The 66,909-nt window shown below is 46.2% G+C and overlaps 2 protein-coding genes and 1 pseudogene across 2 annotated transcripts; all 3 read right to left on the reverse strand.

Moving 5' to 3' along the window:
- Positions 1-18,291: 18,291 nt before the first annotated feature.
- On the reverse strand, positions 18,292-22,909 carry LOC124675286 (glutamate receptor 3.4-like). Its single transcript, XM_047211352.1, has 7 exons — positions 22,813-22,909; positions 22,181-22,722; positions 20,171-21,513; positions 19,796-20,073; positions 19,669-19,700; positions 19,178-19,584; positions 18,292-19,101 (listed from the first exon to the last, which is right to left on the reverse strand). Exons 2-7 carry the CDS (start codon positions 22,467-22,469, stop codon positions 18,664-18,666), a joined length of 2,787 nt encoding a protein of 928 aa, XP_047067308.1. The 5' UTR covers positions 22,470-22,722; positions 22,813-22,909; the 3' UTR covers positions 18,292-18,663.
- A 9,248-nt stretch (positions 22,910-32,157) lies between these two features.
- On the reverse strand, positions 32,158-35,948 carry LOC124672629 (GDSL esterase/lipase At4g10955-like). Its single transcript, XM_047208828.1, has 4 exons — positions 35,807-35,948; positions 35,578-35,648; positions 33,308-33,417; positions 32,158-33,212 (listed from the first exon to the last, which is right to left on the reverse strand). Exons 1-4 carry the CDS (start codon positions 35,946-35,948, stop codon positions 32,183-32,185), a joined length of 1,353 nt encoding a protein of 450 aa, XP_047064784.1. The 3' UTR covers positions 32,158-32,182.
- Positions 35,949-39,654: 3,706 nt separating this feature from the next.
- LOC124672630 lies at positions 39,655-52,068 on the reverse strand (annotated as a pseudogene).
- Positions 52,069-66,909: the final 14,841 nt, after the last annotated feature.

The raw sequence follows: 66,909 nt of genomic DNA on the forward strand, positions 1-66,909 counted from the left end.
ACTATGTGATCATTGTTGAGAGTGTCCACTAGTGAAAGTATGATCCCTAGGCCTTGTTTCTAAGCATTGAAACACCGTTTCCAACAAGTTTTGCTACATGTTCGCTTCCTGCCATTTTTATTTCAGATTGCAATTACTACTTATAATCATCAATATTACTTGTATTTCACTATCTCTTCGCCTAACTAGTGCACCTATACATCTGACAAGTGTATTAGGTGTGTTGGGGACACAAGAGACTTCTTGTATCTTAATTGCAGGGTTGCTTGAGAGGGGTATCTTTGACCTCTACCTCCTCGAGTTCGATAAACCTTGAGTGATTCACTTAAGGGAAACTTGCTGCTGTTCTACAAACCTCTGCTCTTGGAGGCCCAACACTGTCTACAGGAATAGAAGCGTGCGTAGACATCAAGATATTTTCTGGCGCCGTTGTCGGGGAGGTAAGGTAAAAGGTATTCACATCCTCCGACTACTAAGTTATTTCCTAGCACTATTGCCGGTGTGTGAGTGATCGAAGCTATTTCCTTTAGATTCTGCAATTATATCTTTTTGTTTCTTGTTTTTTATTTTCACTAGTTAGGCTTAATGGAAAACAACAAAAATATTAGAGATCTTTATAGTATTTATCTTGAGTTAGGACATGAGGTGTTTGAAGAGAAAATTAAAAAACCTATGGAACTTTATATGCATGCTAATGACAATGTTATTAGTATGAACTAGCACAGTGACCCTCGCAAATGCGAGGGCATCATCTAAATGTATAATTTGTATGAAAACGATTAATATTAATAGTTCAGAGCACCATATTTAGCATGGATAATTTCCTTGAGAAAAAAGTTACGATTTTTTCAAAAAAGGAAAATGTTTATTATGACGTAAATAGAAAACTTTTACTTTCTTGACGTTGGACCATTTAAACAGTGAGAAGTTTTGTATAACTTTGTCGATAATTTCTTCCTTTTATTTTCTCTGTCGGTTTAAAATACATGGCCTTGTTCTATAATATATTTCATTCCAAATATGGACACGTATTCCAACCCCAAATTGGTGCACTTTTATATGAGTATTTTCCTTAAAATAAAAACTGAATTATCAATGGAAAATAAAAATAGAAAATAATTTGAATTCAATTATTTACATTTGTTCTAGTCATTGTTAAAAGCTAGAAAAGTTGGACATGAAGCTGTCGATGACACATTGTATTCAGGATTGAAAGTTGCGATAATTTTGCTATTTGTTCTCTCATTACCCCTCCAATCTCTCACTCTTGTATTTAGAAGCCCTATACTCGCATTCGTCATGGATTGTTACTTCCTCATACGAAAAGATACATCAACTAATGCATGGTTTTTAGTTCCTCATAAGCACATACCTAGCAATTTGCTTGCTTTTTAGAAGGTCCTTACACTCGTTATTAATATGATGTCTTGTCCGCGCCTTGACAACATAATATTTCGAAATCATCAGAGCTCCTTATGAAAAATAATCAGCCTGTAACCAAAGTAAAATTTATCTGATCACCGTTACCTTGACAGGACCTTGTAAAATAATCACAGCCTAGGTCTGCTGCTATGTTGAAGCATTACTAGAGCGTGATTGCTTGATCGTGTGTCTAAGTATTGCTCATTGCTTGATCGTGTGTCTAAGTATTGCTCCGATCTTGGATCCGAATTTGGTGCACCTAGCACAAGTTCGTTTTTATAAATTTGACATTTGTATTTTTATTATATAAATCCAAAGTTTGTTTCTAAAATACATATACATGGTCTGTATATCCATGCAAATATTCGGTGGAAAAATCCTAATGTATGCTATGGAAAAGAACAATTTCTGACAGTATATAGCCATTATATACTATTATTTCTTTCATGCATGTGTTCTTTTTGTAATTTCAAAAATATAACATATTTTTTAACAAATTTCTAGCGTACAATCTCCATATACATATCTAGGGATGTATTTTCTCGCAGATTTTTCGGAGATCGAAAAGTGTGATTTCCCAAATTTCAAAAAAGAGCTCTCGCTGATGATCAAGAGAAACGATGAGTTTTGTGCTGTGTCGTATAGCAAAATTTACTTCTGTTGGCTGAAAGGTGGGGATCGCTTTCTCTAGACGCAGGAGATGGTATTTTTTCTGAAAGAAAGGGAGGCGACGTAGCCATGTTATCTGGAGCTCAATTCTTTAGGCTTTGTATCAAACGATTGATATCTTTCCTTCTATTAATGCGAGGCAATCCATGCAAACTCTTTGCTTTCCTTTTTTATTCTATCTGGTCTCTATCTCATATACGTCTCCACGTATATCTCTTGCAGGTTCATTTTTTCTGATCGTGTACGCCCGGTCGGAAGGTGCGTTATTTAACGTGTCATTGTTTACTTTTGTACACATATATCATTCTACGTAACACTATTTATTCTTTAATCTCAGACGTTAAGATTTAGATCATTGGTTCATATTATTGTAACATATGTGGATTAACCTGATGCCTCGAAAAACAACTTTATTTTTCTTTTAGTATATAATAGATAATAGATGCTTTGAACACCATTGTTGCTAATGCTATGGAAAATTCTAAGCTTGGGGAAGCTGGTTTTGATGAGCATGATATTTTTAGTCCCCCAAGCATGGAGGAGAAAATTTACTTTGATGATACTTTACCTCCTATATATGATGATTACAATGATGACTATCATATTTTCAGTCCACCTACTATTGAGGAGAAAATTAATTATGATTACAGTATGCCTCCTATATATGACGATTATGGTGATGTGAATAATAATGATAGCTATTTTATTGAATTTGCTCCCACTACAATTAATAGTAATGACTATGCTTATGTGGAGAGTAATAATTTTGTGCATGTAGCTCATGATAAGAATATTTTATGTGATAGTTATATTGTTGAGTTTGTTCATGATGCTACTGAAAGTTATTATGAGAGAGGGAAACATGGTTATATTCATCTTAATAATATTAAGTTTCCCCTCTTCATGTTGAGAATCTTGAAGTTGCGCTTGTGTTGCCTTTCTATGCTTGTTGCTTTGTGCTTTCAGTACTTGTTCCCTTACAAGATTCCTTTTCATAGGAAGTGGGTTAGACTTAAAAGTGTTTCTTATTTGCTTTTGATGCTCTCTTTTGCTTCAACTCTTATTTCTTGCGAGAGCATCATTAAAATTACTGAGCCCATCTTAATGGCTATAAAGAAAGCACTTCTTGGGAGATAACCCATGTTTTTATTTTGCTACTGTTTTGTTGTGTCTTGGAAGTTGTTACTATTGTAGCAACCTCTCCTTATCATGTTTATTTCGTTTTTGTGCCAAGTAAAGTCTTTGATAGAAGGTTGATACTAGATTTGGATTTCTGCGCAGAAACAGATTTTTAGCTGTCACGAATTTGAGCTGTTCTCTCTGTAGGAGAAACTAAAAATTCTGAAACAATTCATGAGTAATCCTCAGATATGTACGCAACTTTCATTCAATTTGAGCTTCTTTATCTGAGCATGTTAAGTGCCTCGAAAAAATTCGTCTTTACGGACTGTTCTGTTTTGACAGATTCTGCCTTTTATTTCGCATTGCCTCTTTTACTGTGTTTGAGCGGGTTTCTTTGCTCCATTAACTTTCAGTAACCTTGGGTAATGTCCAGAAGTGTTGGGAATGATTGTGTCCTTGCTGAACATGTGAATTTTTGATTATGCACTAACCCTCTAATGAGATTGCTTCGAGTTTGGTGTGAAGGAAGTTTTCAAGGATCAAGAGAGGAGGATGATATAATATGATCAAGAAGAGTGAAAAGTCTAAGCTTTGGGATGCCCCCGTGGTTCATCCCTGCATATTTCAAGAAGACTCAAGCATCTAACCTTGGGGATGCCGAAGGCATCCCCTTCTTCATCAATAACTTATCAGGTCACCTCTAGTGAAACTATATTTTAATTCCGTCACATCTTATGTGCTTTACTTGGAGCGTCCGTGTGCCTTAATTCTTGTTTTGTTATTTTCATTCTCTGAATAAATCGGATCCTAGCATGCTTGTGTGGGAGAGAGACACGCTCCGCTTTTTCATTTGAACACTTGTGTTCTTTGTTTTAGTTTAATATTCATGGCGAAAGCTGAAAGCCTCAGCATTGATTATTATTTGGTTGGAAACAGAAAATGCTTCATGTGGTAGTTGGTATATTGTCTTGAATAATTTGATACTTGGCAATTGTTTTCAGCTCTCAAAGTAGATCATGTTTAAGCTCTTGCATCATGTAGTTTAAACCTATTAGTGGAGAACTACCGTAGAGCTTGTTGAAATTTGGTTTGCATGATTGGTCTCTCTAAGGTCTAGATATTTTATGGTAAAAGTGTTTGAGCAACAAGGAAGACAGTGTAGAGTCTTATAATGCTTGCAATATGTTCTTATGTAAGTTTTGGTGTACCGGTTCATACTTGTTTTTGCTTCAAACAACCTTGCTAGCCAAAGCCTTGTACTGAGAGGGAATGCTTCTCGTGCATCCAAAACCTTGAGCCAAAAACCTATGCCATTTGTGTCCATCATAACTACCTACTATGTGGTATTTTTCTGCCATTCCAAGTAAATACTTCATGTGCTACCTTTAAACAATTCAAAAGTTATTATCTCTTATTTGTGTCAATGTTTTATAGCTCATGAGGAAGTATGTGGTGTTTTATCTTTCAATCTTGTTGGGCAGAGTTTCACCAATGGACTAGTGGCGCTTATCCAATAATTTTGCAAAAAGAGCTGGCAACGGGGTTCCCAGCCCCAATTAATTAACTTCATTAATAATTCTCTTCACATGTTTTACCCTGATTCATCAGTAAGCAACTTAATTCTGCAAATAGACACTCCTCCATGGTATGTGAAATGTTGGAAGGCACCTGAGGATTCGGTTAGCCATGGCTTGTGAAAGAAAAAGGTTGGGAGGAGTGTCATCCATAAATAAAACTAAAGTACATGTGTAAACAAAAGAGAAGAGGGATGATCTACCTTGCTGGTAGAGATAACGTCCTTCATGGGAGCGCTCTTTGAAAGTCTGTTTGACAAGGGGGTTAGAGTGCCCACTACCATTCGTTGACAACAATAAACACCTCTCAAAACTTTACTTTTATGCTCTCTATATGATTTCAAAACTTGAAAAGCTCTAGCACATGATTTAATCCCTGCTTCCCTCTGCGAAGGGCCTTTCTTTTACTTTATGTTGAGTCAGTTTACCTACTTCTTTCTATCTTAGAAGCAAACACTTGTGTTAACTGTGTGCATTGATTCTTACATACTTTCTTATTTGCATTCATCATATTACTTTGTGTTGACAATTATCCATGAGATATACATGTTGAAAGTGAAAGCAACTGCTGAAACTTAAATCTTCCTTTGTGTTGCTTCAAAACCTTCTATTAAGAATCTATTGCTTTATGAGTTAACTCTTATGCAGACTTGTTGATGCTTGTCTTGAAAGTACTATTCATGAAAAGTCTTTGCTATATGATTCAGTTGTTTAGTCATTATCTATTTGTTAACAAACTATAGACCATTGCTTTGAGTCACTTCATTCATCTCATATGCTTTTCAATAGTATTGATCAAGATCATGTTGGTAGCATGTCACTTCAGAAATTATCCTTTTTATCGTTTACCTACTCGAGGGCGAGTAGGAACTAAGCTTGGGGATGCTTGATACGTCTCCAACGTATCTATAATTTCGGATGTTCCATGCTAGATTTATGACAATATGTACATGTTTTATCCATACTTTATATCATTTTGATGCATTTTCCGGTACTAACCTATTAACAAGATGCCGAAGCGCAAGTTCCTGTTTTCTGCTGTTTTTGGTTTCAGAAATCCTACACAGGAAATATACTCGGAATTGGACGAAACAAAAGCCAAACCTCCTATTTTTCCGAGGGACACACGAAGCCAGAAGGGCAAGCCAGGGGGAGGCCCACGACCTCCACACCATAGGCCGGCGCGGCCAAGAGGGGGGGGGGGGCGCCGCCATATGGGGTGGGCCCCTCGGGCACCCCCTCGCGCCGCCCTTTCGCCTATATATTCCTTCCGTCGCGAAAACCCTAAAATAACAAGTCATATTCCACGAAGAGTTCCGTAGCCGCCGCCATTGAGAAGACAAGTTTCGGGGGGACATCAGTCTCTGTTCCGGCACGCCGCCGGGACGGGGAATTGCCCCCGGAGTCATCTCCATCGACACCACCGCCATCTTCATCGCTGTTTCTGACTCCCATGATGAGGAGGGAGTAGTTCTCCCCCGAGGCTGCGGGCTCTACCGGTATCTATGTGGTTCATCGCTCTCTCCCATGGTGTGATCTTTATGTGATCATGAGCTTTGTAATCTAGTTGAATATGTAGATGTTACTCTTGTCTATTATGCACTCTAGAGGTTACTTTAATATGAACTCCGGAGTCACTCTCCACGGTGTGACGGTGACAGTGTGCGCATCGTGTGTGATTCCTTTATGACGTTGTGGAGCTTGTTTACCCCGGCTTGAGGTGTGCTTTTGTAGCCCTACACAATGAATGGTGTTTGTTATCCAACAAGAGAGTGTTTGAGAGTAGCATATATTTATTCAACTATGTGATCATTGTTGAGAGTGTCCACTAGTGAAAGTATGATCCCTAGGCCTTGTTTCTAAGCATTGAAACACCGTTTCCAACAAGTTCTGCTACATGTTCGCTTGCTGCCATTTTTATTTCAGATTGCAATTACTACTTATAATCATCCATATTACTTGTATTTCACTATCTCTTCGCCGAACTAGTGCACCTATACATCTGACAAGTGTATTAGGTGTGTTGGGGAAACAAGACACTTCTTGTATCTTAATTGCAGGGTTGCTTGAGAGGGATATCTTTGACCTCTATCTCCCTGAGTTCGATAAACCTTGGGTGATTCACTTAAGGGAAACTTGCTGCTGTCCTACAAACCTCTGCTCTTGGAGGCCCAACACTGTCTACAGGAATAGAAGCGTGCGTAGACATCAGTATGTCAGCTCCAAAGTACTGATGGTAACTCTTCGACCCACGCACCAGCTGCCTTTGTGAGGAGGTTTTTTATGCCATCACAAATTAGACAATTAATCTTCCCCACTTGTCCATTGGTTTGAGGATGCGAGACCGAAGAGAAACTAAGTTTGATGCCAAGCTTTTCGCAAAATTTGTGAAACTCGTCAAAAAAAGAAAGTTGCTTCCATTGTCCGTGATAATTTTGTGAGGTACACCAAAATGATAAGTGATGCCGTCAAAGAACTTGACAGCTGTCGCGGCTGTTTGATTGGTGACTGGTATAACTTCTATCCATTTGGTGAACTTGTCGACCGCGACCAATAGATAAGTATGCCTTCCTGGCGAAGATTTTGGCATTGGTCCGACTTGGTCGAGCCCCCATTGCACAAAGATCCACGCAAGAGGTATGTCATAAGGTCTGTGGCTGGGGCGTGCGGTTTCATCGCGAAGCGTTGACAGAGATCACACTTCATAACTAGCTCTCTGGCGTCTGCTGCTATTGACCAATAGAACCCAGTTCTGAAGGTTTTAGCTACGAGTGCTCGGCTGCTTGCGTGGTGGCCGCACGTGCCTTCGTGTATTTCTCGCAGTAAGGCTTTTCCATCCTCAAGCGCGATGCACCGTTGAAATATGCCTGATATACTTTGTTTGTAAAGTTCGCCTGCTACCACTGTATACGTCTTAGAGCGGCGCACAATACGTCGTGCCTCGTCCGGGTCGTCAGACAGTTCCTGCCGAAGTAAGTATGCAAGGAAAGGTTTGGTCCAAATAGGCTCAAGGATCAGAACTTGCTGGCTTGGGCCAGTAGAGATATTTTCATCGGTTGTTTGAGGCATAGCCCCGAGTCGGTAGCCGACTGTATGGGGGGTGCCAAAGTTTTAACTTTGATAGATCGCTGATTGATTACTTCGTAGAAAACTCCGTCTGGAATCACAGAGCTTGTGGAGCAGATGTTTGGCAAGGTATCTGCTTCTTCAGTCTGGCTCTACCGATATGTCTCAGTTCACAACCTGCAAATTTTGCTTCCTTCGATTGGTACATTTGGCGGTAAGCAATCATATTGTCGCTGACTGCATCGCATAGATTCATGGACTGCTGGACAACGAGGTTTGAATCTCCATAAATATCCAGGCGTGTGGCGCCGCATGCTTTGGCCATACGCATGACATGCAACAATGCCTTATATTCTGCTTCGTTGTTTATTGGCAACGAGAAGTTCATCCTTAATACATACTTCATCTTGTCGCCTTGAGGCGATATGAGTACAACTCCTGCGCCAGCACCCATGTTTTGCTTTGAGCCATCAAAGTACATGGTCCATGAACCCGACATATCGGGAGCTACCGGCGTTTGTGACTGAATCCAATCAACAAAGAAATCGGAGGACCTGACACTTGATGGATGTTCGATTGACATAGGAAATATTGTGTGGCGCGAACTCTATGGCCCACTAAGAAACCCGACCTGTAGCATCCGGATTGCTGAGTATGTTCTTTAGCGGAGCCTGGGTGACGACGATAATCGGATGCTCCGAAAAATAGTGCCGCAGCTTTCGTGTTGTCATCCATACAACATATGACAGCTTCTGATAATGCGGGTACCGTTGTTTGGCTGGCGTGATTACTTCGTTGAGATAATAGACGGGATGCTGTACGCCGTGGACTTTCCTCACGTTCGACTACTAGCACGGTGCTGACCACCCGACTTGTTGCAGCGATGTAGAGTAGCATTGGTTCCCTATCATGCGGGGTGACGAGTGCCGGGGAAGTCGACAAGACTTTTTTGAGGTTGTTGAAAGCGTCCTGAGCTTCTGTGGTCCACTCGAACTTTTCTGACTTCTTCACAATAGATAGAAGGGTAACGCCTTTTCTCCCAACTTAGCGATGAATCTGCCGAGAGCTGCCACCCGTCCTGCCAAGTGCTGCACCTGCTGCAAGTTTCTTGGTGGTTCCATGTCAAGGATAACCTTAATTTTGAGGGGATTTGCTTCGATCCCCCGAGCAGATATAAAGTACCCGAGTACTTGGCCTCCAGGTAACCCGAAGAAGCATTTCTTCGGGTTCAGCTTGATTTTGTAACAATCTAGATTGTCGAAGGTTTCACGGAGGTCATCGATGAGCGTGGTGGCGATTCTGGTCTTGACGACGATGCCGTCAATATAGACCTCAATATTCCTGCCGATATGCTCCCCGAGACAGGCTTGCATCCACCGTTGATAGGTTGCTCCTGCATTTTTCAATCTGAAGGTCATGATATTATAACAGTAGACACCATGCGGTGTAATGAACGATGTTATCTCTTGGTCTTCTTCCTTCGGTTTGATTTGGTTGTATCCAGAACAGGCTTCGAGGAAAGAGAGGCGATCTCAACCCACCTTGGAGTCGACTGTTTAGTCGATACGTGGCAACGAAAAGTGATCCTTTGGGCAATGCTTGTTGAGGCTCGTGAAATCGATGCACATGCGGAGAGCTGTTGTATCCTTCTTCGGCACCATTACTGGGTTAGCTAACCACTTGGCTTCCTTGAGTTCTTGGATGAACCCAGCCTTCCGGAGCCGATTAACTTCTTCACCGATGGCCTTACGCCTTGGTTCCGAAAAATGACGTGGTGTTTGCTGGATAGGTTTAGCTTTAGGGTCAACATTGAGGGCATGCTCAGCGAGTTCCGTGGGAATACCTGGCATGTCGGATGGCTCCCATGCAAATATTTCCCAGTGCTCACGGAGGAACTCGATGAGCGCGCCTTCCTATGCGACAGTGAGGTCAGCCGACGCGTTGATTATTTTCTTTGGGTCAGAGGGATGCATTTGATGATTCTTTGCTTCTTTGGTGGCGTCAAACTCATAGGGTTTTGTATTCCAATTGTTAGTAGGTGGCTGCTTGTGCTCAGTGAGTACGTCCACTGCATTGAGCTCTTCTCTGACTCCGAATTTGGAGGCGATCTTCTGTAAGTCTTTGTCACAATTATCGGAACAAGATAACTTCCATGAATGTTATTGCGTTCGCATTATTGCATGACATCTTGAGTTTCAGGTACGCATAATGAGGGACTGCCATGAACTTGGTGAATGCTGGTCTACCGTGAATAACGTGGTACTGCGATTCCCAGTTCACTACCTCGAACTTGAGTCTTTCCTTCCTGAAGTTGTCAGGTGTACCGAAAACAACGTCGAACGAGATCTTGCCAAGAGGATATGCGGGTAGGGTCGGGATAATGACGTGAAAACCTGTTTAGATTCTTATAGCATATCGACTGTAATGCCCATTGCCTTCATTGTGCTTGCGAACAAAAGGTTTAAGTCGATGCCACCATCCATGAACACATTACTCATGTTAAATCCACCAATATGTGCCTCGAGTACCAGGGCGGCGTGACCGGGCCTGGGTACAACCATCAGATGATCGGCACTACTAAATAAGATACTCTGCTCTGACCAGTCGATGTATTCTGGTACACTTGCAATGGCTACTTTTGGGAGTTTCACCTCCCGCATAATTTTTTTTGACTCCCTTTTAGAGATGCCAGGCTTGTGAATCATGTTCCCATGCCCTCGCGATATAGGAAAGACTTCGGCTGGGACACGAGGACGTTCCTGTTGGGGCTGCAGCTCGAGCTGTTGACTGGAGGCAGCTGTACCCTGTATTGTCGGGTGCGCCTGTGTATCGGGGCAGGTCCTCAATGCTTCGCACAACTTCTGGATCTCGAGGAATTGTCGGTAGCCCTTGAGCAAGTGAGTTGCTTTCTTGATGCTATCTTTTGGATCGATGTAGGCGTGCAAATAACATGGAGCGTTTAACTGCTCCATTGCTGGCGCTATCAGTAGCATTCCCATTCTGCTGCTGATCATTCTCCACATGCGTAACGTTGCCAACCGCAGAGATCACAGTTTCTTCTTCTGATCTGAAAGTAACGCATACCTGGTGCTGCGTGGGTCGGCCCCCAGCTAGAGAGAGGTTGTGCTTGCCGATGCTTTCTCCATCGGAGGACTACCCGATGTTGTAGACGAAGGGAGGAGCATCCGAGCCGAGTTCGTGCCTGGTGTCGTAGTCGAGACAGTAGTACGATGTCAGATCTGATGATCCGGAGTCATCAGACCTGACAGGCACGGGGAACATGGTACGACGTGGCGATGACGATGATGGAGATGTTGGAGTCGACACCGATGATGCAGTCGGTAGTTTGGCCGCGGTTGACGATGAAGCAACGGACGCAGCTGTTGATGAAGCCGTGCCAGAAGCGATCGGGTCCGGGAGCCGAAGAAGGCCACCAGAGTTGACGCGGAAGTGGACGCTCCCAAACGTCATGTCCATCCCGCCGCGCAGGCTTGAAAAGGCCGAACGCGATGCGTCGGTGTGCGGAGTGAACTCGAAGGACCCGAAGCGGATCGAGTTCCCCGAGATCAGCGACGATGGAGCCGAAGGTGATGGTGATGCCGGTGAAGACGTAGCCGACAAGGTCGGAACTGCCGATGAAGTGCCTTGTACCAGCAAGTTTTCCACATACGGCACCAATTAACGATGGAGTTCCTGGGCAATGCCCACCATCAGAGGCTTAGGGTTGATGGAATCCTGCAGGTTAACACGAGACATCAGATACCAAACGAACATGGAGCGAGATTTACCAAGGTTCGGGGCCCTCGATGAGGTAAAATCCATACCTCCTGCTTGTTTGATCTTGATTTATCGAGTAAAATAGGTTACAATGAGGCAGACAATAGACTACTATGGTGAACTCGCCGAGAGGCAAGGTTTCTAGGGTTTTTGTATGCTAGATTATGTGGGTTTCGTGTGTTGTTCCTATTTGGCAGGCCCTCTCCTAGCCTTTATATAGGAGGCCAGGTCTCAAGAGTCTTGTCCGAACTCGACTAGGTAACATCAAGATCTAATCTATTCTTTCCTTTATCGACATCTTCTTGCCTTGTTTGTCAAGAATCCATCTTCTTGTAAGTCTTCTCTGTAGTAATCGACGTATGGGCCCACCTTGGATCAGGGCAATCCTTATGGGCCCCTTGTTGGGTCCAAGGAGGTAGACTAATGTCGGGTACCCGAAGGGTAATGCCCAAATCACCCTTCCCGCTTCCACAAATCATGTGAAAAGAGGAGAACCTCAAATTAAGAGGAGAAGGCAACCCGCTCCCGTGACGTCCCCGAGGGCATCACTAGGGCGAACGCTAACCGACGCTAGAAGCCCAACCGGTAGTCCTGCCCTAATGCAGCTCGTCGGCCGCCGCCACACCAGGCCACGACGACCTCCGTCGAGCCGCACTGCTGCCAAGGAAGATGCGGCCCCGCGCAACTCTCTTCGCGCCAGGTAGAGAAAGGCCCGCCGCCGCCGGCACCGCGCGGGATTTGCCCGGCGGCGGTTGGGTAGGAAGAGGACAGGAGGTGCGAGGGGCGAGATCTAGGGTTTCGCCCCTAGTCGCGCGGGGCGACCAAGGAACGAAAGAAGGGGACATCACTATTCCACACATCTACACATGTAGGACGTGATAGGTAGGCCGCACAAGTTTAACTAGGTTCACTCCACGTTATGGCTGGAACACGTGTCAAATCAGTTTAAGGCCAGACTATACCTAGGCAAAACTCGGACCGAACCTGAAGAAGCCCAAACCTAGGCCCAAGCCCGGCCTAACCGTCGAGCCTAGAAATCCGGCCCGAGTCCTGATAAGGCCGGCCCAGGCCGAGTAGCCCAGCCTAGCAGCTGCCTAGAATATGTATTTTTGTAGGCCAAGCCTGGCCCGACCCGATGTCCAGGCTCAATATTCTATACCGATCCCGGCCCAACATGCAATATTGGCTCGGGCTGGCTTGGTATTTTTGGGTCGGCTACCCATGCAAAAAAAGATAGGCCAGGCCCAACGAAAACACTCGATTTAGCCTTCACCAATGCCACCCTTGACTCTGTCTCCCCAGAACCAAATAAATGACAACGTTTGCACGAACTGCTGAGACCATGGTGATGGCGTGAGTTCCCGCGGAGAAAAAGGGGACATGACTATTTGGGTCAACTCCATCCGAAACGTTCCCTTATTTCCACCCCTCCCCTCACCGACGATTTTGAAACCACTATTTTCACCCTTCGAGCTCTCTTCTCTTGTTAGTGAGCAAGGTAACTAGACGGTGTCGGCAGCGACTACAGCCACTTCTTCAAGCTCTCCACTCCTTCGTCCACCTCCAACAATGATGACTGTGTGTAACATAACCATGACTTCCTCCTCCACCTCCATGTAGTCAGGGTAGATGTCTGACCGCTTTAGCTTAGATCTATCACTATTGTACACTTGTTGGTTACATCTTTGACTGTTCTAGCTTCGATGCATGGCTGTAGAATGTTAGATTTGTGATTCTTTACCTAGATTGTGCTATCCTTATTCATGTAGTACGATCTTGTTCTAGGTTGGCCATGATCATAGATTGTCTTGTTTTGTCTTGTTGTTCGCTTAAGATTGTGCCATGGTCGTCTTGTATGATCTTGTTCTATGCATGCCATAGGAATGTCTTTTTAGTTTTATTGTTTGCCTAGATTTTACCATGGTAGTCTTCTATGATCTTTTACTATTTAGGCCTTGAGCATTTCTTTTTTAGTTTTCTTATTTGCCTAGATTCTACCATGGTCGTCTTGTATGATCTTGTTCTATGTAGGCCTTGAGCATGTCTTGTTCACTTTTCTTGTTTGCCTATATTATACAATGTTACTCTTCTATGATCTTGTTCTTGTGTGATCTTGTTTTACATTGATTGTAGCATTGTTTAACTAGCTTGTACATTGTGGGTCAATGTAGGACTCTTTGTACGACGATTTTCTTGGTTAGGCTCTGGTCCGCTTTGATGACTCACAGATCCCTTCGTTTGTTGGCGATTCACGGAGTCACTAGGGTGAGAACAATGTGTAGGTGGGTCGTAGTTTTGACCATCCTTAGCAAGCACAATGTTGCAGAGCTTTGTGCAAAGCCTTGGGAGCATCGTCGCATCAAAGGTTGCCCTGACCCTTGCAAAGGCAAGGAAGTTGTAGGAGGTGCATGATGCTCGTGCAACGTTTAAAGCGCACGCTGTGCAGATGAAGGGCACCATGAAGTGGATTCCCTTATAGTCCTCCTTCATGTTGGAGAAGATGTGCGAGCTCCTCAAAACCGGCGTTCGTAGTGACAAAGGGTTCAAACATGTCCACCTGACTGATGTTTCCAAGGCTCCGTTTGAGCATTGTGGAGCCAAGGTGACTTCTACTCAGGTGTACAACCACCTGAGGAAGTGGAGGCTAAGGTGGATCCATATTAGCAAGCTCGGAGATTTGAGCGGTTCTCCATGGGATGAGGACATCAGCAACATTATGTTAGAGGCTGACTACTACCAGAGACACATCACGGTTAGCACAGTCTAATTGTGTTGTAGTTGACATTTGATCATCCATGGCCACTTCTAATTGTCTTCCTTCTTTAGTATCACCCCAAGAACGTCGAGTTCCTCAACAAGACGATCCAGAACTACGATGATATGCACACTATCTTGGCACATCTTCACCTCCACCCGAGGAAGCAACTGACGATGCAAAGAGTCCAATACCAACATCATCGATGGCCTGGACAACCCTACCCCTGGTCATGCACCTGGAGGCAAGAGGAATCGGAGTGGGCTGGCTCAGGATGAGCTCCAGGCCTTTAGCAACATGACTGAAGCCGGCAAGTGCTTCGCTCAAGCGATTAGGGACAACAAGCCAACTGACATGCACCCAAACCTCTACATGGTTGTCATGAGCATTGTTGACTTCTCAGAGGAGGCTCTTGGCCACCTTGTCGACCACAAGGCCCAGGGTACCAACTTTGTTGGCATGGAGGAGAGACACAGGACCCTGTGGCTCAGGACCTACATGTCCAAGCACTACTACAACATGTAGTGGTTCTCTAGGCCATGGGGGTCGGGTGGGGATGCATGCTTGCTTGCTGGTGATGGTTGATGATGATGTTGTGATGTATATTTTGGTGGTAGCTAGGGATTTTCAAACTTCTAATGGCATGTATGTATGATGAGGGGGTACATACTAACGCCTCATGTGATGATAACTTTGCGGGGGTAGGAGGAAACCCACTTTTATTGTGGTGCTAGGTTAACACCTTAGAGACGAGTCTACAGTTCTTGGAAAATCTGGTGATTGTTCAAGCACTCCCTCCTCAAGGTGGCTCTTCAAGCTATGCTTGTTCAAGGTATGCATGTTCAAGCAATGCCTCATCTATTAAGGAGAAGAGTGCTGAGGTTTAACAAACCAAGTCACAGGCAAAAAAAGCCTGCTCTCATGGCATGATATATCACAGTAAGATTTGACCCCGGTTAGGCTGATTTTTGCCACTAGCATGATTGAGGTAGAGGCATGGTCTAGAAAAACACATGCATTACTCTCCTTTCAAAAAAACACACACACCATCATTCTTTGACGGATCTCATCGAGTGACAAAAATCGCGATGTAACCACTGATGTATACCACAAACGTACAAACCATCAATTGAAAATAATGTGTATTTTGAGCTACACAAGAATGACAAAACTGTGGATCTGAGTATCACATTTTTAAATCTCCAAAAAAATCATATTTTGTCAAAAATGACAAAAGTGTGGATCTGAGTATCACATTTTCAAATCTCCAAAAAAAATAGATTTTGTCATTTTTGTGTAGCCCATAATAAAATAATTTCGCGTTGCAATTTGCATGCTTGTAGGATATATCACCAACAAAGTCCATAATTTCTTTCATTTTTTTTGAAAGTTGTATATATGGTTTTTGGTTTTTTATTATTATTATAGGGGCATCACTAGAGCTCATATGGAGATTTTTTTTCCCTTTAACGGGGCCTTAGCTGGAACGATCATGTGAATCAATCAGAAGGAATATGATCTTTGATCTGGACAAAGCAAGGATTTCATCTTTAATTGATGCCCTTGGTTTAGCATAGTACCGCTGCTCTCCATGATAGCTTAAACTACGAAGGATCAAACAGTGTTAGGACAGGTGCAGTTTACGCCGCACAAATCAATTCTGGAGTCATACCTACCATCTTGACATGCATGAAGATGTCTTGCTCGCATGTATCAGAGTTAAAAAGAAAATCTGTGTAGGGTTTGGTCTATGAACTGTGCACTAGCTTAGTAGTTGATGTTGCAACTACCGGGGATCAAACAAGTGTAGGGTGACTCGGACTCATTCTATGTTTGCCTTCTCTTTATAGGCTGCATGGTAGGGATACCATTGGTCAAGATCGAGGAGGCCATAATATATTAGTAGATCAAATTGGATCCTTGAGAGTGGAATAAGCCAAGAACCTCCTACTTTTGTTTATGGCTGACAGTTTCAATTGAGATGATATATTCTATCTCCCCTGCAAATCTCACAGAAAGAAGTAATTAAGCTATAGTTAGAAGTGTTATAAGCAACTAACCTTGGATGGCATCTTTCCGTTTTGCAAGAGATAACTGGTTAATTTTCTTGACAGCCCTACCACTTCCGAAAGAGTAGAACAAAAGTAGACAAGTGGAATCGCAAACCACAAACACAAATGATACTTTTCTCCTTTGCCTTCCCTTGAAGCACATCACTACTTATGTCCAGATCATTGCATGAAAAACTATTCGCTCCCCCATAAAGATCACAGCTATATCTACAGATAAAGTGCTCCAACCAATTGAGTGATGGTTTTGTTTGCTGACCATCTCATCATGGAAGTACACCCATCTACAACAAACAACATAAGCACTTCATGATATATATCCCATCATGTTTAGCGCCACAACAGAAGTTCGCTTGTAAAAGTTAAACTGCGCGGTATTACACACTGCATGATCAGAGGAAAAAAAACAGTGAGCCGAGATAGAGACATTCTCATTGCCCACTACAATGACCTCACCATGCACCTCATCAGCACCAGCCCAACAAAAAAATAACATGCTAGCTAGCTAGTAGTACGTGATCATGCTCATGCACACATGTAGCTAGCCACTACAGCCCAGTTTTGCTTGTGCAAGTTAGGCACCTACTGCTTGCCATGGGGCACACCCACACCTTGGGAGCATATTAAGCTGAGAAGAGCCAAGTTCATCTTCGATTGCACTTTAATTTCACAAGGACGTCAGGCGCTTCTTCTAATCCTTTCCCGCCACTTGGCTTGTCGCCTCTTAGTTTATTTTGAGGTGGCGGACATGTGTGTGTCCTGCGACTCCGAGCCTTGACAAGATAAAGATTTTCTTGAATCACCTTGGACACCTCATGATTGACGTATTACCATCTAGATGTAGACTATGCATACCTTCATGCATGGCGTGTAGCTTTGCTGATGTTATCGTGTAAGAAAAGTCAGAAACAAGGAGACGCCAGGTTACGGCTCTATATGCTGGATTTCTTGGAACATATCAGCGAGGGAAACATCAGCGGTATATTCTCAAACTAAAGTTCATCTACATATCGCACAAATTAACATATATCGTTCCCAAAAGGTGTTTCTGTACTAATTTAATGATCACAAAATCAAACAACCAAGCCAGATTAGATGGGCAATCGTCTATTTACAGATACAGTTCATGCTCCGAGAAATTCTGCGAAATTGGTTTTTATTATTTAACTGTGATGTGCAGCCTGAAAGGCGATGGATTTTTTATGCTTGATTGAACTGGATTTGTAGGACATGTATCATTGTAGACCAGATATCCTGTGGTTAGATGAATCAGTTTTGTACAAAATGCAACCGAATTGAATCAGTTCCCAACACTTACTAGTAGTATTTGTCTATGGCACATCTGCCTCACCATGAAATGCATACATCATACCTTACAATCAATCGGAGGTTGTTGCCGGCTCTTTTTCTGTAGGAAAGGGGTACTTATACATGTAACTAATGTTACCCGAATTAAGTTGCTGCTAGTATTAGATTAGGATATCTTGGCAACCAAAGTTAACTGGGACCATCAATCGAGCTAAACAATGCTGCGAGATGTGGCCATGCTACCTTCCAATCTTAATAAAAGTCAAAGCCAATTTTTTTCTCAGTTGCCTCGAGTGTCAAGAGAAGGATAGGGCACTGTTCACCCTCAGAAGTAACCAAAGAGAAAACATTTTATGCGAATGCTGCAATTAAAGAACAGAATGTTAATTATGCGCCGTGATGTGAGTCTGCTGAAGTGGGTTGCAATTGCCTATCAGGTGAAAGAGATGGATATGCTACTTCTTCAGCAAAGAGCAGTAGTGAAAGAAAATGCATACTAGAGTACCAGACACATACCACACCAAACAAGGATTCGAACTTCTCAACTTATTTGGAGGATGCTTCAGATCATAGCTATAACAAGAAGTTTGAAGAGGTAACTTCAAAACGACAAAAGCACAACTTGATAGAAGTTATAGCTGCAACTGAATGGTACTTCTCCCAGAAATGGTGCCCCGAAGGAGATTCAGGAGTGTTCTTGCTGGGCACGATATGACTTATTAACTAGGTAACATGTTTCAGAGAAATACTCTGAAGCTGCCTCGGCTGCTGCCAGGTTTCATTCTGAACAAACCGCGCACAAGAAAACCGTGTCATCAGTTCATCACGAACTGAAAACTGCCACTTCAATTGTAGGACAGCGCATTGTGCTGACTATGTTAGTCATGCAGCGACCTAAGACTTATAGTGGTAATGTAGATTGTTCTTCTGTGCTACCAATCTTTGTCTGCTGAGAGCCATTAGGCTTTTTCTTGAGAGCATTCTTCACTTCTTCCTCCCTCTTATCGACAAAAGAAATCAATGACTTGATGCTAGTTAACCTTGCTGGTCGGTTTACAATCTCCGGCTCCAGCTCAATCTGGTTATTATACCTGCTGTACTGACAAAATATTCGCCAAAAGAAAATTAAGAGAGCAATGGCACATGCAAGGCCACAGACGACGAAGAGACCCCAGAAGCTTGAGAGGCTTAAGGAGTTAGAGCTAATGTTACTATCATCTGTGTCACATCCTCTCACACTTAACCATTCATCGTGGATCCTTTGGAGGTTGCCATTCTCTGACAGTGTAAGGATTGCTGTTGACAAGTCTTCAGCGAGAGGGGAATCTCTTGGGAAGGCCTGCATCAGATTATGGTACAACAGTAAGATAAAGGACCAAAAATATGTGTTATTTGATCATAAATAATTAACTTACAAATCCCCATCCGCCTTTTGTGAAAACCTGACCAACCGTCTTGAATTTGCAGTACTTTGACAAAAAGATCTCAACGTATGGTAACTCATCGATTATTGCAGAAACACCACCATTTCCTGACCCTAGCTCTAGCGCTCTAGCATAATCACTTGGGCTGTTCAGTGGCACCAAACGAGAATCGGCAATATTGAGCTCCTCCACAAGATAGTTTCTGGCAAAAGATCCAACTTGGTAACCAATTGGACTTGAACTAGAGATCAAGCTATCAAGACCTTTTATCCCTGCTGTTAGCTCCTGAACTGTGAGAAGCGATGTCAAGCTTGCCGTGTAGCTTGAGTTAACAATGAGCACAACAAAGAGCCACACAAGGAGCACAAATCTACCAAGTGCACTGGATGTGTTTTCTCCTGTGTAAAGCAGTGAAAAAGGGAGGATATGAGAGTGAACTAGGATACCTATTAATATTGATAAGTTTGATATAAAAAACTTACTGTGTGCGAAAAACATGGTGGAAAAACTAAACCTGAAAAGGTGAAGAAACACCATAAAATCAAATAAAAAACAAGAACTTATAATTTACAAGGAGAGAAATGAAACACATATAATACAGGTACGAACCAGCATACTGTCATAATTTGTTGCCTTGGGGTTCCACGGAACTCGGTATTAGTGCGGTGTTCAAGTATCCAAACAACTGCACCCACAAAGAGGAAGAGCATAACTAGAACACACCACATTTGAAAGGTGAATGGTTTCAGAAAAGCCCAAGCATTTGATTCAACCTCCCTTGCTGGAGCTACAATAATGAGACCTGATTCTGTATACGGCTGGGTAAAATCAACAAGTCTTGTTCTATTTGTCACAATAGCAATGTCCCCTATTGCAGCATCAAAGTACTGAGTGGCACAACCAATGAAAACTGAATCAATAAAATATGGTGTAGTAAAGATGCTAGATAGTTTCAGAACTCGATGGTATGATAATGTTACTCACATTTTCAGAAACCTTTTGAACAAGGTCACTGTAGCTCGGATTCTTCAAACCATTTCCAAACAAAACAAAACTGTATGCCACAGGGTAAGGCAACAAGCTTATTGCAGATTTGAAAACATCAACTGAAAATCCCTTTACTCCATCAGGTCCATTGTCTTGCATCACAAACTCATTGTAGCTTGTACGAAGAGGTACTCCAATCCTTAGAGGCTTCCCATGATACGGAAACACCCAACCACGGGGTTTCTCAGCAGTCTGACCAGGCCAGATGACACCATGAAGCTGTGTATTGTTGGTTGAGGAGTCCCGTGGTGCTGAATGCAAGTTTTCTGGAGCAGCGACCGACAGACCAGAAAAGTTTGACCAATAGCCAATGGTTCTTAAACCTGTACCAGCTACATTCAGGATATCATAAGCCGGATGGATCAAATTCCTGTCCAAAGTAAATTGTACTTGGCCAGAAACCCCTGTGAAATTTGCCTGCCACACTTTCTCCAGTAATTTATCTCCGTTGTTAAAAATTCTCAGAGAATCTAACTGTAGGTTACTTCCCTTTACAGCCTGCAAATTTTGGTTCACAGAAAAAGATACCTCATTCCCTGCAGTCAGGAACCGCTCAACAGCATGAGCAGCTAACCATACAGAGTCATAAGCATGCGCACTGTAAGAACTCAAGCTCGTACTGTTTGCTTTTCTAGTCAGACCGTTCAGTTTGCTAAGCAAGGAATGCTGAATGCCAGAGTCAGCAACATGTTGCCGAAGCATAATAACCCCCTGAGTATGTTCCGTCGCATCAGAATTGGCATGCACAGATGAATCTATAGCTGCAGAAAGCCAGTCTGTTGCAATCCACACATAGCCGCTACTCATCATCCCCAAAGATTTGGCAGCGGAGAAAACATTCAGGCCGGAGTCAGGGTTTACATGGACAATATAGACACGCGACTCCATTTCATTCACTTGCATCAAGATATCCTGGATTGCAGTCCTTCCAGCACCAGGTGGCAACTTTGCTTTGTACGTTATCTTGGACATCCTTTTTGCAAGGGCATCACCTAATGCTGTGATGCCACCTCTACCATAGTCATCGTCAACATAGATTGCGATGACTTCTCTCCATCGGTAATGACTGATGATAGTAGCCACAGCAGCCATTTGGTAGTAATCACTTAGTGTGGTCCTCACAAAGTAAGGGTATTCAAGGGAAGAAAGGGTAGGATCAGAGGCTGCAAAAGAAATAAGTGGCACATGGAGTTCATTAACAGCATGGGAAACGACATGAGCTATTGCTGACGATTGTGGACCTAGTACAGCAATGACATCCTTGGCGAGAAGCTGCAATGCTGCACATGTAGAATGTTGTCAAACTCTTGAAAGATTTCGATGAGGGGTAAATACATCTTAGGTTCGCTTATAATTTAAAAAGCATAAGCAATTTGAGGAAAATTATAATGAGAAAAGGCAGTCCACTTCAACAACCATTATGTATGATTTGCATAAGAACAAATATTCAGTATGACTCAAATTTGCGCACTTGTGATGATATCATGGAAGTAGAACTAATTTATGATGGCTTTTGAACTTCGAAGCCAAAAATTATCTGTACCTGAATGTGATTACTGTGTATGGCACTGGAGCTAACAGGCAAGTACTGTTTGGCTACGAAGAATTAGTTCAAAAAAGCATAAACACGTGCAAGCCAAACCAAAGTTTTCTCTGTGTTGTAGCTCTCAGTTCAGGTAATCAGTTAGAGGTGAATAACATCTAATTCAGGAAAGGATGCTTTTTGGGCAAGCTGATTAAAATGGAAAATTATTAATTCCATACCTTCGATGAAATACCAGACGACTCCAATTAATTAACCAAATGTTATCTTATGTCTAGTAGTTAATAAGGAGAGAAACATATGTCATACTTGGATGCTAAACAAAGGGCTAAGCTAATTAACATATATAGACTCAAGACAGCTTCTTGAAAAGAAAAGTTGATGGAAAAGAAGGAAGTACAAACCTTCAATGGTTCCAACAAAGCCACTGCAATTAGTGTCCTGCATAAGAACAGTCAGTTTTGTTCCGGAGAGTACGCCTGGGTTAGCATTGACATCCGCAACAGCGAGCTCGATAGCCGGCTTCACTGCCCTCCCGATAACCGAATCAAATGTGAAGAGCGCACCGATGCGCACCTCAGTTGGCCTCGAGATGCCGCCATTGGTGCTATCCTGGCTATCGGCTATGGCTCCACCGGAAATAATGCAGACATAGAGAAGGATGGCAGAAACTTGAGCAGAGGCCATCCCCATCCCAACCAAGCAAGAAAGCACAAGTGGTTTCTTGACCTCTAGTAGAAGCTAACACGAATGCTGGGTTCTCGATCTAGACGACCATTGTTCATCAGCAGAAGGAATTTAGGGGCAGAGATCGCATTTAGAAACCAGGAGAACAGGCGGAAGCACTTGAGTGATGGAAATGAGCTGGGCTCTGCCGGGGTGGCCGCCTACCAGCTGTTTGACGAAATGCTCAGCAGGACGAAATGGCGGCGCGGCTCACCTGCAGCTGCAAAGAGGAACGCGCCATCATTGGATCGCCCAACGAGCTAATCGACTTGCTTGTCATAAGAAAAGATTAGGATTGTCCGGCGCTTACCAAGGGCTCGCTCGGAACTCGGAAGTCAAAGCGGCAGGAAGCGAGCTCAGCTGAGAAGGCGTCGAGAGTCGAGACCCCGTTTGGCTGGTACGCTGGAACCCGAGGAGGGAAATAGTATGGTTTCTCGATTTGGGAGAGATATTTGTAGCCATTCTACTGGCAAATGTCTGAAGAGGCAGTGGCCGCCACTGTGACCGCGATGCGATTGCGAGAGGGATCGTGGCCTCGTGGGGGATAAAGCGGCTTTTTGAGCACCCAGAATTTTGTGTCACACAAACGTCAAGCTCTGCTTTAGAGCATGTCCACCACTTGTTACCCGGCCCAGTTTTTCAGCGGCGAGCCAAAATTTTTTTTGACGATATAGCGAATTTAAATGGAACATGACGAAAATTATTTAAACATAGCCTAAAAATAGAGATATTTAACATATATAGGCAAGTTTGTACATATATAGGCGGAATTCGTAATATATTTGAATTCGGCTGGAGGGAATATTAACTAAACATAAAAAAACACGGCGTTCTACATGCCGAAATGGCGGAAGAATGCCGTGTAGTCGCTGCCGCATCGTCGCCATCGTCCTCGGCGGCGCCTGCGGCCGTGCTGCTCTGGCCGGGGGCTCCATAACGGCTAGAACCCTGGCCAGGGTCGCCGAGGCGTGGCGGCGACGGCGGCGGCCGATACCACTTGTCCTCGCAGTTGTCCTCCAGCTTGATGAGCGGCGCGGGTACGGCGCGGCGCCGCACGGCCGCCCCCTCCAGAAGCCGGCGCTGCTACTCTGCCTCCTCCCTCTCCCACTCCTGCCTGGACCAGGCGAGAGCCGCGTCCATGGGGAGGGTGTTGTCAGCAGTGACGAGGTTGGTCAGCGACCTTGCGATCGCCTGGCAGACTTGAGCAGCATCGACGACGACACCAGGGCCTGGTTCATGAAGAGGCGCGCCGAAATTCGTGCGCGAGACGCCTGATCAGCGGCGCCAATGTCTAGCACAATGGCCCCCTTTTGGACTTTATATGTTGTTCATGCTTTGTTGTGCCCCTTTTGGACTCCACTTTGCGTCGTACCATGTGCAAAGTGTGATGAACTTATTTCACACCTCAATATAATCTAATTTGAGGCTATAATTTCGTGCAAATTTGAGCTAATTTCGGGCTACAACCTCTTTTCCGAATTTTCCGAACCTAAAGCGGCACGCTGCTGGAAATGCGTCGGCCCACTAGAGTCACCCCCGACGCAAATAGACGCATGACCTTTTCGCGTTCGCAGGCCGACGCAAACGGACGCTCGGACATTTTAACCGTCCAAAATACGTCGGTCCGCTGGAGATGCCCTAAATTAAGGATCGATACATGGACGGGAAGATCTAAACCGGGATGCACATGCATCCTATAATAAAATTTCCAAAAATACTATTTCAAATTTTTATAAAAATTTGAAAAAATGAACATATGTATATATTATGTTGATACTTATTCGTGCAGATTTTGGAACAAAAAAACAACCATATGTGATCTACACGAAAATGTAAAAATGGAATTTCCTATTTCTATGAACAATACGGAACCAACCATTATAGTGTTATTTGGATATTTTGTCAATTTCATGTAGACCATATACAGTCGTATTTTTTCATGCAAACCTTACACAAGTATCAACATAATATGTACATGCAAATATTTATTTTAGTTTTTTTGAAACTTTTAAATAGATCTTCTTTCCAACTTTGAAAAACCGGGTGCACTAGCACCCGGGTGCAACTAGGTATTTTCCTCAGTACATGCGCATAGAGTGCACGATGCAACAAATCTGCAGATGAATCTGAAATTTGTTTTCGGATCATGATGTTGCCACTGTATGGAGCATAATTAAATCAAACTGCAAAAACGTTAAGTATTTAGAGACTAAAGAAGTAATAAAAGTGTAATTTGACTAGGAGCAACAACTGGTATAGCACTAGTTTATGCAAGTGTAATTTGGCACATCAGGTGCGCACTACCGCGGTACCGTGAGCATCTAGATCACGTTGGTGTAGCGACTCGCTATAGTGTAGTCAACAAAGTTCCCATGAATCCAAAAACGTCTATATTGATCGGCGACAACAAGTAAACTTAGTTCTCGTGAGAGGAATCCAAACAATAGTTATCATAATAGAAACAAAAATAGATCACAAAACGGAAACAAAAATAGATGATACAAAAAATTTACGATCAGGTCTGGATCATACCTTCACTATAAAAGACGAGAGTCTTCTTGACGTAGGCTCGGTACAGATCAATTGTTGGGACATGCTGATAGCGTGCTCTGCAACCTTTGCCGGCGAGTCCGGTCCAAAGGACGTGAAGCAAGAGCACACTCGAAGTAATCATACACACAAGCCAACCACGTATAGGAAAATTAAGGCGACACGGAGAAATACTGGAATCTGATGTGTATTATTAATTGGGTTGTCTCTCCATACTATCCATGCATGAGTATTAATAGGGGAGAGGCGGTAGATAGATGTGGACCAAACGCTTTTTTTGAAAGTGATGTGGACCAAATGCTGGGAATAGAAACCTTCACTAATAGCATTACAAACCGGTACTAATGTGAGCATTAGTTTCGATCGCATAACGAAGCTGTACTAATGTGAGCATGCATTACAAACCGGTACTAATGTGAGCGGTGAGGACGTGCATGGGTACTAATGTGAGCATTAATGCCTGCTCGAGCAGATGTTAGATGATCACAATAAATTATTATACCTAACTTTCGAAGATGGTAAAAAAAAGCTAGATAGCAAACTGAAATTGTTGCAATGGAAGGCGGATAACGGTGTGATTAACAATGGATTTAAAATGTTGCTAAAAATAATAAAGAATCGGATTCCAATGAGCAATGAATTGTCCGCCTTTATGTACGAAGCAAGAAGGTTGGCTGTCCTCTAGGATTAGACATGCAGAAGATATATGTATGCATTAATAACTGCACCCTCTAAGGCAGTACGCGAATTTGGATGCATGTCCAGTATGCACTGCATTGCGATATAAGATCAAATGAGGTGACCCTGCTGATGTTGAGGACGAGCGCCCCAGGAAGAGGGTTCCTGCCAAGGTGATGTGGTATGCTCCTATAATAACACGGTTGAAACGTTTGTTCAGAAACAAAAAGCATGCTAAGTTGTTGCGATGGCACAAAGAAGATCGTAAAAAAATCGCGATGTTGAGACACCCCACTGATGGGTCGCAGTGGAGAAAAATGGAGAGAGAGTTCTCGGAATTTGCAGATGACGAAAGGAACTTAAGTTTTGATCTAAATACGGATGGCATGAATCCTTTTGGAGAGTAGATCTGCAATCATAGCACCTAGCATGTGACTCTATGTATCTATAACCTTCCTGTTTGGTTGTGCATGAAGCGGAATCTCATTATGATTCCGAGTGCTCATCCAAGGCCCGAAGCAACCCGACAACGACATTGATTTATACCTAAAGCTATTATAGTTTAAGCACTTCTACAATTGTGGGCCAAATAAGGTGTACGTGTGTGGGATGGGCACAAACATGAGGATTTTTAACCTACGAGTGTTGTTGTTTGTAACCATCAATGCTTGGTCTGCTCTTAGTAACCTTTCAGGACAGACAAACAAGGGATACAATGCATGCATGTACTGTTTAGATGAGACTGAAATTATATATTTGAATAAATGTAATAAGGTTGTGTACGTGGGGTATCATCGATTCCTTCATAGCAGGCATCCCGTAAGAAAGAAAGGCAAGCATTTCAAAGGAGAGGCAGATCACTGGAAGAAGCCTATCCACCGTATTGGTAAAGATGTATTTGGTATGGTGAAGGATTTATAAGTAATATTTGAAAAGGGTCCTGGTAAACAATCTGTTCCGAATGACGCTGCCAGACACGCGCCATGTGGAAGAAGAAATCTATATTTTGGGAGCTACCCTATTGGGAAGTCCTAGAGATCTGCTTATCAACCGACGTGATGCACGTGACGAAGAATCTTTACGTGAATCTTTTAGGCTTCATGGGCGTGTATGGGAAGATAAAAGATACACCGGAAGCACGGCATGACCAGCAACGTAAGAAAAAATGAGACAACATACATCCAGAGAACGAGGCGGATAAAGGACATCATTACTCCAGCTATGCTCTTACAAAAGCTGAGAAGGAAATCTTTTTTAAATTCCTTAGCAGTATCAAGGTCCCGTCTGGCTTCTCGTAGAATATAAAGGGAATAATAAATACGGTAGAGAAAAAAATTCCAGAACCTAAAGTCTCATGACCGCCACGTGATTATGACACAATTGCTTCCGGTTGCATTGAGGTTGAGGAGCCTTCTACCGGAAAATGTTAGAGTGCCCATTGTGAAGCTATGTGCATTCCTCAATGCAATTTCTCAGAAGGTAATTGATCTAAAAATTCTACCAAGGTTTCAGAATGATGTGGTCCAATGTCTTGCTAGTTTTGAGCTGGTGTTCTCACCATCCTTCTTCAATATTATGACGCATCTCCTGGTTCACCTAGTCGAAGAGATTGCCATTCTCGGTCATGTATTTCTATATAATATGTTCCCCTTTGATAGGTTCATGTGAGTCTGAAAGAAATATGTTCATAACCATGCTAGGCCAGAAGAAAGCATCTCCAAGCGCTATGGAATAGATGAGGTCATTGAGTTCTGTGTCGATTTTATTCCTGACCTTAAGCCGATTGGTGTTGCTGAATCGCAACAGTAAGGAAGACTGAGTGGAAAAGGCACACTAGGAAAGAAAGAAATAATAAGTACATACAATTATTCTTTCACTCAAGCACACTACACACTTCTACAAAGTTCCACCTTGGTGGCTCCGTATATCAATGTATACAAGAATATTGTACGCTCCCAATACCCGGGGCAATTTGACGATTGGATTACACGTGAACACATGGAGACTTTCGGTGGTTGTTTGCGAATATATCTCATTAATGACACCACTGTTGGAGATCAGCTGTATTTGTTGACCAGGACACCATCTTCGATTGTATTGACTTTCCAAGGGTACGAGATAAATGAGAATACATTTTACACGATCGTCCAAGACAAAAAGAGCACCAACCAAAACGGTGGTGTCCGCATTGATGCACTAACTTTGAGGGAAAAAATGACACATATGATGGTTACATAGAGGAGATATGAGAACTTGACTATGGACCTTCTTTCAAGGTCCATTTGTTTCAGTGCAAATGGGTCAAGCTGACAGGAGGCAGGGTTCAGGTAGACAAGTTGTACCGAAATGAAAATAGTGGATCTCAACAATCTTGGGTACAGAGACGAACCCATTCGTCCTAGCTAAAGATGTGGCTCATGTTTTCTATGTGAAGGACGAGTCTACCAAACAAAAAAATAAGCAAACAAATAAGCAAACAAATACATCATACGATGAGCCAAAGCGCCACATAGTTCTTTCAGGAAAAAGAAACATCGTGGGAGTGATGGACAAGACAGACATGCATGTCAGAAGATTATAATAAGTTTGATGAAATTCCGCCCTTCACAGTGAACACTGACCCAAATATTAAGTTAAATGGTAAAGATGCTCCATGGATACGGCTGACGCGATCGTAAGCAATGGACCTACGCGAAGAAGGTTCATGGCACACATGTGTATCTCAATATGGCAATCAATTTCCCATTTCATTTGGTGCAATTAATGTAACCGTATGTAAGATATTAACACTAGATGAGGCATGCTTGGGACATTGATTTGAACATAATTTACATTGATTTGATCAAAGTGACAGTGAAAGATGCTTGGCACTAACTTCACTGCTTTGTCATTTTGCAGAATACTGTTAGCTTGTGAATAGTATGTCATTTTGAACAAATATGTTGTGGCCTACTCTAGAAGGAGTTTGTAGGAGAGGGAGGCGTTCACGTGTTTAAGGGAAAATTTTCCGGAGGCGAGCTCCTCGAAGATGGCGTAGGGCATGCGCACCAACAACATCTTCGAGAAGCTCCACCACGAGAGATTTCCCAACCCTTTCCTCCAGAATTTCAACCATTATTACCCTATATCGACATCTTCCGTTCATTTCCTGATATCAGGTAATTAATAACTCATGTACTCATTTTTTCTTTACCGGGCAGGGTTTGAAAACAGTTCATCAAGCTTGCTAGGGGTGAATGGAAACAAGAGCTTAAATTTCGAGATTACGATGTAATTAGCGCATCTCTTTGATTTTTGTTTCAATACCATTATCATTCTTGATTGTTATTTTGATTGAACTCTATTCTCGTAAAGTGTTTGACGCAGGAAGAAGGGAATTATTTATGTGGATACTACGTTTGCGAGTACATCCGCTAGATGACCTTTCGTCGGAGTGGGGGGGGGGGGAGAATTCTACAAAATCTTCATACTGAAATAATATTCATAATCTTATTTTACTTCCAATCAATTGTGTTGAGTTTCATTCATATATATTGATCCCCTTTTTTACATTAGATCGGACGTCTAGGGGGCAATCTGCAAACAAAGGATCGCGGACGAGCAATTCAAGACAAATTGGCGGGATTCTTACTTATGGAGGCCATAGATGCAAAAGGAGAATACGATCGGCATTATGTATTTAGAACATAGGGATCCTAAGTAATACCGTCGATTATGTGGACACTTATATTGTATATGAATTACTATATCCATGACAATATCTATATTCATTACGGTGTTGTGTAATGTTTCCTTGATTGCTTTATGTGATACCGTCAATTTGAATGAAAAACATAAAACCCTAAACCTCTGTCGCGGCGAGAACCGCCCTTTCGGTGTCGCGGCAAAGAAACGGGCATGTCCACCGCACGTGATGCGTGGAGGACTTCAATACGGTTGGTAACACCAGCCGAGACTAAAGCCCCTCCACCCCGAGCATCCAAGCACAACCACTTGAATGCCCTTTAATCCCGGTTCGCAACACAACGGGGACTGGGGGGGGGCTTTAGCCCGGTTGCACAATCGGGACTAAAGGCAGTTTCCTACTATTTCTTGCACCCTAATAAAGGATGGGGCCTCACCAGCCGGATGGGGGCATGGTTTCCCAACAGAGGCAATGTTGGGACGTTGGGATGGAGAGGACAGAGGAGGTGTTTTGAGCAAACATGGAGCGAGCGATACATGCATGATTTTGTAAGGATACATTATTTGGGTAGTGTTTCATCTGAGCTGTATATTTCTCATCCAACGGTTGACATTCAAGTTTTCACTTGTTTCCATCAAATATCGGTTTCCCTTGAATATTTTATCTGATTGGAAGTGTTTGCTAAGAAACAACCATAATCGATGAAAAATTATCGGCCTAGTAATGAAAAGTATGCATGCGAGTCATGTTGGTGCTCGCAGTGAGTGATAAATAGGGCATCCACGTAGGGGTTGGGGAAAGGGGGGATGCGCCACTTAAAGTGTTGCGGGGTGGGCACCGCACACCTTGCTACCCACGAGGGTGTTGTTGGGCCACATGAAAAAAAGGAGAGAAACAACCATAAATCTAAACATTTTTTTTATTTTGAACGTTTAAAAAATTGTTTTTTCTAAATTTGAGCATTTAAAAAAAATCAGAAATTTTTCTTTTATGCGCATACTTTTAACCTGAACATTTTTCAAGATTTATACAGAAAGCAAATTGCACTAAATGGGCCTGGCTCAAAACGAAACAAGGATGCGCGGTGGCGGTCGCACTGTGCGGCAGATATGACCGTGTAGGCCATAGCACCCTGCCGAACACATCGTTCCATGGGCCAGACCGGGATTTTCATCTGTTTAATGGCCCAGACGATGGGGAGTTTCATCTGTTCTATGGCCCATGCGATGTGGGCATCCGTGAAATAGCCAATGCCATTTAGGACTCAGGTAGTGTAGCTCAAAAAAAAAGGACTTCAGGTAGTGAACATGCTTGGACCGGGCCAGAGTTGGAGGATTATGCCGGCATCCTAAATTCAGTTTGGTATAATAAGTTAATAAAAATTTATGATAGGGAAGTTCCTGCTCAGTCAAATTCTGCACTAGTTGATTTGCACCGTGATTAATGCATATGAGTTGTAAGTTGGGTTGGAACTAGATTTTTTTCAGTTGCAAGTGAGATTTTTGCAGTTACAAGTGGGGATGCAACTATGAAAAATGCTTCAAACCATTAAATTTGTTTCGTGATTTGTGCTAGAGTTGCAACTGAGATTTAATGATATCATCTGATTAACACGAAGTTAGTTCTTAGTCAACTGAAAAATTGTCACACCCTTCATAATGATCTCAATGTTCCAAAACGAATAGAACTACACAAATAGTACCTCCGTCTCGCAGTTATAAGCTTGTTTGGCAGGACATCTTATATATACTGCGGGATGATGGAAGGATAAGATCTTTTGTATATAGACTGCACAAAAGTGCATATACGTGTACCATAAGTTTTACCGGCAGATCCAAAACATCAAGAAAGATCTGAGCTAGCTCGCAGTTCATTGACAAGTTGTGTTGCCCGCCTGGATGCTAGCTAGCTTGGCATAGTAGTTTTTTCAATTGAACTAACCAAGCCAGGCTATATGACTTCAGGGCGGCTTGACAGAGCTCAGAGGCATTTTCGTCGACTGCTGGATGGTTCCCGTCATTGGACTCCAAATGTTGGAGGCATCGGTGCATCATATGAGGTTGGGAGTCACACGCATCGGTACTGAAAGTCCAAGTCATGTGTGGGTTTTCCTAACTTGTGACTGATGTTGGTACAATGACTAGTCGCCGATGACTTGCACTAAGTCAATTTTCCTAAACAAAGCAGCGGTCAAATTGACGTGGGCCTAATGACCCGAATATGCATATCCGAAGATATGCGTGGAGGTGGATGGTCAGCTATTATCATGTGTTTGTGCAAGAGAAAAAAATGCTGATAGAGATACAACTACAGAACTTTCAATACGAAAAAAATTAGGTAGTTGTTAGGAGAACCCATCAATAATATTTGTTCTTCAGTCCACAACGAGATGATTGCAATATCTCAATTCATATGAACTTGCTCGGTGATTTTAGAATCTGAGGATTTTATAAGCCTTAGAAAGTTTCTCCATATATTACACATATTCTGTATAACCTTTTCAAAAAATATTTATGATTAATGAGAGTGCCTTCGCTTTTGATATTGATGTGATTAAACACAGATGATGTTGGTCCTTATGAATTCATCTGGTATTTTCTATTTCTCGCAATCATCAAACATATTTCGTAATCAATATATAGACAGTAAGACGACATTCCTCTCTCTTCAATAAAGAAATAACAATGATGTCGTCTCATTTGGGAGGGCCACCCTGAAGTGAATTATATAGGCCAACAACTGATGTAGCAAAATCAAAAAAGAAAGTCTATGCTACAGGGTATGTGTAATGTCTGGGGCTCAAGGTGAGCTGGGCGTCCGATTTCCACCACTGCTGGAGGCCGTGCGCGTTGGACCGCTTGGTGAGCCAGCTCGCGTCGTCAAATCTGGAGTTCTTCCACAGCGTTGCTGATGGCAGGAGGTGAGGGCGCTCCTTGTCATGGCCGACGAGGTGGTGGAACATGTCACGGTACGACAGCGTCATGGCCGACTTGGCGGCGCCGCGAAAGCGTTCCTCCATCCGCTCCCTCTGCTGGAAGTAGTCGATGAAACCCTGGCAGATGAAGTCCTTCTCGTGCACGTACAGCTTGGGCGCCCATGGCGACAGCCGTTCGAACAGCTTCTCCATGCGCTTCCGATGGGGACTGAGGATCACCACAAGACCGGCCTTGAGGAGGTTGCTCGCGGCGTACAGGTCATTCTTGGCCACCTCCGACGGTTGAAGCAGGTTTATGGCCTGTGTCGATGCCACATGCGGGGGGTTGAAGAGGAAGGTCGGGAGGCCGAGCCCCTGTTGCTCCATCGTAGTCCGCCCCACGTCCAGCGCCAGCGATGCGCCGAGAGAGTGGCCGGCGAGCCAGACGACGCAGCTCTCTTTCCGTTTGGCAATGCCGGCGAGGAGCGCGTGGAGCTCGGCGTGTGCTCGCTGGGAGCGATTGCTTCCCTTTAGGCGGTTGAGCACTATTTTGCCGTCAAGGTAAACGTCTTGTATCGCCTTGGGGTGCCGCATCATGGTACCGCGGAAGGCGACGACGTACTGCGGAGCAGATGGGTGGCGCGGCAGCGCACCAGCCGGGGCGGCGTACTCGTAGATGGCGCCGAAGATGAACTTGTCCCCCCTGTGCTTGAAAGAGTCGTCCGTGAGCACGTCCTTGAGGCGGAAGTGAAAGCTCTCCCACCACGCCGGCGCTAGCGCCTTGGCCTGCAGGCCCTGCCTGCACATGGTTCTGTCGCTCTCCAGGACGTAAGTGCCTTTGACGATGCAGGCGGCGATGCACCGGCGGTGCTCTTCGCTCTCCCTGTACCATGAATCATCCATTGTTAGCTTAGAACTACCTGAATGTTGTTGGACCACACCATATGATCGAGGAGGACGGTAGGAGACGAAGCATACCAGTCAATCTTCATCGCAGAAGAACCACCGGTGGGCATCATATGAGTTGGCCCAGACTCGTCGAAGCGGTCGGTGAGGTCGGTACTCGGTAGTCGAAGCCATCGAGGTAACTAGAAGAAGCAGCAAGAATTAAGAGGCAGTTCTGACTGCTGAGCTCAGTGTTGTCCTGGAGCACCAGCTTTGTGCTTTGCTGTGAAGACGTACTACTGCAACGAGGAGTCGAGGAGCCTATATATACATGTAAGTCGAGCGATATAATAGCGGATGCTTCCTGCGAGTTGAAATACATTATTGGTTTCTCAAACACACGCCCACTGGGCCACTAGGGGATAGGTACAGCCACAGATGCACAGATTCAGAACCCAGATATATTCTCAGCCTCTCATAATGCCAGACCGAGTCAGTTAATTACTAAACAACACAGCATGAGCTCGTATCATTTGTGAGATGAACACACGAGCTCTTTGACTAAGCCAGACCGTGTTAATTGCTCCTACCTAATTGGTTTCTTGACTCGTCGCTCACTAGGGGATATGTGAACCAAGAGACACTGTCATAATTCATAAGCCAGACAAAGTCAGTTACTCGTAGTACTCCACGCCCAAGTCTTCCTAGTAAACCCTATCTACATCTCATCTCTGCGGGTGTTCTATAAACCCTACGATATCCAATCTCGTATATAATCTTATGACTACGGCTGTTGTATTTTAGATGTGTGCATCTGTAATGTCTTTTAACATTTGTTTTGTGTAGAAGTTGGACGTAATTGGTATCCCCGCAATATTAATACTAGCAAAATGCCCGTGCGTTGCTACGAAAAACCTTTCTTTCCTCAAGCTTTATTGCTGTAGTTTAATACTGGGTTGCGAACTTCAAGTGAAATTGCAAACTGATGTAGCTTATCCCAAAATTTACATCCAGTTGCTTAGCATTTGTTCTTCTAAAGTCTTAACAAGGGCCGTGATTTGTGGGAACTCTCAACAATGAACGAACAAACACGCACAATTAAAAATAATGAAAGAGTACAATTGCTCCACAGTCCACCCGTTATAAATACAATAAGTGTATTTCTATTTTCAATCCTAATTTCTCAAAATAAATAAACGTTTTTATTGCAAAACATAGTGACATTTATTAAACTAATTTAGTATCACGTATCCATTTCAAAATGTGGTGCCATATATGTTTATGCTCTATTTTCTATAAATTTGGTGAAATCTTAAATTATTTGACACAATACCAAATCTGAAAATACACTTATCTGTAGAGGGAGCAGTTTCTTTCAATCCAATAATAATAATAATAATAATAATAATAATAATAATAATAATACCGTAGGTAAATTAGCAGCAGGGTTGATATGTCCACCAAAATCCACAAGCCTAATCACTACGGGAGAACTGGACTTTGCCGTGCACCAGAATCGCACGGCAAAAGGGCCGTGCACGGCAAAGATTGCTCGGCAACGACCCGCCCGGCAAAGCCATCTTTGCCGTGCGTCGCGCGAAAATCACACGGCAAAGGCTTTGCCGAGCGACGCAGCTTTGGAGATAAGATTAATCTTATCTCCACAATATGTCACTATTTTGTTTTTTCCTGTCTGACCAAACTGATAGCAGTAGCATATTATCTGAAGATAAAAGTCAGGCTGATTGTTGCGGTGCACAGCAGCTTTATTTGAAGAAAGAATTTTGCAGCAACGAGACCCATCTCTACTTTTTTTTAGCCCTCGCCTATAGTCATCCTCTCCATGTACAAGCTCCATCGCGGAGTCGCGGCCTAGCCTGCCCTGACCGAGTTATCTCTGGACGACCTCCTCCCTGAAGTCCATCTGTAATGAATTGGGTAAGATATGACTAACATAATGGGGCAAACAAAAAGCAAAAGATTATCTCCAATTTATTCAAGAAAAATGCTAAAATTCATTCCACGAATAACGGGTTTTCTGCTTGAGCCATTCTCATCCAAAACTCTTGGCTACGACTGCCAATGGTTTTCCATACCAAGCCTAACTACCAGCGTATCACTTCCATAAATAAAATAAAATCAATCAACTTTTCTTTTGATTAAAGATGCAAAACAAGAAGAAAAAACATAGGAATTATATATAAGCAATTTGGAAAGAAGAAATAACATGACGAGGAAATGACGGTACAGCTAGGTGTCACAGGTTCATATATAGCAATTTGCAGAATCACCTGCTGTTAGTGCCATAGAATTCGGGTATCTAATCCTGGTTTTCAGGATTTGCTGATAGGCCGGTAGCTCACCAGCTTCTCTCCATCGCCCATACATCTTGCCGCCTCCTTATCATGTGTTGGTAAAACTTGCAACGAAGAACCTGTAAAAATTGCAAAAGAGCAGTAGGTCAATTAGCAACACAACAACAGATAGAAATCCTTCACGGGTAACAACAGCAGTAGCCAGTAGGTAGCACACAGCACTACTAAAGCACACTCCGGCATCATGGCGAGCTAGCTTGACAGCTAATCCAGTTACCGAGCAGGCTCAAAAATATTACGCAAGCCATAGAGCTGATCTGGAACATGAAATCACACAACTTAAGCCTCTTCTCCAGCTCATTTGCATCTGCAATCTCCGCTAGCTCCATAACATAGCAGCCTTGGCAGAGCAGCAGCATCGAGATCTACTCCAATTTGAAGTCCGTGACCAATTGACCATGCAAGACCGGCATGTCCACCTCCAAGATCTTGAGCATCCCCCAAGTCAGCCACGCAACAAGGACCCTGACCGGCACCACGTGGAACAGCAGGGCTTGGCCTTGAAGAACTCGCATCCGCAGATGAGCAGAAGGGTAGAGGACGCATGCACCCGCATGGCGAGCACCAACAACTCCACCGCCGCCGGTGAGCTCGTGCGCCTCCTGCTCGTGTTTGATGTACCATTATCAAACACGATGATCCATGACGTCAATTCGCGAGCTTTGTGGGTACGATCTCTGGACTCCATCTGTGTGATGACCAATGGCGTCGCTGCCCTTGCCGAGCATGTCAGCCTATCTTAAATCCAGAGGCGCCAGGAGATCAGATCGGTGGTGGTGACAGTGGTGGCGTCGAAATCGTACGCAGCCGGTCGCATCCTCTTCGTTCTCCGGTTTCTCTCGGCGGCGGCAATGGGAGAGTAGGATACGTTGGCGGTTCACGTTTTTTTATATACGGGCACACACCATCCTCATCGGCTGGTTCGTGGCCATGGCTGCCGTCGGCGCGTTCTCCGCATTGTTGTGACGAGAAGATCGGAACGTGAGGTGTTGCTGGTGCCAATCATCCGCCGTCATGTGCGCATAGACGTCGTCTTTTTCGCTAATGTTACCACGGCTTCGTAAACTCGTGATTGATCAATCATATGTCGAGAGACCGATCCTCCAAGAGTTCTAAAAGAATTCAGATATACAATGCATAGTCCTACCAGGATACGTGAGATCACCTTTGGCTGAGGACGACGAAGGAAACCGGATTACCTATGCACTTGGACCGGGTTTTTTTAGCGATCGTTTGAGGGAAGCACGGAACGACCGTAAACAGAAACAGCGGCTGACGCTAACGATGGGATCTAAGGAGACATTGGGCCTACGGTTGCACAAAGATGTTGGGCCTAAAAAACTCTTCGGCCTGTTTGTGACACCAACCACCACCTATTGCAATTTAATAGTAAAGATATTCTGTTTGTCAAAAAATATAATCTTGCATATATAGTATTATGGTCACACCATGAATAGAGTCCGAGGGAACTTTAGCATCATTATTATCGATCTATAACTTGTTGTCCCAAGCACCCATACCAAACAAAAAAAATCTTCTCATCCTCAGAAGTGTGATTGCCACGGGATTGTAAAAGCAACCATGCGACAGAGCCATGCAACGGGCTGGTACTGCTCCACACATGACGAGGGAAGCGCGGTGGCGCGACGGTGGCGCGGCGTAGATGCAGTGCACGCTGAAGGAGATGATGCAGCTGTCTGTAGGGAAGGGTCTGTCGGGGAAGCAGCCGGCGTCGTCGCCGACGCACTCTAGTGAGCCAAGCCTCCATACCAAGCCTGAAGCGACTCACTCGCCAGAGGAAAGAAGGAGGCCCGTCTGGAAGCAAACTCCGGCCGCAGGCGCTGAAGGCCCCATGGGGTGCCAACTGTCATGGTATCGTCACGGCAAATGCCATGATATGGCTTAAGTAGAGGGAAAGTGAGGCCTATGGACTACGGCGGATTCCGGAGGCGGGTATGAGCACCAGCGACACGAAGACGTACCTAGGTTCGGGGCCCTCGTGTGGAGGTAACACCCTACTCCTGCCTGATCTGTATAAGTGGTGGATAGTACAATGGTACTCCTAGAGATGTATCCGGCTTGGGAGGGGGCTGGAGGTAGACGAAGGTCTCTCCCTGCTCCCAGTGGCGTATGTGATGTATGAAAGAGAATGAGTCTGATCCCCCTGGAGAGGGGTGCTAGTGGGGCTTATATAGTGCCCGAAACATTTGCAAGGAGATCCCTAGAGGGTACGCTACCGACTTTGGCTCCCTCGCCCTCTCCCGAGGCCCTGGGATCCCCGGGCGCCCGCCCACGTCTCGTCCTTCTCTCGCTTCCGACAGCGACCCGACCGGTGGAGGGATGGCTCGTAGAGTAGCTCCTAGCCCGCGCCACCCTGGAGAACCGGGCCATCCTCATGCTCATGTCATGAAGATCGTTGTAGAGAAGCAGTATCCCGCGACAGGAAGGATGGGATATCCTCGTGGACTTCTGCACCCATACATGAGTCCTGATGGCTTCTCGGCAAGGCTCCGCCAACTTCCAGATCCGGTCAGGGCAATGACGAAGCGGGCCCAGCAATGAGCACAGCCGGCCAGGCAGTGCTGCAACTGGCCAAGCCCACCTAAAGCCAACCAGATGATGCTAAAGTCGGCCAACACTATGGCGCAGCCGGCCATGGCCAAGCCGGCCCAGACGAGGATTCAACCGACCTCGGGGTAGTCGGCCACGGTCAAGCTAGCTGCTCCTCTGTCGGGCCTAACACGGTGCAGCCAGCCCCAAGCCAGCTGTTTCCCAATCCTTTGACATACCCGAGGTCATCCCCTCAACACTTCTTAAAGCATCTCGGGGCCAGGCCTGGGAGGAACACCCGAATCGGCCGTTTCCAGCGAGCCACCCTCGTCTTCGCAAAAAGCGACAATGGCGCGTTCTGCCAGAGCCACCGAGGGGAGATGGCGCGATCTCGCACGGAACGGCAAAAAATCGACGGGATCAATTCGGTCACCGCCCTCCAAATTTTGCCACCGTATATAGGGACGGCTCTCTCACCGCCAAATCCAAATCCCCCATTCCCTCCCATTTCGAGCTCATCCACCCTTCCTAATCTAACGACATGGTCGGCTTATCCTCACCCGCATGGTCGGCGAGGCTGGCTGCGACGACGTTGGCTGTGGCGGCGGTGACTAGGTTGTCGTCTTCTTCATCTGCGCCGGTCACTCCGGTGGTTGTACGCTTATGCAAACCCTAGACCTAGAAATTTTGGGTACACATGGGGATCTGATAGAATCCATTGTAGGCCATTCTTTCATCGTCGGCCATGGTTGGATCGGACTCTACCACAGGAAAGGTTGTCCAGGTTGCTTCTGACTCTTCCACGGGGACGGTTGTCGAGGTTGCATATTACTCTTCCATGGGGATGGTTGTGTTGCCTGCTTCTCTGCTAGGGTCTCTTGCTTCCCCGACCTCGGTGTTGTGTGTGGCTCTTCTGAGTGTAAGACCGCTCTTTCTTTTCTGGTAGTCTATTGATGTGCTAATGCTAAGGATGTGGTAGTTCATTCATGTGCTAATGCTTAAGGATGTAGTTCATTGATGTGCTAATGCTTAAGGATGTGGTAGTTAATTGATGTGCTAATGCTTAAGGATGTGTGGTAGTTCCTTGATGTGCTAATGCTTAGCTACGTTCTTCTGCTATTTGCCATGTAGGCAATCATAAAATTGGGATCCTTTGATCTTTCTACTCCATCTATCAATGCTAATCGTTATCTATTTGCAAACCAACTTGCCATGGTTTGGCAACCTAAGATGTCATAGTTTGTGCTAACACGCTTGGTTGAGCTCATCTACAGCGGCTCTGTCAGATGAAGAAGGTAGTTGATGATGTTCTTGCATTCGCTGGCATACATGTGAGCACTCTTCAGGTCTACAACCACATCAAAAAGTGGAGTACCAAGTGGAGCGTCATAAGCAAGATCAAATCTGATCGCACTCTCGAGTGTAACTTGACAAGAAGCAACAGCTGATGTAGCAAAATCAAAAAAAGAAAGTCTTTGCTACAGGGTATGTGTAATGCCTGGGGCTCAAGGTGAGCTAGGCGTCGGACTTCCACCACTGCTGGAGGCCGTGCACGTTGGACCGCTTGGTGAGCCAGCTCGCGTCGTCAATTCTGGAGTTCTTCCACAGCGTTGCTGATGGCAGGAGGTGAGGGCGCTCCTTGTCATGGCCGACGAGGTGGTGGAATATGTCACGGTACGACAGCGTCATGGCCGACTTGGCGGCGCCGCGAAAGCGCTCCTCCATCCGCTCCCTCTGTTAGAAGTAGTCGATGAAACCCTGGCAGATGAAGTCCTTCTCGTGCACGTATAGCTTGGGCGCCCATGGCGACAACCGTTCGAATAGCTTCGCCATACGCTTCCGGTGGGGACTGAGGATCACCCCGAGACCGGCCTTCACGAGGTTGCTCGCGGCGTAGAGGTCATTCTTGGCCACCTCCGACGGTTGAAGCAGGTTTATGGCCTGTGTGGATGCCACATGCGGGGGGTTGAAGAGGAAGGTCGGGAGGCCGAGCCCCTGCTGATCCATCGTAGTCCGCCCCACGTCCAACGCCAGCGACGCGCCGAGAGAGTGGCCGGCGAGCCAGACGACGCAGCTCTCTCTCTGCTTGGCGATGGTGGCGAGGAGCTCGTGGACCGCGGCATGTGCTTGCTGGGAGCGATTGCTTCCCTTTAGGCGGTTGAGCACTATCTTACCGTCAAGGTAAACGTCTTGTATCGCCTTGGGGTGCCGCATCATGGTCCCGCAGAAGGCGACGATGTACTGCGGAGCAGATGGGTGGCGCGGTGGCGCACCCGCCGGGGCGGCGTACTCGTAGATGGCGCCGAAGATGAACTTGTCCCCCCTGTGCTTGAAAGAGTCGTCCGTGAGCACGCCCTTGAGGCGGAAGTGAAAGCTCTCCCACCACGCCGGCGCTAGCGCCTTGGCCTGCAGGCCCTGCCTGCACATGGTTCTGTCGCTCTCCAGGGCGTAAGTGCCTTCACTACCGGAAAATCTGTCTATGCCGTGCGCCCAAATTTTGCCGTGCGGCAACACACGGCAAAGAATGTAATGCCGTGAGCCTACAGAGCCAGCGCACGGCATAGAAAAAGTGCACGGCACATTAGTCCGAAGCGCACGGCAAAGAACGAGCACACGGTAAAACCTGCATAAAACGCACGGCAAAACAAAGCGCACGGCAAAGAATGCGGAAGACGCACGGCAAAACAGGCCGCACGGCATACTGGCACGCTCGGCCCACATCCACGCCCAACGTCGTAACGGAAATTGTTTGCCGTGTGCGTGCCATCACACACGGCAAACATTTTGCATTTTCATTTTTTCATTCCGCGCTATGTTTTCCCGCGGATGTTTGATTTGGGCGCGCGTTTCTGTTGGCGGGCATAGATGCAATCTTTGCCGTGAGGCATAACTATAGCGCACGGCATACATGCAGTATTTGCCGTGTGTCCTTTTCGCTGCACACGGCAAACCGTTTTGTTTTTTCATTTTCCCCAATTTCACACATGTCCCTCCTATTCGTTTCCATATATATTGCACTGGGAAGCCATGTATTGCAATATTTCAACTTCTACCAGGCTTTCACACATGTCCTTCGACCGTTAAAGTGGGACTCCGCACATCGCCAAGGCGCGAGCGGGAGTTTTTGCGCGCCGTCATTTCATGCGGGTCCAAATCGGGCGTAACTAATTCGAAAAAATTTGAAAAAATACGAGACCATTTTCGGGGTGCCGGAAGGGCTTTTTTTGTGAAGCAGCTACATGATGCGCATTTTAGAATTGCGCGAGACCTCCGCGCATCGGTACGATACCTCCTACGCACCACCTATCACATGCCATATGCGCGCGGTAGCCATCTGGGAATCCCTCCCGCTTCATGCGGTGTCCCGCCGAATCCGCTGGAAACCGGCCGGATTTGAGCTGGGGCCACACTTTCCTTCGCTCAATAAATGGAGGGAAAAATGTTTTTAGGTCTAGGACGTGTCATTTTATGTGCTAAATGTTTTTCGTTTCCCGCGTTGGCGGACGGGTGCACGCGCGCTCCCGGTACGGCCATACCGCATGTCCCGGCGGCCCCGTTTTGCACACTTGGCAAAGAAAACGGAGCCAAAAAATCGAGCGGAGCCGCGTGGCGTTATTTTATGTGTCCTATTAACCACTGCAAAAGACGGAATTGGGATACGGCAATTATTTTGAAAAACCCTTCACGGATAGCGCTATCACGTATGGAGTTCTATGGCTTTTAGGGGAAATGAGTAGGAAACGGCCCGTTTCACCACATAGTTTGTCGGAACGAGGCCATATTTGGCACGTGCGTGGGCCTTAGGATGGGAAGCAAGGTCTCGGTCGCGGATTTCCAATCCGACACACGGGCGACGGTTTTTCCATTTTCGGGGTGCCGGAAGGGCTTTTTTTGTGAAGCAGCTACATGTGCGCATTTTAGAATTGCGCGAGACCTCCGCGCAGCGGTAGGATACCTCCTACGCACCACCTATCACATGCCATATGCGCGCGGTAGCCATCTGGGAATCCCTCCCGCTTCCTGCGGTGTCCCGCCGAATCCGCTGGAAACTGACCGGATTTGAACTGGGGCCACACTTTCCTTCGCTCAATAAATGGAGGGAAAAATGTTTTTAGGTCTAGGACGTGTCATTTTATGTGCTAAATGTTTTCCGTTTCCCGCGTTGGCGGACGGGTGCACGCGCGCTCCCGGTACGGCCATACCGCATGTCCCGGCGGCCCCGTTTTGCACACTTGGCAAAGTAAACGGAGCCAAAAAATCGAGCGGAGCAGCGTGGCGTCATTTTATATGTCCTATTAACAACTGCAAAAGACGGAATTGGGATACGGTAATTATTTTGAAAAACCCTTCACGGATAGGGCTATCACGTCCGGAGTTCTATGGCTTTTAGGGGAAATGAGTAGGAAACGACCCGTTTCACCACATAGTTTGTCGGAACGAGGCCATATTTGGCACGTGCGTGGGCCTTAGGATGGGAAGCAAGGCCTCGGTCGCGGATTTCCAATCCGACACACGGGCGACGGTTTTCCATTTTCGGGGTGCCGGAAGGGCTTTTTTTTGTGAAGCAGCTACATGGTGCGCATTTTAGAATTGCGCGAGACCTCCGCGCATCGGTAGGATACCTCCTACGCACCACCTATCACATGCCATATGCGCGCGGTAGCCATCTGGGAATCCCTCCCGCTTCTGCGGTGTCCCGCCGAATCCGTCGGAAGCCGACCGGATTTGAACTGGGGCCACACTTTCCTTCGCTCAATAAATGGAGGGAAAAATGTTTTTAGGTCTAGGACGTGTCATTTTATGTGCTAAATGTTTTCCGTTTCCCGCATTGGCGGACGGGTGCACGTGCGCTCCCTGTACGGCCATACCGCATGTCCCGGCGGCCCCGTTTTGCACACTTGGCAAAGTAAACGGAGCCAAAAAATCGAGCGGAGCCGCGTGGCGTCATTTTATGTGTCCTATTAACAACTGCAAAAGACGGAATTGGGATACGGCAATTATTTTGAAAAACCCTTCATGGATAGGGCTATCACGTCCGGACTTCTATGGCTTTTAGGGGAAATGAGTAGGAAACGGACCGTTTCACCACATAGTTTGTCGGAACGAGGCCATATTTGGCACGTGCGTGGGCCTTAGGATGGGAAGCAAGGCCTCGGTCGCGGATTTCCAATCCGACACACGGGCGACGGTTTTTCCATTTTCGGGGTGCCGGAAGGGCTTTTTTTTGTGAAGCAGCTACATGGTGCGCATTTTAGAATTGCGCGAGACCTCTGCGCATCGGTAGGATACCTCCTACGCACCGCCTATCACATGCCATATGCGCGCGGTAGCCATTTGGGAATCCCTCCCGCTTCCTGCGGTGTCCCGCCGAATCCGCTGGAAACTGACCGGATTTGAACTGGGCCACACTTTCCTTCGCTCAATAAATGGAGGGAAAATGTTTTTAGGTCTAGGACGTGTCATTTTTTGTGCTAAATGTTTTTCGTTTCCCGCGTTGGCGGACGGGTGCACGCGCGCTCCCGGTACGGCCATACCGCATGTCCCGGCGGCCCCGTTTTGCACACTTGGCAAAGTAAACGGAGCCAAAAAATCGAGCGGAGCCGCGTGGCGTCATTTTATGTGTCCTATTAACCACTGCAAAAGACGGAATTGGGATACGGAAATTATTTTGAAAAACCCTTCACGGATAGGGCTATCACGTCCCGAGTTCTATGGCTTTTAGGGGAAATGAGTAGGAAACGGCCCGTTTCACCACATAGTTTGTCGGAACGAGGCCATATTTGACACGTGCGTGGGCCTTAGGATGGGAAGCAAGGCCTCGGTCGCGGATTTCCAATCCGACACACGGGCGACGGTTTTTCCATTTTCGGGGTGCCGGAAGGGCTTTTTTTTGTGAAGCAGCTACATGGTGGGCATTTTAGAATTGCGCGAGACCTCCGCGCATCGGTAGGATACCTCCTACGCACCACCTATCACATGCCATATGCGCGCGGTAGCCATCTGGGAATCCCTCCGCTTCCTGCGGTGTCCCGCCGAATCCGCTGGAAACCGACCGGATTTGAACTGGGGCCACACTTTCCTTCGCTCAATAAATGGAGCGAAAAATGTTTTTAGGTCTAGGACGTGTCATTTTATGTGCTAAATGTTTTCCGTTTCCCGCGTTGGCGGACGGGTGCACACGCGCTCCCGGTACGGCCATACCGCATGTCCCGGTGGCCCCGTTTTGCACACTTGGCAAAGTAAACGGAGCCAAAAAATCGAGCGGATCCGCGTGGTGTCATTTTATGTGTCCTATTAACCACTGCAAAAGACGGAATTGGGATACGGCAATTATTTTGAAAAACCCTTCACGGATAGGGCTATCACGTCCGGAGTTCTATGGCTTTTAGGGAAATGAGTAGGAAACGGCCCGTTTCACAACATAGTTTGTCGAAACGAGGCCATATTTGGCACGTGCGTGGGCCTTAGGATGGGAAGCAAGGCCTCGGTCGCGGATTTCCAATCCGACACACGGGCGACGGTTTTTCCATTTTCGGGGTGCCGGAAGGGCTTTTTTTGTGAAGCAGCTACATGGTGCGCATTTTAGAATTGCGCGAGACCTCCGCGCATCGGTAGGATACCTCCTACGCACCACCTATCACATGCCATATGCGCACGGTAGCCATCTGGCAATCCCTCCCGCTTCCTGCGGTGTCCCGCCGAATCCGCTGGAAACTGACCGGATTTGAACTGGGGCCACACTTTCCTTCGCTCAATAAATGGAGGGAAAAATGTTTTTAGGTCTAGGACGTGTCATTTTATGTGCTAAATGTTTTCCGTTTCGTGCGTTGGCGGACGGGTGCACGCGCGCGCCGGTACGGCCATACCGCATCGTGGGATACGGGGAGACACACCAGTGGACCCACATTCCATGCTTATGGAAGATTCCTTACTTTGAAGATCTCGAGCTTCCGCATAACATTGATGTAATGCATACCGAAAAGAATATCAGCGAGGCTCTTTGGAGCACGATTATGGACACTGAGAAGACGAAGGATAACATTAAGGCTAGACTCGATCAACAAGAATGGTGCGATAGGCCACATTTGGACATGCAGCCTCCTGGAGTCAAAGGACCTAGGTGGACTAAGCGAAAGGCCCCGTTCTGCCCTTCAAGGCCCGAAAGGAGGGAAATATTCCAGTGGATTGTCGACTGCTTGTTCTTCCCTGATGGGTATGCAGCTAAGCTCGGATGAGGGGAGCAAACTCGGAGACGTTGCGAGTGCATGGGCTCAAGAGTCATGACTATCACGTGTGGCTTGAGCGGATAATGCCGATCATGATTAGAGGCTATATCGACGAGGAGACTTGGCTAGTGCTAGCGGAGTTGAGCTATTTCTTCCGCCAACTTTGTGCTAAGGAGTTGGACCGTGAAGTGGTCAAGAAGCTAGATAAACAGGAACCCGAGCTGCTTTGCAAGCTAGAGATGCTCCTTCCGCCAGGGTTATTTAATCCGATGCAACATATGATCTTGCATCTCCCGCAGGAGGCGTTACTGGGGTCCACTGTGCATACCCGTTGGCGGTATGGCCCTGAGAGAGAAAATAAGAAGCTTCGTGACCAATATGGCAATAAATGCAAGATCGAGCCATCCATAGCCGAGGCAACCCTTAACAAGGAGGTGTCAAACTTCACGACAAAGTACTATGATGAAAACATTCCCACTCAACACAATCCAATCCTTCGTTACAATGCCGCCAACCCTGATGATGTACCCAAGCTTGGCATCTTCATAGGGCTAGGTGGCACATCAAGAGGCATGAAGAGGCGCAAGATAACGAATCCCGAATGGGGTTTAATCCACTCATATGTCTTGAAAAGCATGGATGAAGTGAAGCCGTACGTCGAGTAAGTGCTCACTACTTAGTTATTCACAAACTTTCACTTGTTAGTCTGTGGCTAACACTTCCTCTTTGCATTGCCATAGACAATTCACCCAAAAATATTGGAAGCTAAGAAGGGATCCAACGGAACATGAAGAAAATGATCTCTTTGTAAACGGTGGTGGTTACGGTTTCATTAACTGGTTCTCGACTTTGGTACCTTTCTATATAACTTTGCTCGTACTACGTACATTATTTGACCACTTCTCCTACTAAATTTTCCTAGTGAACTTCTAGGCAAAAATTGACCCCGAGATGAAACCCGAGTTGAAAAAAATCGCCAAGGGCTTTACCTCACCCGTCAATGCATACGATGCTTATGACGTCAATGGGTATCGCTTCCATACCCATGAGTACACACAACGTCGGGCCAACCGGAAGACAACAAATAGCGGGGTATTATGTGAAGGCTCGGATGGGCTCCATTACTATGGTAGAGTCGAGGGTATATACGAGCTGAATTATGGTTTCGGCAAAGGGCTAAACCCCGTTGTATTCAAGTGCCACTGATTCGACCCACATCGGGTGAAACGGAAACCTGAAATTGGCTGGGTCGAAGTTGAGCGAAGCTCCATTTATGCGGGAGATGATGTATATATTTTGGCTACCCGGGCCTTTCAAGTATTCTATCTCCCGTACCCGTGCAAAAACCCCAAAAAACGTCTGCAGGGCTGGGATGTTGTGATCACGGTGCCGACGCACAACAGGCCGCCTAAGCCAGACCAGGACGACTACCGTCGCCTTGACCCCTCAACATATGATGGCGAGTGTTTTCAGGAGGAAGGGCTCCCAGGGAAATTCACTATCAACTTACTGACTGATGATGACATGGTCATAGACGGTGAAGAAGAAGAGGGTGTTGAGGCGGAAGACACTGTGGATGATGTAGTTGAGGAGGTTCAGAACGCACAAGACTTGACTTTGCTTGATCGGTTCCATGCAGGCCTTGACAAAGATGAGCCAACAAAACCACCTCCAGATTACATGCCCGATTATTGGTGGGAGCTTGATAGCGATGATGAAGCATGTGGCCCGTCGGTTGTTCGTGATGATCTCGAAACGGGCTTACGAAGTACTTACCGACCCTATGTAATAGTGATTTGTAAAACTAGCATATTCGTGAGAACTCTATGTAATGGTGATTGTGAGAACTCTATGTAATGGTGATTGTGAGAACTCTATTTGTGTTTTGTATGTATTTTAATTATTTGCATTCTACGGTTTTTGTAAGAAATCTATGCCATGTTGTATTTCTAATTATTTGCTTTACTTATTTTCTCTTTTGTCTACATCATTTGATATAATCATGTGTACTAATGAAGATACTATTTTTTGTGAATGCAGGTGATTCCAACATGCCAGGAGGGGGGCACAAAGGAGGAGGAAGAAAGAGGCCCTCGAAGAAAGTTAGGGGCATGTCGACCATTCTCTCGAAGGCTCCACTTCCCTCAGACTCCACTTCAGGCTCCACACGGTCTCCTAGTCCTCCACCACCTCTGAAGCGTGAGAGGGCTAGACGGCCATCTACTCCTCCTCCAGTCGAGGAGCAGGTGGAGGAGGAGGAGGACGAGGAGGGGGATGAGGATGAGGAGGGGGGTGGGGAGGGGGATGAGGAGGCGGGGGAGGAGGACGAGGAGGGGGAGGAGGAGGAAGAGGAGGAGGACGAGGAGGGGGACACCAGGATTTGGAAGGAACCGGCGGAGTATGTTGAGATTCACGGGATGCCTCTTGAGCCTGGAACACGTGTTCCCTACCAGCGTGGGGTTGCGGACCTACCTGGCCTTCCCGAGTGGGAGGCAAACGGCGGGGTTGTTACGCTCGTCCCGGCAGGGGAGAAGTACAAATTTTGACAATCTTATTTTTTGACAACTTTTCATCACTATTTTCTCATAGCTTTTTTGTTTTTTCATTGTGCAGCTCCTTCGTGTACAAGGAAGGCTACATAGTGCGCACCTACTCGAGCATCCTTGGATGCATTGTAAGAAAGCACTGGCCTGGGTGTGTGACCATGCCTAATGGTTGCAAGGAGGTATCTTGGACTTGGAGCCACTACGCGCACGCACCTGATCCGGAGACCACACACACGAGGATGCTCAAGAACTGCCAGAGTAGGGTGATCCGTGAATTTTGGGTAAGTTAAGTTGACTTCTCTTGTCATTCGGTAACTCTGGCTCGAAATCCTACTTTTTTTCACTTTCTTTCACTAATGTCTTTTTTTTCACAATTTTGCATCCTTGTAGACCTACTTTACTATGGACCCCGATTCTAAGCGCGATGATTGCATAAAAGTGGCCGGCAACATAGCGCGGAAGAAAGTGACTGATGCGCACTATGAGGGGTGTGTTTTGTCCATCCGCAATTGGTATGCTGAGAAACGCAAGCTCCGGATGCGGAAGGAGCAAGCCCGAGAAATCGTGAACTTCCAGCCGTGGCAGTACTTGCGAGGTACTTTCATTTCCGCCTTACCGACTTGGTGACTTGGTGACCGCCGGACATTTTTCACTAATATGTGTATTTTGTGCATATGCAGTGCCCTCCTCTGTATGTAGGTCACGCTAGACCGCAAGTCTGGCACGCGATGGTTCGTCACTACACAAGCGCCGCCATGGGCGGATCTAGAATGTTAGCCATGGGGGGCAGATGCCCCCACTCAAATTTTTGTCCCTTTGTATTAGTAAGCTAAAAACAGTCATTTGCCCCCACTTAGCGTGAGATTTTTCCCTCGTTAGCACATTTTCGCCCCCTCTTGATTTTGATCCTGGGTCCACCCATGAGCGCCGCGTACAAGAGGAAGCACGAAGAACAAAAGCTAAAGAGAGCCGAGATGGGAGGCGGATCACACACGCAAGGCAGCGTCCCCCTCGCCATATGCAAGCAGAAAAAGGTGAGAAAATGCATTCTCTTCACCATCATTCATTGGTTCAGGTACAATGTGGAGATCATATCTTTTTCCTTTGTCTAGCTCATGTTAACTGACCTTATTTAGATTCTCTTATCTTTCACACTATGTATACTTCTAAAATCGTCGCTCGTACTATGTTGGTGCTCGAATTGAGCTTGCTATTATGTGCAGCACTAAGATTTTTTGAGTACTACTGGAAAAACAAATCTTTCCTTTGTCCTAAGATACTACTAAAATAATACCAGGGTGGCCATAATACCAGGGGCAGACTGACCTGACGCTGTAGGCTGTAGCACTAGCACAGCACGCGGGAGTTCAGAGTCGAAACTGACTGAAGAAAATGCACAGGCCATCTGATTGTAGTTTTTTAAAAAATGCACAGGCCATCAGAGTCGAAACTGACTGAAGAAAATGCACAGGCCATCAGAGTCGAAACTGACTGAAGAAAATGCACAGGCCATCTGATTGTAGTGCTGATGAGTCTAGCAACCATTCTGAACTGTAAAACTGGGGTTTTTCTCACAGGAATTGACAAACATTTTTTCCCCTATAATAAGCACCAAACTGCATTTCTGTAAGGATTAGTGGCATCTTCCATACTGAACCAGATTATACTAACCATGAGGTGTACATCACTGGAACACATAGTCCCATCTCAGGTGCCAACAAAATTTTAGCTAATGTTTCTACATATTAATAGGTAGATGCATTAGTTAATCTGTAATTGTTACCTTGATCATCATGTTGTTCCTTATTCCGCAAATGCGCCCCTATTCATGTATCATTGTGCTATCTTTTGCAGGAAAAAGAGACAGGCGTGAAGTCCTCGTTATTCAAGATCTGGGGCGACCACCGCAAGAAGACGGACAAAAAAGACGTGACGGTGAAGTGGGTTAGCAAGATCGCCGAAGCCAAGGACAAGAAGTACCGGTCCAAGTTTGCCCAGACTCATGGCGACGAGGCGAACCCCGAGACCGAGCCATTTGACCCCGAGGTTGCCATGCGTGCGGGAGAGGGCAAGAAGCATGGTCGCTTGTTTGTCTGTGATGGGGCCGTCGATCCCAAGACCATCCCGTATTTGAGACAAATCAAAGGTGGCAACACGAGCTCCTCGCCTGCTGTAGAGCCCCGCCCGACACCGTCGTCTATAGCCATTGACGCGATCCGGGTATGTTCTTCTTCCTTGGTCACCTACACTTCATTTTTTTTTTCTATTGCAACATCCATGACCTTCCGATGACACAACGTAGGCTGAATTGGAGGCTGAGAAGACACAGAGGGAGTAGGCCGAGGCCCTCCTTACTCAGCACCAGCAGAAGATGGCGATGCAACAGATGATGTTGTGGATGACACGGAAGCTCAGTGCCCACGATGCCCACTTATCGGTGAGTTCTTGCTCATAGAACCTAAGACGAAGCCTAATTCCATGTGCCCCAGGTTCCAAAATATTCTCTTGTACGTAGCACATTGGTTTAGTTACACTTAGTTAATTACCAGTTAATCTCTTCCTGGTTCTCTCTTGGTCAGTTGACTTCAGGGGAAGTAGCAAAAGCTTCACAGTATCATCTCTTGATTTGCAGGCCTCTATGCCGAGTGGCACCATTCTTCCTATGCTTGATCCACCTCCTTTTAACATCAACACATGGGTAAGTTGTATCCAATAAACTTGTTGCCCTTGATTATTATCTATAAAAAAGAATTGGAAACCTGATTGCTGAGGTGCAACTGAGTTTGTGCCATAGAGTTCGTCTACTTTTAAGGCTTCTACTTTGTGTATTGGCTTGTGTTAGCTGCCTATTCATGTTTCTATCTTGTAGCTACATGCCTCGGGTGGATCCAACAACATTGAGCTTCATGGGCCATCCACTCAGGATGGGAATGACAACTTGATGACGCCGCCTATAGGGGGACAGTCTAGCTTCAACAACCTCGGCATCGTCCGCCGGCTTTGAAACCTCAACATGAAGGATGAACTCTTAGATCTTCGGGTGTTGGGCAATGTGTCAATGAATTATGAACCCATGCACTTGTCATGCACTATTTGTGGTTATGGAACATGTATTATGCACTATTTGTGGTCATGGAACTTGTATTATGCACTATTTGTGGTCATGGAACTTGTATTATGCACTATTTGTCAATGTATTATAAATCTATGCTGGCTTTGATGCAAATATGTTGCTGTGGTGCCAGTGCTGTTGGCTTAGATGCAATTCTATTAATATCTCTATTTCAATTGCAGGGATTCCTGTAAACAAATAAATAAAAAAAACAGTGTTTATTTGCCGTGTGCAAGCTCACGGCAAACAAACCAAATGACCTATGCCGTGCGCTAGCTCACGGCAAAGAGGCCACGCGTCGCCCACCTGTGTGCCTGGGAGGGCGTATGCAATCCTTGGAGAAGGCTTTGCCGTGAGTCTTTCTCCAGGAAGCACACGGCATAGACAGACCCACGGCGAAGGGATGGCTCACGGCGAAGAGTGGCGCACGGCGTAGCGACGGCTCACGGCGAAGAGTGGCTCACGGCGAAGAGATGGCGCACGGCATAGTCAGACGCACGGAAAACATCAAAACGAGGGCGCACGGCGAAGACGCCGCTCACGGCATACTGCGCCACGGGCCTACCGTCTGGTTCCGTCGACGGTGGGGACGTCGTTATGTGCTTTACTTTGCCGTGGAGCTCAGCACAGCACACGGCAAAAACTGTTCCGTGCGGGTCTGCGTATGCTCACGGCAAAGATTCTATGCCGTGGCCTTCTATGCCGTGTGCACTTTGCCGTGTGGGAACTCACGGCAGAGTGTTTGCCGTGTGTCCTATGCTGTTTGCCGTGGGTACTGGGCACACGGCAGAGTCCAGATTTCCGGTAGTGCTTTGACGATGCAGGCGGCGATGCACCGGCGGTGCTCTTCGCTCTCCCTGTACCATGAATCATCCATTGTTAGCTTAGAACCACCTGAATGCTGTTGGACCACCATATGATCGAGGAGGAGGGTAGGAGACGAAACATACCAGTCAATCTTCGTCGCAGAAGTACCACCAGTGGGCATCATATGAGTCGGCCCAGACTCGTCGAAGCGGTCGGTGAGGTCGGTACTCGAAGCCATCGAGGTAACTAGAAGAGGCAGCAGCGTCAGCAGGTGGTAGGGGGAATCAAGAGGCAGTTCAGACTTCAGACTGCTGAGCTAAGTGTACTTCTGTAGGACTCTTCCTGGGTGCGCTCTGTGCTTTGCTGTGAAGACGGTGCTGCAACGAGGAGCATATATATACATGTATGTACTCCGCATGTGTCAGTCGCCCGATATATAATAGATTTGGCGCTGCTTCCTGCGAGTTGCAATATGATTTCTCAAACACGTCCACTAGGCACTAGGGTAGGCAGGTACAGAGATGCTCAGAACCACAACCCAGAGACACTGTCATGATACGCCAGACCGGGTCAAAGTTACTCGTATTTGGATGGGATCACGTACTCCAGTAGGGTTAATTACTAAACAACACGGCCACATCGAGGTTGATGAACACACGAGCTCTTTGAATAAGCAAGACCGAGTCAGTCAGTCAGCTGCTCCTACTTAGTTTGTTGTCTCCTTACCCAAAACATTGCTTTCCCGCCATCGACCAATGTTCACTAAAACATTATGCATTTTAATTTGGAAAGTGAGCAAGGGCTCCTTGAGACAACAATTTTACAGCATTTTCATTTGAAATCTTTTTAGAAATTTTCCTGTGTATTTCCAGAATTTGGACCCTTGATACTTTTTCCAAAATGTCCCTTTGGATTTATCTAAAGCCTATAATAGAGTGGACTGGACCTTTTTAGAAAATGCAATGTATAAAATGGGTTTCTCGCACCGGTGGGATAATGGATAATATTACTTGTTACCGCGGTGAAGTATTCAATAAAATTTAGTGGAAACCATTTGGAAGCATTTTCCCCTACAAAAGGTTTGAGAAAGGGGATCCTCTCTCTTCCTTTCTGTGTTTCTATCTGTGGCTAACGGTTTATCAACTCTAATGAAGCATGAAGTGTATAGTTTGAGAATTATACTAATTAAAGTGTTTCAGCGTGTCCCTGGTATTTCTCATCTTCCTATTTATGATGATACTTTATTGTTCTTTAGAGCTTTAGAGGAGGAGGCTCTATGTTGTTTATGTTTTGGTTGTGGACGAGTACCTTCGTCTGGCCTCGATTTAGTGTTGATATAGGGCCAGAACATGGACCAAAGTTATACAACGTTTTGGTACTCACATATGTATGATGTACAATACATGGAATAAAAAGCCTATTACATATTTTAACAACATCCCTTAATCTAAACCTTTTGAAAGATTGAGATTACGTTTGAACTCATCAAGCTTCTTGATTGAAAGTGTCTTTGTGAAACCATCTACAACCTCATGTTTGCTTGAGACAAAACGGAATAACCAAATTATTACTAGCAACTCTTTCTCTGACAAAGTGAAAATCAATTTCAATGAGTTTAGTGCATGCGAGCATGAAACACTAGATTGGAAGACAAATAGGTGGCACCTAAAATGTCACACCAAGCACTTGGTTTTTTTTGAAACGGGCAAAAAAGCTTTTGTCTAATATTTATATAGGAGAAGTAAACGGGGGTGTGGCAAGAGCCATAAAAGAAAAAAAAGAAGGCAGGGAAAGAAAACCCGCCCAGAAAGGACCAAAAACAAGGTCAGCCTATGAGCTCCGCCAGATTCTTCGCGCCGGTAAGGACCCAATCCTTTCCCTCTTCCCTGATATTTTGCATGACAACCGAGGGCAAGGAGGAGTTGTTGATTTTTTAGGGAAACACGTGCACTTTATTGATCCATAATCAAACAGTCATTACAAATAGCCTCCTGGATGAAACCTGGAGGAACCCCACACCACACACCACTAACACGAGATTCACACCCCTTAGCTAGCTAGTGAGCGAACACATTCAGCATGCGATACACATGACGAAACTCACAAGAAACAAGTGTCCTAGACATTTACTTAATATCTTCAATCACTAGGCCTAACAAAGAGCGATCAGTCTGAGACGATCGCAGACGTTGTATCACAGACAAACAGTCTGTCGCGGTGATGACCTTGGTGAAGCCCTCCTGTTGGGAAAACAGGACGGCACGGCGAACAACAATGGCTTCAGCAAGTTCAGGCAACAACACATTATCAAGCCGTTCCCCTAAAGCCGCAATGAAGGTGCCGGTATGGCCACGAGCCACCATCCCTGCTCCCATCCGCCGAGTCTCCTTGAAGGAGGAGTTGTTGTTGAAGACTCGCTCATTCCTCTCTTTCCAGATGTCGAGGGTACTCCTCGGCAATGCCCTCCGATTGGGGCTTAGGGTTGACGGAATCCTGCAAGCTGACACGAGACATCGGTTCACAGACAAGCGGGGAGAGCGATTTACCCAGGTTCGGGGCCCTCGATGAGGTAAAACCCTTACGTCCTGCCTGCCTGTTCTTGATTATAAAGATATTGGGTTACAATCGGGTGCCGAATAGTTCGGCTGAGATCTCGTCGAGAGGCTAAGCGCTGCGGCGACCTAGCTCTGGACTTTTGGTGGCTAAGGCTGCTAAGATTGATTGTGTGCCTCGGCAGCCCCTCTCCTGGCCTTTATATAGGAGGCCAGGTCTTAAGAGGTCTAACCGAGTACGACTAGGTTTACAGTAGTTTTCCTTATTCGGCCGCTTCTTTGTCTTGCCCGTCAAGGAATCCTCTGGTGCGCCATCCAAGTGGCCCGCCTTGCCTCCAAGTGCCTTCATGGGCCTCCAACTAGACAATATGGGATAGGGCAATGTCGGTTACCCGAAGGGTAAGGCCCATGTCAGTAGCCCCCGAGTGTCTAGCCGAACATAGTTCGGGTAGAGACTGAAGCATGTCTCCTTTTAATGTTCTTCTCCTTGATTGTCCTTGTTCATCTCGAATCAGCATCATCTTCTTCTGTCGGGTGCGCGTCAGCGCTCTCGATGGGAGTAGCCCCCGAGTCTAGGTACGGATGCTTGCAATCCGTGCGTTGGCTCAAGTTGTACTACTCGAACATTTTATTCTGCCGAAATTTTTCTGCAAGTCTTCATAGGTCATCCGATATATTTTCCGCATGCAAGGGATAATGAGTAACGTGCCCAACTTTTGTTGGTTAACTACCGATGGCAAAACAACGTTACTCTACACAGAATCAAGTCCCCGGGCATGATCCTGGAGTGAAAAAAAGTTCTGTCGGGTGCGCGTCACGCGCTCCCAATGGGAGTAGCCCCCGAGTCTGAGCGCGGGTGCTTACAACCGAGTGCAGACTCGAACTGATTAGCCAATTTTTCTTCAATCCTTTTTTTTCCTTCGACTCCTCATTCGTTCGGATGCGCGTCAGCGCTCCCGATGGGAGTAGCCCCCGAGTCTAAGTGCAGATGCATCACAATCTGTGCATAGACTCAAGTTCACCATCCGATACCTTTTATTCCTTCGAATGCTTCGAGCATTCTTCACGACGTCATTGATGACGTTTTACTGACATCTTGATTTTGACTGATAAGACGCGACCCGCTGGGCCTGGCCCTATTTTTAAGCAATTTCCGCTCTTCTCGCACAGTTACCAAGGCGCCTCCTCGATTCCTGCAACCATCAATCGGAAAAAGGTCCACTGGCAGCAACGACACGTGCCCATGCAGCCTTCCTTCTCTTAAAATCTCCAAAGGATGAAAATTCCTAATCTTCTCCTACATTTGCCATAGCATCCTCTTGACCTTCTTCTTCTTCTCCCTTTCGCAATTGCTGCGCCGCCACCACCGCTTTTCCGATTCTTCCCAGATCTCGCAATGGTGAAGAAGAAGAACCTTACTGCCGCCGCCAGCTCCACGAGCGGTGGCGCCGCTGCCAAATCCTCCTCTAATCTTCCGAAGAGGAGTGCTCCAGACGCTCCTCCTCCAACTCCGGCGCCGCTAGCGCCGTCAGGCCCGACAGCCAAACAGGGTGATTGGCTGGCGTCCTCCATCACGAAATGTGATGAAAAGAGGGCCCGAAGCCTCGGGTTAATCTCCACCGATGAGGGGAACGTGATCCTCCCAGTTCGATTTCTCGGCCCAATCCCCCTGCTGGTTTTACCGTGATGTTCTTGTCGTTTCTGTACCGGGGTCTCTCGCTTCCTGCCCACGAATTCCTTCTTCATCTCTTGCGGACTTACGAGATCCAACTATGGCAACTCACTACCAACTCAATCCTTCACGTTGCTGTGTTCATCACCCTCTGCGAGGCGTTTCTGGGCATCGAACCTCATTTTGGGCTGTGGAAAAAGATCTTCTATGTAAAGAGATACATCGGTAGCAATGGATCTTTTGTCATCGGAGGAGTGGGGTTCGTAGCTCGTTCGAGAGGTTAACTATTTCAGTTTTCCAATGAGAGAATGCTGTGCAAGGATGGAGACTGAAATGGTTTTATGTCAAGGATTCCTTGACAACCGAGTCCCAGGTTCCTTGCTTTGCCGACGTCCTCGAAGCCAAGCCTAAGAATTATTGGAAGAACATTCTATCTCCCGATGAAAGGGTAACAGCCGACGAAATATTCGCCAAATTCCTTCGGATCAAATAAGCCGAAGGTCAAACTATGATCGGCACAGAGGTGACAACTGTGTTCTTGAAACGTCGAGTCCAACCAATCATGGCCAGAATTCGGCCGATGTGGGTATATACGGGTCCAAAAGATGAGACCAGGATAAATGTTGCTGAATTGTCGGAAAAGGAACTGCTTGATGAAGTCCGTCGCCTTACTCTCTTTAGTCAGGAGGACTCGATACCATTGATATCTTCTTATACTCCTCTTGATGCCGGCCGTCCATCGTCAGAGGTATTTTTGCCCTTATACTCTTATTACGCTGCTTTCGCTTAGTCGACATAATTACCATTCGTTCTTATTTACTCTTTTCTTCGACATATAGCCATAGTTCCCAAAAACTTGCATGATTCTCCAAATGACACTTCTGAGGGAAGGGGCTCCTCAGTCCCTGTTGATTTTCATGCTACCGAACACATAGACCCAGAGGGTGAACATGATGACCCGATAGATTCTGAAGCTGCCCATGCCAATCCTCCTTCCTTAGCCAATGATGCTTGCGACACAGAGAGATCAATGCGTGATGATGACGCTGATCGTGATGCCTTTATTGATGCGAGCTGTGGAGGAGACCAGGGGCTTCACCTATGAAGAGATTGACCGGCGGCTTTGCCGATGAAGACGATCTCTTTGATATGTAAGTACCTTCTCCCCTGAAGCCGTATTTTGTCCTTTTATTCTTCACATTCCTTTCATAACTTACGTCAATCATTTCTTTTTGCGATGACGAAGATTTTATTGAACCTCCATCCAAGAAAGCCAAATGCGGCGCTGCTCCACCGGATGTTGCGGCTTCCGAAGCTTCGGCTCCTAAGGCAGCCCCCGCCACTACAAGGAAAAGGCCTACCGCCGGCGAACCTAAAAGGCCCATTGCCGGCGCACCACGAGCCCGCCGGTGCGAACGGGCCGGTGATAACCGGCCATCGCCGGCGCACCAGGCAGTGCGCCGGCGATAGGACGGATACTGCGGCGCGCCATCGACGCTTCGCCGGCAAAGGACAATTTCCACCGGCGCACCAGCAGCTGCGCCGGCAGTAGTGCTTCCAGCACTGGCGCATGCCACGTGCGCCGGCAGTAGGTCATTTAGGTGCGCCGGCAATAAATTCGAAAATTCTTTTTTCAGCTTTTTTCCAGCATATTAGAATACATATTTGACAGCAGTATATATTTACAACACAGTTCATATTTGTACAACAGCACATGCAATATGAGAAGCACATAGAGAGTCAAGTATCATTTCGGTATCAATACACAAATATGCAAGTCTCGTTCCGGAATGTTGATTCATACAACACATGTGCATATGCAACACCGAACGACGAAGTTTCACAAAGTTAGAAGTCTCGGTACATAGTCGTCACAAGTATCGTCATACACCTCACAATGTAGGTCCTAACCTAAACTACAATCACATAGAACATGACCAACATGGTCATGATGACCATCATCACGAAGGCCATGGTCTTCATCCGGTTCCTCCTCATGTCCCTCATCTCTCCCGCTACATAATGGGCGTATCTTCCTTCCGCCTCCACCCTAGTGGGGTATCCCTTGTAGCTGTTGCCGCTGAAATGGTGCACCTGTCTCCGACAGTCCTCCCAGTCGTCGTAGACTCCAGGAACCCTCCCCTTGTACACGACATATGTCGTCGGCATCTCCATTCACAAGACAAGTAAAACGTTAGTACCAATGCAATGAACAAGTGCCAACTCAAATAAGAGACAAGTAGTACGAACTAAATAGCATGTGCCTCATACTTTGTTGGTCGAAATAAATAATAAGATACGGGGATGGGGTCGGCGAGGCTAGGTAGGATGCACAATAGATTGATATTTGTGGCCATCACACCAAGCCTCACTGGCCCCACCCCGGAGTGTACAAGTGACCGAACATTTTAATCATCGGCCAATGCAATTAAGAAGTGCGAACTCAAATAAAAGACAAGTAGTACGAATTAAATAGCGTGCCTCATACTTTGTCGGTCGAAACAAATATTAACATCCGGGGATGGAGTCGGTGAGGCTAGGTAGGATGCACAAGAGATTGATACTTGTGGCCGTCGCACCAAGGCTCACTGGCTCCACCCGAGTGTACGAGTGACCGAACATTCTAATCATCGGCGAACTCCAAATACGAGGCAAGTAATGCAAATAATTATTAAGCTATCTACGCCATAATCTTGAAATATATAGCAAAGTAAATGAAACTATAGACACATGTTCACATGCACATTCATACAACTAAATAAAAGCAACAAGTCGATTCTATTGGAATATATAGCAATTATTACAATACGGAAGTTCAAGGACATATCGTTCAAGCTTTAGCAAGTGTTCCCGTCGTAGGATCAGGTTGTACGCCTAGGGGGAATGGACGGCAGCCCTCAAGCGAGTTGAACGGCCTCTCATCACGCGACATCTCCAAGCGGAGTTCTATCTCGTCATTAGGTGGTAGACCGTAGCCGTAGAAGAACTCGCCAGACCTAGCGTTGACATCCTGCAGGAATACCGTGCAAATGAACTGCTGGATGCGACCCCAGTTCTTTCTAATCTCTCTATCAGGGACATCCGCCATGTTTGCAAACCTGTTTATGAGATTCTCTGGCAGCAACATGTCATCTGCGTACTTTATGTACTCCTGCATCCGAAGGATGGCGTACCACGCGTCCATCCCATTGTCTTGCGTCGGCTCGCTTGAGGCGGGGAAGTTGGTTGTGTGGGTTAAGACCAAGCCTCCTCGGGATTTCCTCTCTACTTTGAGGGGGCCTGCCTTGTTAGCGAAGCCGGTGAGAGCATCATTGAGAAGGGCCCTGATGTGGGTGTAGTCTTTCTTGCGGTCCCTACCCGAGTCGAGATAGGCGCATGCGAGTGTTGCGGGTGCACGACGATGAGGGTGCAGAACTTGTCTCGCGGAAAACACACGGATTAACCTTTGGAAATGCAAATGGAGATATAGGATAGAATGGTGATGAGGGACTAGCGAGTGATTACTTACTCGGGGAAGTAAGGGATGAGAATGGCGCCCTTTTTAATGTTCGCCGGCATGAAATCCTCGACCTGTCTGGGTGGCAATCGCGCGATCCCCGGCGTTGCGGATGATGCTCTCCCGCATATAGAAGGGGTCCATTATCGCGATGGTCGGCGTCCCCTCCTTAACAATGCTGGGAAGACAAGCTAAGAGCAACTAGGCGAACCACACTAAAGTGGAGCGCTTGCATGCGATAGATGCTGAAGATGTCGTTGAACCGGATGAAGCACAAGTCCGTGGGGTACTTCTCGACGAAGTTCATGCCAGTTGGCACCTTCGCCACGAAGAGAGGGTAAGCAGGATCTTTTGATTTGAGAAGAATGTTCTCCACATGCCTGGCAGGTCTCATGCAAGCTCCTCATATCCGGGGTGAGTTTCTTCGGGACATGCTCCGGCAGCATCGGTTCACCCAAGTGATGCGAGAGGTCGCCAATTGTTTGGCAACTTGTCAAGGAGTGGGACCTTGTCCTTGGATTTGGCCGCCGCCTTGTCTTTGGCGTCCTTCTTATTTGCCCTCTTCCTCTTCTTGGGTTGTAGTGCTGGACCATCCATCGCCGTAGTGGCCGTAGCACGGAGTGTGTTTGGGCTCAGCATATTTTTGACGGCGGCGGTGGCGACCTCCTCAGGATTTTCCTCCTCAGCCGTTTCTTGAGAATCGAACAGCTTCTTGAAGCACACATATTTCGAGGCCGATGCATCCTCATGGACAACTTGTGAAGACGTAGGAATATCCCATTGGAAGTTCTCACGTTCGTATTCCTCGGCCTCTGGCGCAGCTGGCTGTTGTGGTGGGGCGCTGACCTCTGGCACAGCTGGCCGTTACGGTGGGGCGATGACCACCGGCGCCGGCGGGCTGTCGTGGAGGGACGCTGACATGTGGCGCCGCAAGGTGCTTGTCTTTGCTTGCCGTCGACCCCGAGTAGGTGTTGATCTGAATTAGGGTCTTCGGCCATAGCAGTACCCAACCTTTCAGTGAGGCCAGATTCAACGGGCTATCGTCATCGGCACCATGCGGTTGGTTAGGAGGAAACAAATCCTCATAGCCCGGTAACGCCCGATCCACTTCAACCCGGTAAACGTCATCCGCCATATCTCGTGTGTGCCACTTCTTATCCAGGGGCCGAAGGATGGAACCCCTCGCGACGTCTTTGAGTTCGTCGTTTACTCTCATCAGGAAGGTGCATGGCGTTGAGAGCGCTGCGAGAACATGTGTATGGCGTTAGAGAGAGGGCAAGGATGATGAAACTAATATATTAACTTGATGTACACATTAGTTAATTACCGTGAGGGCGTTGAGCTCGGCTAATGTCGACGGGCCGGCACATGCGGCGGCGGGCGTGCAAGTGACGGAGGGGCTGCTACCCGGCATGGACGGTGAATCCCTAGCACCAGCGACATTGCCGGCGGCCGGAGGAGTCTCCATTATAACATTGTCATTGCCGGCGGACGGCGGCGCCATCGAGTTGCTGCCGTCGAAGCTAACCACTTGCATTTTCGGGTGGGGGGGGGGGGGGGCTTGTTTGCCACCCTCATACCACGCTTGTAGAGCGTCGAAATCTGCTTGGACTGAAGCGGCGACTTCAGCTTTGACTTCGAGTACGAGTGTAGCTTTGAGTTGCGGTACCGGTTGCGGTACCAAACCAGCTTGGACTTGGGCTAGGATTGACTCCCTCATTTCCTCCGCCTCCCGCTGCTTCCTCTCACTTTGCGCGCATTTTTATCGGCCGCAGACGACAAGCCGTAGTGACCATGCTTGTGGCCTGTACCGGCGCCAGCCACACGGCCTCTATGCAGCCTTCTCGTAGGTGAATGCTCATTGACGATGTTTAGCGCCCGTATGAGAGGCTTCTCCCATGCTACCCTGCCCGTCGACGCCTGGGACGAGGAGCCTTCGTCACCTTGAGAAAGTCTTTGTCTTTCTTCTTCCTGCGGAAGAAACGCGAACCATTTAGAAATGTTGCTACTATTATATGAACGATACTTGATCTAATTAAACCGGTAAATTGCTTACCATTTTTTCTCCAATGACAGGACCTTCTTGTCGTTCGTGAACCAAATTATGTCGGTTACGACCTTCGGGTCCGTGACAAGTTCCCCGGTTAGTTTCTTCTTATGGTACCGGGACCTGATGAATTTTATTTCAAGCGGGTCCTTGTACTTGAGCCGAGGGTTCTCAATGCCGGCATTTACATACGCCTCGTCCTCCTTCGCCCAATAGGGCTCCTTTCCCTCGTACCCACGGCTCCCAAGGTTGTGGTTGCCGATGTTAAGCTCCCGCATTTCCTTCCCCCACAACTTGCGATTCTTGGTTGCTTGTAGCTCTTCATTGGCCACAAAAGCATCAAAGTCCGCACTGGGTGACATGCGGAAAGGCGGAGTGGACCTCTTCGAAACCTTTGCCCTCGGCAATCAGCTTCCGCACCATGTACTTATAGCTGCTGAGGTGTTTGGTGAACTTCAGGAGGGCTTGTGAGTTCACAATGTTGTTGGTTTGATGACTGGAGGCGTAGTCGCCTAGGAACTTGTATCGTGCGTGCAACCTCGCAATGAGCTGGGCTCACAAAGGCGCTTTGTTCTCAGCTCGGAGGTCCGTCTCGTTGAGATTGACGACCTCTCGGAGGATACATGCTAGTTGGTTGCCGTACCCCTTGGCAACATCCTTAGGCTCCACCGGCAAACCACTGGCGGGATCCACCTCTTTTATTGTGTCTCTGCCGGTGGCGACCGTGTTTTGGCGCCTTGCCTTCCGCGGCCTCTTGGAACCACTTGTCCCGGTGCCACTACTCCCGGCGGCGCCGCTAGGATCGTCGCCGCTTGTCTCGCCGCCACCCCCGGCGGCGCCGGTTGCCTCGTCGCCGCTTGGCGCGTAGGTACTACCCCCGGCGGTGTCGCTTGCCTCGTTGCCGCTTGGCTCGTCGGCACTACCCCCAGCGTCATCCTCCATCTCATGGTCCTCATCACCGCCAACACCAGCGGCCTCGGCATCCTCCTCCGTCCTAAAGAAGTGCCTATTGTAGTGCTCCTCTAATTCTTCTTGAGACGCCATGGTGGCTTGCACTAATAGAAGATGAAAACGAGTTAGAATTCACGGAAAAATTCGGCATGACCTTTGCTAAAAATTGGTCATGCCGAGTGCTAGAATTGCCGGAACGGAAATGAATCGACATTCCGGCACTCAATAGCAACTCAATCCCTGTAACAGAAATGCAATTCACATATAGGGGAGACAATATAACCATCACCATAAACGAGAGACAATATAACTTGACCATTACAGTAGGGGAGCAGCTTCATTTTCATTTTCATTTCACAATAACCATCAGTAATAGCACTACAGTAGCATTATAGTAGCACTTAGCATTACAGTAGATGAATGTAAATCAAATTCTCACACTCGGACAACAACGAGAATTTCATCATGCTAGCCCTGGATTCAAACCATCTTTAGCATTTTACACCATAACCATTTTACATCAACACCATGCTACTCTCTGGCTACATAATTAAAACGAGTGCCAAACGAGCTTGTACCCACTTATAAGACAGTTCCAAAAAACAGATCATTTTATATATATGGAAGTGGCATATATATGGATCATTTTAAATGAACCAGATAAGGAACATAGCACCAATTTTATGAACCAGAGCAAAAATGACTACTAAACCTACTGCTGGCATTTTATGAACCAGAGCACACCAAATATTTATGGGCATGAGATTGTGATCTTTTCTAAACCAGAGAATTGCTTTTCATCTAAACCAGTAGCAGTAGCATGACCATTTTTTTAGTAATAGCCAGAGAACTAACTCATTTCATTTGCTAACACTAACCTACTGCAAGCATTTACCAACATGTTAAATGAACCAAGAATTTGCTACTGCATTTCATCATTTAAAGCAAATAGCAACTAGCAAACAAACCAAGAATTTTTACCATACTTAACTGTCCAAAATTTTAAAGAAACACAAGTGGTAGAATTCATCAATTCACCACCCTTGTAGTAAAAGGTATCCGAGATAAGCAAATAAACATTGTTCTTCATTGTTGCAAATCCACATTTGAAGTTTAATCACATGTTTTAATCAAAAGACCCAAAATTTGCATAAGGGCCAGTTTGATTGTAAGTGCAATTGCAACTGCTACTGCATCATTTTTTCATCATTTTTTCTAACAACTACTACAACTGCTACTGAAACTAGCAAATAAGACTAGCATTTGCTACTGCAACTTCTATTGCTACATACAAATACTGCTACTGCTAGCATTTTTCAACTAAACCAACTAAATGAGAACCACTTTAGTCTGTGCCAATTTATCCACTATTAACTCCAACTTGTCCAGCATTTACAATTTTTAGGGAAGCATCAAATGAATCTAAACCAGGGAGGGTATTCATGCATTTTCCTTGTCTTGCTACTCTGCTCTTGCAGAGAGGGGAATTCAGCATTTTTGCATGACCATGAGCTTGCAAGACCTACACTGCCAGCAATTCATTTTATATATCAACCAACGAATTTTATATATCAAATTCTCTAGGTACTGCAAGCATAAAAAAAACCCTCTTTGCCTAGCTACCTAGGTACTGCAAGCATTTTTATTTTCATTTTCTTTTTTGGCAGTGAACATGAGCATGAGCAGTAGCATTTCAAAATCTTTATTTGCATCCAGTGAGCATCAACATGAGCATTCAACCATGGTGAACTAAACCAGAGCACATCAAATTTTAACCATGAAGAAATCAACCATTCAAATCATTCATACTGCAAGAAATCGGAGGCGAGAGAGGAGATGGCAGGGGAGGGAAGAATTCACCCTAACTAGCGGGAACCCTAAAGCATTTCAATTTGCAAACGAGAGACTATGAACTCCAATGAACCCTAACTAGCGGGAACCCTAGCCGGGAGGGGGAAGGTGGAGGGAAGGGGAGAGGGGAGGGAAGAGGGGAGGGGGAAGGTGGAGGGAAGGAGAGAGGAAGCTCACCGATGGTGGCTGTAGCGACGACGGTGGCCTTTCCTCTTCCTCCTCGAGGTGCGGCGGCCTCCTCCTCCTCGGATGTGCGGTGGCCTCCTTCTCGGGTCCTCCGCGGCGGCGTACAAGGAAGGTGGTGGGGGCTGGTGGAGGGGATGGTGGAGGACGGTGGCGGGGCAAAATGGCGGCGCTCGAGAGGGAGGAGTTGTGGTGGCGCGCGCGGCTCCTTCTTCTCCAATGACGGCGGCGCTTGATCTAGGCAGAGGGGGATTTGGCTGGGGAGAGGAAGAGAGAAAACGGTTAAGTCATCGTTACAACTGTGCCACGCTTATTGCCGGCGCACCAGGTCCCTCATTCGCCGGGGACACGTATACCCCCGGCGAACAATGGACGTGGTGCGCCGGCAATAAGCGTGGCACATCTATAACCTGGGACATGTGTAGCAGTATACATGCTATACAAAATCCTATACTTTTTTATTTATTTATTTCTTTTCTCTTTATTGTATGTTTATTTTCTTTTACCCAAAATTCTATACTATTTTATTTTTCTTATCTTTTCAAGATAATAACAAAGAAAATATGCATGAGTTATGTAAAAAAACATGAAGAGTGTTTCACAAAATAATACATACACAAAATATTGACCAACACAATATTAATTAGTCATACATAAAATATTGGCCATGACCATATGAGTACTTATGAATTACACAAAATATGAGTTATAGATTGCAAATAAAGTTTTACATCATCGATTGAGAAGAGTGTTTCGCTTTCTTCTTGCTTTTCTTGCTCGTCGTTGAATAATTTAGCCCCGTGTCGCGACTTCTTCTTTTGAAGGGTCGACCGACCTCGGTAGCGTGGTCCTGCTTCTTCTTGTGGTGTATGTTGTGTCTTCGTCCTCGGATTCTTCCATCATTGGGTCTCCGACTTGTCCTTCGAAGTCTTCCTCGTTGGCGACTCCATCCATTCCGGCGATGGTCCTCTTGCCTCTCCTCACGATAACACGGCTAGGCCTGGATGGGTCGGTTATGAAGAAGCATTGGTGCACGTGTTCCGCCAGTACCCATGGCTCATTCTGCGCGGTGGCGTTCGTGGACTTTGATTTGTTGGCTTCGGGTAGAAACATGGTGGGGAAATACCGGTCTTCTTTTCTGACGCTCTTAGCCCATCGATACGGAACATCGGCACTTTCTCCCCAGCGTAGCTAAGCTCCCAGATTTCCTCGATTCTTCCGTAGTATCTAGTCTTTACGTCACCCGTCCGAGGAATCCATCGTTACCCACGAGTTACGGTAAACCTTGTTCTTGTCTTTTTCTTCAGTGTAGAATGTGTACCCGTTGATATCGTACGCTTGGTAAGTCATGATGTTGGGCGCGGGGCCATGTGACAAGGCCAATACTAGTTTATCCTTGTTGAGAATCCATTGGTGGGGGATTAGCATCAATGTGGTCTTTGAACCAGCGCGCGAAAGAGGAGTTGTGCTCTCTGTATATTTACGCTTCCGTCATCATCGGCTTGCCAGCTATTACGTATCATGGTTTTGTGCTCTTTCAACCAAGGATCGATCAAGTCAATGTGTTGTAGCGCTACTAAGTTGGCCCTGTCAAAGTCGGAAGTCCGACCAGACATGTGCACGTGCAGTTCCTTCCTTCCATTTTTGTGGCCTACTCCCTCGAACCTGCGGAGGTGCTTGTTTTGAGGCAAACCAACAGGGTCCTCGATGTCTAGATAATTCGTGCGAAAGAGATGCACTCTTCGGTGAGCCAGCCACTGGACGATGCTTCCATCCGGATGTGACCTGTTACGAACGTATCCTTTAATGACCCCATTCATTCTTTCAAACGGCATCATGTTGTGTAAGAATGCCGGCCCTAGGCTGACGATATCATCCATGATATGGACCAACGAGATGGACCATCGCGTCAAAGAATGCGAGGCGGGAAGTACATCTCAAGCTCACATAGGATCACCACGATCTCTTCACTGGAGCCTTGCGAGTTTCTTCACGCTTATCGACTTCAGAGTTATGACGTCGAAGAAGTTACGGAGCCCGATCAGCGTTGCACGGACATGGTCATCCATTATACCTCGGATTGCAACCGGAAGAATGCTGGGTCATCATCACGTGACGAGTCATGAGACTTCATGCCGGCGAAGTTTCGTTTCTTGGGGTCCATGTATCTGCTTATTAGCCGGAGTAACCGAAGGGCACTCGACTCCTAGAAGGAAATTGAAAAATTGATCGACCTCGGCCGGACTAAAAGTGAAGCGGGGAGGGGGACGGTAATAGTACGGCTGCTTAATCCTTTTGCGCTTCGACCGCCGTCCGCCTCCTCCTCC

The sequence above is a fragment of the Lolium rigidum genome, chromosome 7 (assembly GCF_022539505.1).
Source record: "Lolium rigidum isolate FL_2022 chromosome 7, APGP_CSIRO_Lrig_0.1, whole genome shotgun sequence".
In the NCBI taxonomy this organism is placed as follows: Eukaryota; Viridiplantae; Streptophyta; class Magnoliopsida; order Poales; family Poaceae; genus Lolium; species Lolium rigidum.

Coding starts and splice junctions, on each gene's coding strand:
- LOC124675286 (XM_047211352.1), bottom strand. CDS start 22,469: ATGGGGATGGCCTCTGCTCAAGTTTCTGCCATCCTTCTCTATGTCTGC. Junction 20,074..20,170: donor TTCAAAAGGTTTCTGAAAAT/GTGAGTAACATT, acceptor TGTGCCACTCAG/TACTTTGATGCTGCAATAGG. Junction 19,585..19,668: donor CACCATGTTTTTCGCACACA/GTAAGTTTTTTA, acceptor TGCTTTACACAG/GAGAAAACACATCCAGTGCA.
- LOC124672629 (XM_047208828.1), bottom strand. CDS start 35,948: ATGCTGCTGCTCTGCCAAGGCTGCTATGTTATGGAGCTAGCGGAGATT. Junction 35,649..35,806: donor AATATTTTTGAGCCTGCTCG/GTAACTGGATTA, acceptor CAATTTTTACAG/GTTCTTCGTTGCAAGTTTTA. Junction 33,213..33,307: donor TCTGCGATGAAGATTGACTG/GTATGCTTCGTC, acceptor TTCATGGTACAG/GGAGAGCGAAGAGCACCGCC.